General features: G+C 36.0%; 3 protein-coding genes and 1 non-coding gene across 4 annotated transcripts; all 4 read right to left on the reverse strand.

Moving 5' to 3' along the window:
- Nucleotides 1-1,373: 1,373 nt before the first annotated feature.
- On the reverse strand, nucleotides 1,374-1,481 carry LOC112746229 (small nucleolar RNA R71). The gene has a single exon (XR_003174124.1). It is a non-coding gene; the product is annotated as a small nucleolar RNA R71 (small nucleolar RNA).
- Nucleotides 1,482-26,757: 25,276 nt separating this feature from the next.
- On the reverse strand, nucleotides 26,758-28,388 carry LOC112743526 (wall-associated receptor kinase-like 20). Its single transcript, XM_025792764.3, has 2 exons — nucleotides 27,793-28,388; nucleotides 26,758-27,546 (listed from the first exon to the last, which is right to left on the reverse strand). The coding sequence occupies exons 1-2, from the start codon at nucleotides 28,164-28,166 to the stop codon at nucleotides 26,892-26,894; spliced, it is 1,029 nt and encodes a 342-aa protein (XP_025648549.1). The 5' UTR covers nucleotides 28,167-28,388; the 3' UTR covers nucleotides 26,758-26,891.
- Nucleotides 28,389-33,547: 5,159 nt separating this feature from the next.
- Nucleotides 33,548-37,153, reverse strand: LOC112742782 (wall-associated receptor kinase-like 15). The gene is made up of 4 exons (XM_025792019.1): nucleotides 36,364-37,153; nucleotides 34,858-34,917; nucleotides 33,886-33,990; nucleotides 33,548-33,669 (listed from the first exon to the last, which is right to left on the reverse strand). The coding sequence occupies exons 1-4, from the start codon at nucleotides 37,151-37,153 to the stop codon at nucleotides 33,548-33,550; spliced, it is 1,077 nt and encodes a 358-aa protein (XP_025647804.1).
- Nucleotides 37,154-39,880: 2,727 nt separating this feature from the next.
- Nucleotides 39,881-40,369, reverse strand: LOC112742783 (soyasapogenol B glucuronide galactosyltransferase-like). The gene has a single exon (XM_025792020.1). The coding sequence runs from the start codon at nucleotides 40,367-40,369 to the stop codon at nucleotides 39,881-39,883; it is 489 nt and encodes a 162-aa protein (XP_025647805.1).
- Between the last annotated feature and the right edge of the window lie 25,237 nt (nucleotides 40,370-65,606).

The following is a 65,606-nucleotide window of genomic DNA, read 5'->3' on the forward strand; positions in this document are numbered from 1 at the left end:
GAAAATCTTATCTTTTTCAAAATCTTTTTTCAAAAATCAAATCTTTTTCAAAATTCTTAATTATTTTCAAAAATTTCAAAAATATTTTTCAAAAATCTTTTTCTTATTTTTATATAAAATTTTCGAAAATAACTAATCAATTAATGTTTTGATTCAAAAATTTGAAGTTTGTTACTTGCTTGTTAAGAAAGATTCAAACTTTAAGTTCTAGAATCATATCTTGTGATTTCTTATGAATCAAGTCATTAATTGTGATTTTAAAAATCAAATCTTTTTCAAAAACTAATTTCTATCATATCTTTTCAAAAATATCTTCTTATCTTATCTTTTTCAAAAATATCTTTTCAAAATATCTTTTCTAACCTCCTAACTTCTTATCTTTTCAAAATTTGTTTCAACTAACTAACTAACTTTTTGTTTGTTTCTTAACTTTTTCAAAACCACCTAACTAACTCCCTCTCTCTCTAAATTTTCGAAAATATCTTCCCCCTTTTTCAAAAATTTCTTTTTTATTAACTAATTAATCTTATTTTTATTTTTAATTTCAAAAAAAAAAATTCGAAAAAAATACTAAACTTTTTCAAAAACTATTTTCAAAAAGCACTAACTCCTTTTCAAAAATAAATTTCGAAAATTCCCTCCTTCTCTCCCATCTCATTCTATTTATTCATTCATATCCTAACATCTCATCTCACATTCCAATCCTCACAGTTGTGTTTCTTCCTTTACATCACATCCTTTATCTGCCCCTCTTCTTCTACTTACAAAGGGATCCCTATACTGTGGTATAAAGGATCTCTATTATTATTATTATTTTTCTGTGCCTTCTTCTTTGTCATATGAGCAGGAGCAAGGATAAGAACATTCTTGTGGAAGCAGATCCAGAACCTGAAAGGACTCTGAAGAGAAAATTAAGAGAAGCTAAAATACAACAATCCAGAGATAACCTTTCAGAAATTTTCGAACAGGCAGAGGAGATGGCAGCCGAAAATAATAATAATGCAAGGAAGATGCTTGGTGACTTTACTGCACCTAATTCCAGTTTACATGGAAGAAGCATCTCCATTCCTGCCATTGGAGCAAACAACTTTGAGCTGAAACCTCAATTAGTTTCTCTGATGCAGCAGAACTGCAAGTTTCATGGACTTCCATCTGAAGATCCTTTTCAGTTCTTAACTGAATTCTTGCAGATATGTGATACTGTTAAGACTAATGGAATAGATCCTGAAGTCTACAGGCTCATGCTTTTCCCTTTTGCTGTAAGAGACAGAGCTAGATTATGGTTGGATTCTCAACCCAAAGACAGCCTGAACTCTTGGGATAAGCTGGTCACGGCTTTCTTAGCCAAGTACTTTCCTCCTCAAAAGCTGAGCAAGCTTAGAGCTGATGTTCAAACCTTCAGACAGAAAGAAGGTGAATCTCTCTATGAAGCTTGGGAAAGATACAAACAGTTGACCAAAAAGTGTCCTTCTGACATGCTTTCAGAATGGACCATCCTGGATATATTCTATGATGGTTTATCTGAGCTATCAAAGATGTCACTGGACACCTCTGCAGGTGGATCCATTCACCTAAAGAAAACGCCTGCAGAAGCTCAAGAACTCATTGACATGGTTGCTAATAACCAGTTCATGTACACTTCTGAAAGGAATCCTGTTAATAATGGGACGCCTATGAAGAAGGGAGTTCTTGAGGTTGATACTCTGAATGCCATATTGGCTCAGAATAAAATATTGACTCAGCAAGTCAATATGATCTCTCAGAGTCTGCATGGAATGCAAGCTGCATCCAACAGTACTCAAGAGGCATCTTCTGAAGAAGAAGCCTATGATCCTGAGAACCCTGCAATAGCAGAGGTAAATTACTTAGGTGAACCTTATGGAAACACCTATAACTCAACATGGAGAAATCATCCAAATTTCTCATGGAAGGATCAAAAGCCCCAACAAGGCTTTAATAATGGTGGAAGAAACAGGTTTAGCAATAGCAAACCTTTTCCATCATCAACTCAGCAACAGACAGCGAACTCTGAACAAAATGCTTCTAATTTAGCAAATCTAGTCTCTGATCTATCCAAGGCCACTGTAAGTTTCATGAATGAAACAAGGTCTTCCATTAGAAATTTGGAAGCACAAGTGGGCCAGCTGAGTAAGAGGATCACTGAAATCCCTCCTAGTACTCTCCCAAGTAATACAGAAGAGAACCCAAAAGGAGAGTGCAAGGCCATTGACATAAGTGCCCTGGCCGAACCTGGGAGGAGAGGAGAGGACGTGAATCCCAAGGAGGAAGACCTCCTGGGACGTCCAGTGATCAATAAGGAGCTTCCCTCTGGGGAACCAAAGGACTCTGAGGCTCATCTAGAGACCATAGAGATTCCATTGAACCTCCTTATACCCTTCATGAGCTCTGATGAGTATTCCTCTTCTGAAGAGAATGAGGATGTCACTGAAGAGCAAACTGCCAAGTTTCTTGGTGCAATCATGAAGCTGAATGCCAAATTGTTTGGCATTGATGCTTGGGAAGTTGAACCTCCCTTGTTCATCAATGAACTAAGTGATCTGGATCAACTGACATTGCCTCAGAAGAGACAGGATCCTGGAAAGTTCATAATACCCTGTACCATAGGCACCATGATCTTTAAGGCTCTGTGTGACCTTGGTTCAGGGATAAACCTCATGCCCCTCTCTGTAATAGAGAAACTGGGAATCTATGGGGTGCAAGCTGCTAAAATCTCACTGGAGATGGCAGACAGCTCAAGAAAACAGGCTTATGGACAAGTAGAAGATGTATTAGTAAAGGTTGAGGGCCTTTACATACCTACTGATTTCATAGTCCTGGATACTGGAAAGGAAGAGGATGAATCCATCATCCTAGGAAGACCTTTCCTGGCCACAGCAAGAGCTGTGATTGATGTTGACAGAGGTGAAATAGTCCTTCAATGGAATGAGAACTCCCTTGTATTCAAAACTCAAGGATCTCCCTCTGCAACCATGGAGAGGAAGCAGGAAAAGCTTCTTTCAAAGCAGAGTCAACCAGAGCCCCCACAGTCAAACTCTAAGTTTGGTGTTGGGAGGCCACAACCAAACTCTAAGTTTGGTGTTGAACTCCCATATCCAAACTCTAAGTTTGGTGTTGGAGAGTCTCAACAAAGCTCTGCACATCTGTGAGGCTCCATGAGAGCCCACTGTCAAGCTATTGACATTAAAGAAGCGCTTGTTGGGAGGCAACCCAATGTTTATCTAATTCTTATTTTTATTGTTTTTCATGTTTTCTTAGGTTCATGATCATGTGGAGTCACAAAATAAATATAAAAATTGAAAACGGAATCAAAAACAGCAGAAGAAAAATCACACCCTGGAGGAGCATCTGTCTGGCGTTCAAACGCCAGAACAGAGCATAGTTCTGGCGCTGAACGCCCAGAATGGGAGCATCCTGGCACTGAACGCCCAGAACAAGCATGGTTCTGGCGTTCAACGCCAGAAATGGCAGCAAAGGGGCGTTGAACGCCCAAAATGGGCACCAACCTGGCGCTGAACGCCCAGAGTTGTGTGCAAGGGCATTTTACATGCCTAAATTGGTGCAGGGATGTAAATGCCTTGACACCTCAGGATCTGTGGATCCCACAAGATCATCTCAGGATCTGTGGACCCCACAGGATCCCCACCTACCTCACCATCTCTCTTTCCATTCATGATCATCCCTTCTTTTTTTCCATTTACCACTCACATCCATACACCCACTACCTTCAAAAATTCAATATCTCTCTCCCACCCAATCCCACCCATATGGCCGAATACACACTCCCATCCATCTCCTCCATATCTTCTTCTTATTCTTCTATTCTTTCTTCTTTTGCTCGAGGGCGAGCAACATTCTAAGTTTGGTGTGGTAAAAGCATAGCTTTTTTGTTTTTTTTTTCATAACCATTGATGGCACCTAAGGCCAGAGAAACCTCTAGAAAGAGGAAAGGGAAGACAAAAGCTTCCATCAAGGGTCTATAGCTCAGTGGTAGAACATTTGACTGCAAATCAAGAGATCCCTGAGATACCTTAGGGGATACATTTTCTTCCACACAATTATTGGAAGCAACTAAGGGTGGAACATCAAGAGCACTCCATCATCCTTCATGAAATCAGAGAAGATCTAAAAGCAATGAAGGAGGAGCAGCAAAGACAAGGAAGAGACATAGAAGAGCTCAAGGACATCACTAAGGTGGACTCATTCCTTGTTCTTACTCTCTCTGTTTTTTGTTTTCTATGTTATGTGCTTATCTATGTTTGTGTCTTCATTACATGATCATTAGTAGTTAGTAACTTTGTCTTAAAGATATGAATGTCCTATGAAACCATCACCTCTCTTAAATGAAAAATGTTTTAATTCAAAAGAACAAGAAGTACATGAGTTTCGAATTTATCCTTGAACTTAGTTTAATTATATTGATGTGGTGACAATGCTTCTTGTTTTCTGAATGTATGCTTGAACAGTGCATATGTCTTTTGAAGTTGTTGTTTAAGAATGTTAAATATGTTGGCTCTTGAAAGAATGATGACTAGGAGACATGTTATTTGATAATCTGAAAAATCATAAAAATGATTCTTGAAGCAAGAAAAAGCAGCAAAGAACAAAGCTTGCAGAAAAAAAAATAGGCGAAAAAAAAATATAGAAAGAAAAAGAAAAAGCAAGCAGAAAAAGCCAATAACCCTTAAAACCAAAAGGCAAGGGCAAATAAAAAGGATCCCAAGGCTTTGAGCATCAGTGGATAGGAGGGCCTAAAGGAATAAAATCCTGGTCTAAGCGGCTAAACCAAGCTGTCCCTAACCATGTGCTTGTGGCGTGTAGGTGTCAAGTGAAAACTTGAGACTGAGCGGTTAAAGTCAAGGTCCAAAGCAAAAGAAGAGTGTGCTTAAGAACCCTGGACACCTCTAATTGGGGACTTTAGCAAAGCTGAGTCACAATCTGAAAAGGTTCACCCAATTATGTGTCTGTGGCATTTATGTATCCGGTGGTAATACTGGAAAACAAAGTGCTTAGGGCCACGGCCAAGACTCATAAAGAAGCTGTGTTCAAGAATCATCATACTGAACTAGGAGAGTCAATAACACTATTCGAAATCTGAAGTTCCTATAGATGCCAATCATTCTAGACTTCAATGGATAAACTGAGATGCCAAAACTATTCAAGAGGCAAAAAGCTATAAGTCCCGCTCATATGATTGAAGCTCTGTTTCATTGATAGTTTGGAATTTATAGTATATTCTCTTCTTTTTATCCTATTTGATTTTCAGTTGCTTGGGGACAAGCAACAATTTAAGTTTGGTGTTGTGATGAGCGGATAATTTATACGCTTTTTGGCATTGTTTTTAGTATATTTTTAGTAGGATCTAGTTACTTTTAGGGATGTTTTCATTAGTTTTTATGTTAAATTCACATTTCTGGACTTTACTATGAGTTTGTGTGTTTTTCTGTGATTTCAGGTATTTTCTGACTGAAATTGAGGGACTTGAGCAGAAATCAGATTCAGAGGTTGAAAAAGGACTGCTGATGCTGTTGGATTCTGACCTCCCAGCACTCAAAGTGGATTTTCTGGAGCTACAGAACTCGAAATGGCGCGCTTCCAATTGCGTTGAAACGTAGACATCCAGGACTTTCCAGAAATATATAATAGTCCATACTTTGGCCAAGAATTGATGACGTAAACTGGCGTTCAACGCCAGCCTTCTGCCCAAATCTGGCGTCCAGCGCCAGAAAAGGATCCAAAACCAGAGTTGAACGCCCAAACTGGCACAAACTGGCGTTCAACTCCACAAATGGCCTCTGCACGTGCTACACTTAAGCTCAGCCCAAACACACACCAAGTGGGCCCCGGAAGTGGATTTATGCATCAATTACTTACTCATGTAAACCCTAGTGACTAGTTTATTATAAATAGGACCTCTTACTATTGTATTAGGCATCTTTGGATTACCTTATGATCCTTTGATCACGTTTTAGGGGGCTGGCCATCTCGGCCATGCCTGGACCTTCACTTATGTATTTTTAACGGTAGAGTTTCTACACTCCATAGATTAAGGTGTGGAGCTCTGCTGTTCCTCAAAGATTAATGCAAAGTACTACTGTTTTCTATTCAATTCTTCTTATTTCTCTTCTAAGATATCCATTCGCAATCAAGAACGTGATGAAGGTGATGATTATGTGTGACGTTCATCATCCTTCTCCCTTATGAACGCGTGCCTGACAAACACTTCTGTTCTACATGAATTAAGCTTGAATGAGTATCTCTTAGATCTCCTAACCCGAATCTTTGTGGCGTAAGCTAGAATGATGGCGGCATTCAAGAGAATTCGGAAAGTCTAAACCTTGTCTGTGGTATTCCGAGTAGGATTCAATGATTGAATGACTGTGACGAGCTCCTAACTCGCGATTGCAGGGCGTTAGTGACAGACGCAAAAGGATAGTAAATCCTATTCCAGCATGATCGAGAACCGACAGATGAATAGCCGTGCCGTGACAGGGTGCGTGAGCATATTATTCACTGAGAGGATAAGATGAAGCCATTGACAAGGGTGATGCCTCCAGACGATTAGCCGTGCCGTGACAGGGCATTGGATCATTTTCCCGTGAGATGATCGAAAGTAGCCGTTGCCAGTGGTGATGTATCACATAAAGCCAGCCATGGAAAGGAGTAAGACTGATTGGATGAAGATAGCAGGAAAGCAGAGGTTCAGAGGGACGAAAAGCATCTCCATTCGCTTATCTGAAATTCCTACCAATGAATTACATAAGTATCTCTATCCCTATTTTATTATATAATATTCGAAAACATCATTATCAATTTATATCTGCCTAACTGAGATTTTCAAGGTGACCATAGCTTGCTTCATACCAACAATCTCCGTGGGATTCGACCCTTACTCACGTAAGGTATTACTTGGACGACCCAGTGCACTTGCTGGTTAGTTGTATCGAAGTTGTGACAATTATGTATTGAGATCAGAGCACCAAGCTTTGGAGCCATTACCAGGATTTGTTCGAGCCTGGAGATCACAATTTCGTGCACCAAGGCTCGATGCAACTCATGAAGATAGCTGAAGAAGCCCAAAACCTCATTGATATGGTGTCAAACAATCAATATTTCTTTGCTCATCAGAGACAAAGCCAGCCATCACAAAGGAAAGGAGTGCTAGAGTTAGAAGGAGTGGACTCAATTCTGGCTCAAAACAAAATGATGCAGCAGCAAATTCAACAACAACTTGATCAAATGGCCAAGAGGATTGATAGTCTCCAAGTTGCAGCAATCAACACAAGCCAATCATCAACCAAATGGGGGCAAAATGAAGAAAACCAAGAAGATCAGCAGCAGGAACAACCTCAATATGTGCACAATCAAAGCTGCGGCCAAAATGAAATTTATGGTGACACCTACAATCCATCCTAGAAGAACCATCCAAATCTCAGATGGGGAGATAACCACACTCAAAACTAACAACCATGGCAAAGAAATTCAAACCAAAACAACTCAAGAAACAACCAGAACAACAACCAGCAAAACATAACCCACAATCCATATAGAAAACCCCAAAATAACCATCATCCACCTTCCACATCCATATTCCACCCACAAAATAATCCCACAAATAGTTCAAACAACTTCCAGCAACAATCATCTCATTTTACACAACCACAACCAAATCCAGACTCCCAAAGAATCTCTAGTCTAGAGATAATGATGGAGAAACTCATGAAAAATCAAGAGATGGCAAGACAAGATCAAGAAGCTTCAATCAGAAATCTTGAGAGGCATATGGAGCAAATGGCTAAACAAATTGTAGAGATGGGTGAGAAGCAATCAAATGCATCCCCTAGTGCCACTCAAGACCACCCAAGGGACAAAGGAAAAGCTACAAAGTGGGAGGAGTGCAAGGCAATCACAGTGGGAAGTGAGAAGACTGGAGGGAAAGAAGTCATCAATCAGGAAGAACACAACAGAGAAGTTCCACAAGAAGAGACAGAAGAGAGAAGAGAAAAGGATAGAAAGACCAAGAATGCAAAAAGCTCAAAGAGAGACAAGAACATCCTTAAGCCACAGCTACAAGAGAAGAAGGAAGGGGTGAAGCCATATATCCCCAAACTTCCATACCCTCAGAGGTTCAAAAAGAGAATGAGGATAAGCAATACTCAAAGTTCCTGGACATATTCAAGACACCCAGCATCAATATTCCTTTCTTAGAAGCACTTGAACAGATGCCATTGTATGCCAAATTTATGAAGGAAGTGCTGACAAAGAAAAAGTCCCTAAAAGAAGAACAAATTGTTGAGATGACAATGGAATGTAGTGCTATTCTCCAAAAAGAGTTGCTAGAGAAGAAAGATGATCCTGGGAGTTTTTATATACCTTGCACCATAGGAAACATAACAATTGAGAAGTCATTCTGTGATCTTGGTGCAAGCATAAATTTGATGCCTTTGTCTCTAATGAGAAAACTCCAAATTGTCAAGCTGAAATCCACACGAATACTTCTTCAAATGGCTGATAAATCCATTCAGCAAGCACTTGGAGTTGTAGAGAATGTGCTGGTAAAAGTGGGAAAATTTCTTGTCCCAGCTGATTTTGTCATTCTGGATATGGAGGAGGACCCTAACACTCCCATCATCCTAGGGAGGCCTTTTCTTGCTACGGGCAGAGCATTGATAGATGTTGAAAAAGGGGAATTATTGCTGAGAGTGCATGATGAGCACCTAGCATTCCATATTTTTAAAACCCCACATGAGCCCACTCAAGAAGAAGAGTGTACGGAGGATAAGGCCAGAGATCAAAGTTTGAAGGAGGTAGTCAATGAGTTAGCTCCAAGACTTCTAAATCCATGCTTGAAAGAAGTAGAGATAGTGCAACAGACCAAAGAAATCAAGGAGGGACTAGATCCAAAACCTCCAGATGAGAAATTCAACATCTCAGATAAGGAACCACCAAGGCAGGGAGTATCTTTTGAGAAAGAAAAGAAGAAGAGGCCAAGAGGGTAGAGAAACAAGAAGATCCCTACTGAAGGCTTTTCACCAGGGGATAAAGTAGTGTTAAACACCCAACCAATGAAGGTGTCCCCACAATCATCTGAATACTACACTGTGAACCGGGTCCTTTCACTTGAACACCTAGAGATCATCAAAAAGGAGACCGGAAGGAAGTTCACAGTAAGAGGAGAAAAGCTGAGGCACTATGATTTTCAACCCCCATGATCTAAGGGGATCGATGTCAAGCTAATGACAATAAAGAAGCGCTTGTTGGGAGGCAACCCAACCTGAGGTAGTTTTCTTTTCATAGCCTTTTCAATAAAAATGTTGAATAATTGGTATGCATTGCAAGGAGCTAAGTTTGGTGTTGCACACCAAAATAATTTAAGGGAGAATGAAGGATTCTAAGTTTGGTGTTCCACCAAAATCTCATTTAAAAGCATACTCTCACCTCCTGCATAATGCTAGCTCCAAGTAATCAGACAAATTATTCAACCATTTAATTGTTTTTAGTTTTGGTTCCATAACCTTTAGCAAGGCCAAAAGAATTCATAAATGTACAACTTGTTGCATTAGAGACAGTGGCAAGGAATTAAGTTTGGTGTTCCCACACCAAATTAAATTCAAAAGCCACACTCAATTCATGCATACTAACCAGTCACCTAAGGGCTTGAGAAGCAAGCAACTTTTGAGAATTGTGCAGGGAACTAACCACCATTTGAAGACATTATGCATCATAACTCAAAAGGGGCACAACAGAAGGAAGGACAAAAGAACTGCAAACCAATAGGTTGTATCTATACTTAACTTCTGCTGTTGAGAAATGCTTTGATTTATGTCTTGCTAAAGTGTTCATCTAGTACAATTAGAATCATTTTTTTTGCAATAAATAAGCTAGTCTAAGTGTGTGCTTGTGTGTTTATTTTCACTTAACTAAAAGCATGCTTTGTCCCCTGCATCTTTAATTTAATAAAAAAAAATGTTTGAATGTGAAGTGAGATAGTTCTTTGTTAGCTGAAAGTACAATAAAAGTAAGTGGTGGTATGTATGTGTGATTGTATGATAGATCACTTTTAGTGAATAAAAGAACTAGACTGTCTCCTTTTAAATAGAAGGTAGCTCACTGTCTATGAATCTCAATCAAATAAAAGTCCTTGGTTAAAAAGAAAAACAAAAAGAGAAAAGAAAAAGCCAAAAATTGGAAATAGAAGAAAAGAAAAAAAAAAAGAAGTAAAGCTAGACACCAATAGCTTGAACCTTAGAATATATGCCTGTGGTGTCTTTGTACTAGGATATGCTTGGATCATTAAGTTTTTTGGAGTGCATCAACACTTGGTGACTTGGGTTAACTAACCCGGGATCATCAGCTGAAAGTCCACTATCAAGAGCAACCTAACTACAAGGCATTTAGTAACCCAAAGAGGTGTTGGGCATCAATGTTTTAAGAAGGAATGTGAGCCAAGTGTCTATAGTGAATAATGTGTCAAGTATAAAGAAAGAAAAGAACTTGTTACACATGACACTGAACTAAAGCTTATAGAGAAAAATAATAGTCAAGGACAAAGGAATAATGAGAGGTTATAGCAGTGTGTTGCTTGATGCTTGAAGGAGACTTTCTAGGCCTAAAAGTCAATAAGAAGTGAGTGTTTACATATCCACATAAAACCCTATGAACTACCAATAATACTCTGCTAGCATGAACATCCTTTTCCATTTCATTCTTTCTTCTCAATAATTCTTTTCTTGCTTGGGGACAAGCAAGCTTTAAGTTTGGTGTTGTGATGACAAGTCATCTTAGCCTAGTTTCACTAGTCTTTTTCTTTTGTTTTCAATTGTTTTTATGCACTTTCTTGAGCCATAAGTAAGCCAATTGGGTAAAATTTCATATTTCCTTTGATTCAATCAACCATGGATGAATTAATGCAATTTCATGAGATTTTGTGCTATAATTGTCATATATTATGAAAGAATAACAAACTCATGATTTTGAGCACAGCTTTGATGTGTTTGATTGATTGATGATAGGTGAAAAGAGCTTTGAAGAAGGTTGAAGAAAGAAAAAAGGGCAAGGAGTAAGAGAGAACAAAAAGCTTGAGCCAAAGTTTGCCTCAAACTTTAGCTCAAACTTTTGGAAAAGTTGAAATCTCCCTGGAAGAAGCAAAAGTTTGCGCCAATGTTTGCCTCAAGCTTTTTGGCAAACGTTGGCGCCACACACCAACACCCTGGAGGAGAAAAAGCTTGCACCAACGTTTGCCTCAAGCTTTTTGGCAAACGTTGGCGCCACCATCAACACACCCAGGAGAGCAAAAGTTTGCGCCAACGTTTGCCTCAAGCTTTTTGGCAAACGTTGGCGCCACAAGGCATACAAGAAGGCTCAACGTTTGGCTCAAAGTTTGACCTCAAACTTTAGCCCAAACGTTGATAGCAGCAAAAGGGGGGCAGCTGATATGAAAAGCTTGAGCCAAAGTTTGCCTCAAACTTTGACTCAAGCTTTTATGATTCATGGCCCGGTTCACAATGGGTTTCTCTCCAACTCCAAGAGCAATCAACAGAGGCTTTTATCAACCCAATTCCATCAAGAGCAAAGGCCCAATTCAAGGCTTGAAGACCATTTGAAGAAAGTGTATAAATAGCTTAGGATTTAAGTTTTCAGGGAGCTTGCTGGGATTTTTTTTTTACATACTTACAGTAGAGACCTCACCTTTACAGTTTTTTGAATTGTTGCTTTAGAATTTTAGAGAATTGGGAAGGAGAATTGATCTCTCTTCTTCCTTGTTCTTGCTTAGCACTCTTTACTTTTCTTGCTTTGGATCTTGGGTGAAGAATTGAAGAACTTCTGTTTCAATCTCACCTTGGGATCTTGTTTAATTTTTTGCATAATTGAATTTCAATTTCTGTTCATTGCCTCTTCTTCTACTCATTCTGCAATTTACTTTTCTTTATTTCTTGCAATTGAATTCTACATTTGGATCTAGGAAGGCATTGAGATCTAGACTCGGTTATCTAGTCTCTTGGGTCCTGAGATCTGGAGTTTTCATTTTAAATTCTCTGTTTAATGTTTTTCAAGTTCATTTACATTTCCGTTTTAGATCTGATTCAATTCAAGTCATCTTCTACTCTTTTATGCGTTGAGATTTATTTTTCCTTATTTAATGTCTGCAAATCCAATTCCCAATTCCCTTTACAATTCAAGCTGTTTACATTTCTTACACTTTAAGATTTTGCAATTTACATTTCTTGCAATCTAAGCTTCTGCAATTTATATTACTTGCACTTTAAGATTCAGCCTCTTTAATTCCTCTGCACTTTAAATTCTTGCCAATTATCCCTCTCCTTTTTAATTTCATGCAATTTAGCTTCTATCAAATACAAACCACTCAAATCAACTCTTGATTCGCTTGACTAAATCAACCACTAAACTGAAATTGCTCAATCCTTCAATCCCTGTGGGATCGACCTCACTCCCGTGAGTTTTATTACTTGATGCGACCCGGTATACTTGCCGGTGAGTTTTGTGTGTTTTGGAAAATTCGTTTTTCCACAAAAAAAAAACACCATCAATAGTCCATTGGAGGTGGTTGATGCCATGAGGGTTGATCAAATCCTTGTGGCTCCTCCCATCTTTGATTGTTCCAACCTTGATGCCTGTTCTCATTGTAATTTCTTCTTCCTGCAACATAATTGTAACCAGACTCATAGCCAAAGGGGTGAGAGTTCATAGTAGTGAGAGAAAACAAAAATAAAAGCAAATTTGAAATTCAAATTTTCGAATTTGAAAATTAAAATTTGAATTTTGAATTTTTAAAATTGAAATTTGAATATTAAAATTTGAAAATTTTTTTTAACTATTTACAATAACCAATAATAAGGCACACGTTTGCAATTCCCCGGCAACGGCGCCATTTTGAAGAACTGAAGATTGATGGTTTAGAAGTTATAGTAAACTCTCGTTGCAAGTATAGTTACTAAACCAAGCAATCAACCTTTCTTACAAAAGTTTTGGTTGTCACAAGTAACAAACCCCTTTAAAATTGATAACCGAGTATTCAAACCTCGGGTCGTCTTCTCAAGGAATTGCAGAGAAGTATGTTCTTATTATTGGTTATGAAGATTGTAAATTGGGAGTTTTGGAAGTAAGGTGGGAATATGTTATATGACAAGTAAAATAAAATAATAATAATAAAATAAACTCTTGGCAAGGTATAAGAAATTGGAAGTCCAGACTTAGTTATCCTTATCAATAATAATGAAAGTTGAATCTTAATTCCACTTAGTCAACCTTTACTAAAGTAAAGGAAAGTCAAGGGATTAATTAGTTTGATCTTCAAATCCTATTTATTTCCTAAGAAAAGATTGGGATTATTGAAGTTAAATTCAATTGGCAAGATAACAATTATCAATTATGCTGTTGAATTGGATAACTCCTGAGTTACTGATTTTTTAACCAAAACCAAGAATGTAAAAAGCTAAATATAAATCACAAATCTGAAAATACCTCAATTGCATTAATAAAGAAAATCATAACATGAAAGCCATAAGCCAATTATTCAAAAGATAAATATCAATTAAAGTACTAAGGTGAATAAAAATGGAAACGAAATTAAACAGAAAAGAACATTAAACCTGGGATCGAGAGTCACTCCTAAAACTAAGAGAAGTCCTAAATCCTAATCCTAAGAGAGAGAGAGGAGAGAACCTCTCTCTCTAAAACTACATCTAAAATATGAAAAGTGAATTATGAGAGCCTCCTTATGAATGATGCATTCTTCCACTTTATAGCCTTTAATTTGTGTTTTCTGGGCCGAGAACTGGGTCAGAAACAGCCCAGAATTTGCTGGTCTCGAATTCAATCACGCTGGATTTCCGTCACTGCGACGCGGCCGCATGGAGCACGCGATCGCGTCGCCTAGCGTCAGGAAACCATAGCATATTATATATCAAATCGAAGCCCCGGACGTTAGCTTTCCAACACAACTAAAACCGCGTCGTTTGGACCTCTGTAGCTAAAGTTATAGCCGTTTGAGTGCGAAGAGGTCAGGCTGGACAGCTTAGCAATTTCTTCCACTTTTGCATGCTTCCTTTCCATCCTCTGAGCCATTCCTGCCCTGTAATCTCTGAAATTAATTAACACACATATCAAGGCATCTAATGGTAATAAGAGAGGATTAATAATAAGCAAATATAAGATCAAAGAAGCATGTTTTCAATCATAGCACAAAATCAAGAAGGAAATATAAAACCATGCAAATATTATGAATAAGTGGGTAAAGAGTTAATAAAAACCACTCAATTGAGTACAAGATAAACCATAAAATAGTGGTTTATCACTATACCATATAAAGTACATGTGTGGCATGAGCGACAAGGCCTTCAGAATGATACTAGAGCTACTGTGTGAGGCCTTTGAGCATGCAAAGATTCCGGCTTCTCTGCACGATGCCAAGAGGATCATATGAAAGCTTGGCATTGCGTACAAGAAGATAGATGCATGTCCGAATGACTGCATGCTATATCAGGGCAACGATCAAGAACTGACTAGGTGCAAGAGATGTGGGATCTCGAGATGGAAGCAAAAGACTAGGAGGAATTCCATTGTCCGGATCAATGTGGTTGTTAAGAAGAATGGGAAGCCGCAGGCGGCGAAGGTTCTTCGTTACTTTCTCCTTGTTCCATGACTGCAGTGGATGTTCATGTCCAGTAAGACATCTGTTGACATGTTGTGGCACAAGAAAGGTCCTAACTCGGATGGTTTTTTGAGGCATCCAAGGGACAGAAAAGCATGGAAGGCATTTGATAGAAGATATCCTCACTTCAGTGGTGATCCACGCAGCGTTCGTTTAGGATTAGCTAGCGATGGCTTTAATCCCTTCAGAAATCTCAGCTCAAGGTACTCGATCTGGCCCGTGATCCTCATCCCCTACAACCTGCCCCCATGGAGTTGTATGAAACCCAGCTCTTTCTTCCTGTCTATGATTATCCCCGGTCCCAAGATGCCTGGTAATGACATAGATGTCTACCTACAGCCCTTGATAGATGAGTTGAAGCAGCTGTGGGGGTGGTGTTGATACGTATGACGCTAGCGAGAAAAAAACATTCAAGATGCATGCTGCATTGATGTGGACAATAAGCAATTTTCCAGGTTGGGCAACTTATCTGGGTGGAATACGTATGGTGGGAGAGCATGTCCTACGTGCAACCTGGATGCTGAGTCTAAGCGACTCACTTTCAGTCAAAAATGGTGTTTCATGGGTCATCGGCGCTTTCTGAATCAAGGCCACAGATTTCGGTAGGACAGGGTCAGATTTGATGGAAAGGTAGAGGTCAGAGGTCCACCTGTAACATTGTCGGGTGGAGATATTTTGGGACAGTTAGATAATGTGCATGTCAAGCTTGGCAAGGTGCAAACGGTAGTTGGCAAAAGAGCACAAGGACAACAGGCTGCATTACAAGATGAGTCTCCTTGGGAAAAAGGAGTATATTCTTTGAACTCCCATATTGGGAGTATAATTTATTGCGTCACAACCTGGACGTGATGCACATAGAGAAAAATGTGTGCGACAACATTATCTACACAATACTGAATGACAGTGGTAAATCCAAAGACAACCTCAAGGCTCGAAAAGACCTCCAGCTAATGGAAATTAGGCGTGAACTTTGGCCACGGGAAGATGGAAAGTATCCCACTGCAATATTCTCCATGTCGACTTCACAGAAGGACGTCTTTCTTAGGAATTTAAAGAATGTGGTCTTTCCAGATGGTCATTCGAGCAACATATCTCGCTGTGTTGACCTACAGCAGCGAAAACTATCCGGCTTGAAAAGTCATGACAACCACATTCTCATGGAATATCTTTTCCCAATAACTATAAGGAATGTAATGGAAGCCCCAGTGGCAGTCGTCCTGGCTGATTTGTCAACTTTCTTTCGACGACTATGCAGTAAATCTATAGACCCTCAACAACTTCCTCTCGTACAGGAACATGTGATCCTCACTCTTTGCCAGATGGAGATAATTTTTCCACCGTCCTTCTTCACAGTCATGGTACACCTAACTGCGCATCTGGTTGAAGAGGTACGCCTAGGGGGCCTGGTGCATTATAGGTGGATGTATCCAATTGAAAGGTACCTACAGGACTAATTTTACATTTGAGTTATTTTGAAAGCTAACAACCTAACATATATCTCGCTCGTAAATGTACCTAGGTCGTCTTAAGCAGTACGTGCGTAATAGGGCAGCACCAGAAGGATCAATTGCCGAGGGCTACTTATCCGATGAGATTCTCACTTTTTGTTCGAGATATCTCGATAATGTTGAGAGCAGGATCAATCGACCATTGCGTGTTGATGATCGACCGAGCGAAAATGCGACTAATAACGCGACAAGCATGTTCCCACTGATTGGCAAAGCGGTAGGGGCTGCAGCATGTTTGACTCTTTCACCAACCGAGAGACTTCAAGCACATCGTCACGTATTAGTCAATTGCACATCTGTGGAGAATTTCTTCGAGTAAGTGCAGTTATTAAACTTAGGCTCATATAGTACCCGAAGGCAATATTTGTTTATAACTTTAACAATAAATCCACATGGTATGCTCAGGGATTTTAGGGCTAGCAGAAAAAGACAGCTACGAAGTATTGGCAAAAGAAATGAAGCCTACATTGACAGGGTTGTCCATAGAGAATTCGCCGAGTGGTTCAAGAATGAGGTGAATCTTCTGTATGGCTCTTCCATTTATTGTTTCGTTGATATCTTGCCTCCTGCTACTCAACTCTGAACATGTATATTTCATTGGTAGATACCACTGGGAAGTACGATGCACCCGAGAGAACTGCAGTGGCTCGCATGTGGACCCAATATTCAGGCAAAGCGCTTTAAGGCGTACAATGTCAATGGATTCAGGTTTAGAACCCTATCAAGAGAGGAAGGAATGAGAACCCAGAATAGCGGGGTTTGTGTCACTTCTGACACTAGAAGTTATGCAAGCGCTCGTGACAGTAACATGGCTGTTGGTGGCGTCTCCTATTATGAAAGATTGGTAGATATCATTGAGCTAAATTACAGTGGTCGATTTTCTGTGGCCTTGTTTAGATGTATCTGGGCAAACACCACGTCTGGTAGAGGCATAAAGCAAGACATTTTGGGACACACCTATGTCAACTTTAGTAATCCGATTCACACTGGTAATCGTGAAGACGACGAGCCGTACATTCTTGCTTCCGAGGCTCGCCTTGTATAGTATGTGGATGATGAAGTCGATAAGGACTGGAGTGTAGTAGTCCATGTGAAGCCGAGAGATTTGTTTGACATGGGTGAATACAATGAACATTGTGAGGTCGAACTTTCCCTCCAACAAAGTCTAACTGATTTGTCTAAGCGTGATGTTGAAGGTATCTCGTTGGCAAGGGATGGTAACTTAGAAGAACCCACTCTTGACGCAATTGATACCGGAGAAGAGGCTGCTGATTTATAAATATATTTGGCTAGCAATATATAACATGCACACTAGTACCATTAACATAGTACCTTTCCCCTTATTATACTCTTGCAATTTTATTTATAAGCAACTAGGATAATGATAGATTTCAGACGTCTGGTTCAACTTTGATCTTATTTAATTTTGCACTTTTTAAGTGTCTGTACCTTGACATTTAATATGCTTGACCTGTATACTTAGAGTTCTCTTGCTCACCCTTTTATGTGTTGGGACTATGCAGGGAAATTGGAAGAGAATGACCTCTTTATGTGTGCCAGCAGCTTCTTTTTCGTCCGCTCGATGCAAGAGGCATCTCCGTTCTCTTCACTTGAGCACGCAATTTTATTCGCTCAAGATTTATGGTTCAACAATTTGCCTATTAGAGCATGGTTGGATGCATTCTCCGCACACAGGCACATAGGTACTGCTATTAGTAGGGCGCCTACTGAACTAATATCTGTACGTGGTCAATCTGGCTGACCGTCAAGGGTTCTTTTACCTCGTCGAACGGCGACAACTATTTTAGTGTGTTTAGTATCCTATAACCATAAGACTGTGTCAACTATCAGTTGATTTATATGACTCTGAATGTTGTAGGATCTGTGTCAATTCGGAGCGAAGTACCGGAAGAAATTTGGCTTCGAATTCTTCATAACTACAGATGCTAGACATTCCCATAAAATACTGGAGGAGGTCAAGGTATAAAATCAACTTACACATGAATTATATGATTTGTTCAGATGGTACTAATATTATATTTATATGTGATAGTTATATTTAAGTAATCATTTGTTTTCTTAATTATTGCTCAGTTAGATCGTTGCCGTTAGGCATCATATCATGCTTGGTTTATCAATAGCAAGGAATCTAGATGTGAAGTTGTGTACTATTTTCTATATGACTAGTGTTCTCCCAATAGTGCTTTGTGCTTGTGAAATCCTTGCTGAGTTAGGCTTGTGCTTTGTGAAAATAGTGAATCATATCAAAAATATGACAAATGTGGATCATCATTTCCTGCTGTGTGCTGTGATTGTTATGAATGAACTCTTGTATAAAGCATCTATATTTCAAGCAAAAACTTTTTTTCTTGTCTCCTTTATTGCATTCTTGAGAAAGCATAACTTAATAAATATTATCAGGTTAATAGATAAAACTTTGGTTTGAATCCTGCTGAATTGATTCAACAAATCCCCTCCCCATGAACATGTACAGATTGCCCTACGTAATGTCTTCCTAGTTTCTTGGAATTCCCAATTGTTCTGATGATCATGTTGTTCTGATTTAGGCCCGATGCGAGAACAATCTCTTGGTTGAACTTGATTTTGCGGCCCGAGAGGAATTCTATTTCATAGAAAGAGGACTCACGAAAATCTGGGAACGTAAGTCAAACAAGCCTTGTATAATATGGCATCTAGACCATGTTCTCTATAAAATTTAGTAATCTTATTCAAAGAGTTTTGTTACGATGTAACTTTCAGGATTATCTCAAGAGAAGCTTCAAGAGGAAACAGAAGATTTAGGGGAGATAGTTCAAGACTCACTGGAAGAAGAAGTCGTGCCCAGCAACAGTTCCAATGAGGTTATTTGGACCGGTCACAATGCTACCATGAGAGATTATGACCTCAATAAAACACCAAACGAGAACCAGCTGATTTGATCCATCTCTACCCTGTTTTCTTGTGATGGTGTTTTTGTCAAATACTGTTACTCATTATTTGTTTGATTGAATCCCCGTTATGTTTTGGTTGTTATTTCTATTCGCTTTCTGTGTTTTTGCACAAAATTCAATTTGGATTCATTTCAAACACAATTAAATGCATAATATATATAAGAACCTGCTGATTTTTATATAAAGTCAAGTCATTTTCTTCGATAATCCTTCAAAAGCTTCTAAGGTAGACATTCTACCACTGTCTTGAAGATTCCATCCTATTTCTTTTTATCAATGATGTGAACATGTAGTTTAGATTATGATACGGACTAATGTGATCGCATTATTTTAAAATATATTAAAGAGATTTATACAAAGATATTTAACTAACCTCTTCAATTTTTTTTGTACCTTTTTATTACTTTTTCGATGGTTAAATTCTTTTTTGCCTATTTGAGCCAGCTATTCAAAGACAATATGTGAAAATTGTCTTCACAACAAATACAAGGCGTGGATTTTCCATTCTTGAATTCACTTCCAATATTCAATTAAATAAAACTCCTGACGCAAGATAAAGGGTCTCATCCCTTGATATCTCCAAATGTGTTTAGAAGCTTTAAAAAAATATAAAACACAGTAAAGCAAATTATATTCCTATATAATCACTCTTTTGGTCTTTAATTTGTAATATATTGGTAGAATACATAGCACTGTAGTCTTATTGTTTTATGTATTTAGATTAGTGAACAAAATTTAAGATTGATCTATTATTTTTTTTACAATTATGAAAACTGTGAATTAGTAGTAGTATTATTTGAGATTTCTTCTAGTCATTTTTTATAATTATGAAAACAGGCTGAATTAGTAGTGGGTTTATACTATCTCAAGGCCCACACCGCCGTAAAACCTTGAAGCGGTTAAAGTAAATAAATAAATTCCAAAACTTCCTCACACCAGCCCCAGTTGCGCATACATTCACAATCCTCCCATAGCTGAATCCTTATTTTCACTTTCCCTGTGGTCTATTCCGAGCAGCGTATTCGGTATTGGTGCGCCCTTGGCTCACTCACGGTCGTCAGTCAAATCCTCTTCCACACGGTCGTCGTGCTCGTTGAGGTAACAAGTTTCACCTCTTTCATGCTCATAGTTATGTTTGTCATATTTGGTCAGTTATCTATTTGTGACCTGAGCATTTTTAGTTGAATGGGTGCACTATGTAAGAATGCTATTATGAAGAAACCACATTACTTGACATCCGCTGGCCACAAGTACCAATTAATTGAGATGCTGACCCTTTCTAATTGCATTCAATCATTCTTTTTTTATCTTTTATCATCTTAACATTAACTCGAATTCCATGTGCGTATTAGCATTCACATATAATATATAATTTGTTTGGGGGGTTGCATATTCATATCTTCAATGTTACTGTAAAAAAGGAATAAAGAATATGGCCACTGATAGTTCCTTCTAATTTATAATTTAATTATCTTAAGTAAAAAAATATTCTCTTGATTAAAAAAATCTGCGATCGGTTCTCTTGCTAGGAATATGAACATTGATAACGGTAATGGTGAATATAATGGAGTAGGTATTGGTCATGTAAATTTGGGAATATAAACTTTAGGCATATTTTCTTAATTACTTCTGTTAGGATTATTAATGATGGATGTTAACTTTAATCATGGTTTCTTAATTAATTCTGTTATGATTATTAATGATGGATGTTAATTTTAATCATAGTACCTTAATTAAAAATATTTAGAATTTAATACACCTGTGATAAATAGGAATATTAAAAATGGTAATTAATAATGTAATGCAGTAGATGTGGCTCATGCAAATAGAGAATTAGGAAAACTCATAATTTATTTATGCTCTGTATACTAGGTTTCATTTTTTCCAATGACAATATCCTATGGCTTTATTGGCGTCCTCGTCCATTAATAGCTTTCCCTTTGAAATTTAATTTGATTCTTCTAATTTACATGTAGTTGGATCATTTGGAAAAAGAGATTCTATTTATATAATTAAGATATGTACATATATAGATTGGTTTTAAATACCTTGTTACATAATTAAAATGTGAGTAATGCTATTTGTTAGTTAATTATTTTATTCTTCCATGAGGAATTAATCTTTTTTGGCATGATACATGTGTTTTGACTAGGATTGTAAGATGCCCAGGAAAGCTCGCTTCAAGAAAGGCACAAGAGTAGAGCCACCACGTCAGCAGCCTCCAGCTGCACCTCCTGTGTCTTCACCATCCGATGACAATAATTGGCTCATCCCTCCGCCCCCCAGTAATGGTGGTGTTTCTGCAGCGGCTCTTCTGCAACTCTTTTGTCCACCTAGGAGCGAACCAAGACCTGAGCCACAAGCCACTAACAGTTCACAAGTGACGGAACCGTGCAATGAAGACATTGACCCGGAGGCGAACGAGGTAGATTCGTTTGAGGAACACATTGACAGGATGTTTGCTGCTTCTGATGCTGCAAAGCACAAACGACGAAAGACTACTGAGTTTTGGGATGTTGATCTCATTGGTAACAAGTGTTGAACGATAAAACTTTTTAATTGTTCAGCTAATGATATTGTTATGCTCCTTACACGTGTGGCACATTGAGCACATAAATTACATTTTTTCTTCTTTATTGATAGATTCTGAAGGAATAATCAAGCAAGCTAAAATGAGTGTGAGGGAGGCTATGGAGCGGTCTCTTAATGGTAGCAAGATCATCCTGAGGTTCAATGAGGAACTGCAGGCAGTCGGAGATGGAGCTGGCCTGTTAAGTGGCATTCTAGGAGCGCTGGATTCTGATTATAGCAAATTTCCTATCTGTGAAAAGAGTTGGGCAAAGGTGCGGGACAAAGACAGGGTTTATGATGATTGTATAAAGGTAATGACGTTCGGCAAATTTTTTAATCATATCGAACCTTTAACTTGCAATTACTTATAGCTGGACATTGTCGTTGCAGGAGATGTTCCACTTCCAGGATAGCAGTGGTAGAATCAAGAAAACACTTTTGCAACAAATGGGGAAGTCCTGGAAGGACACGAGGGGGAGGTTGTTTGACTCGCATTACAAACCAACAAGGATATTTGAGCAGAATCTTGATCAGCGCCCGGAGGGAATTCCTAGAGAGCATTGGAAGTGGTTCATTGATTATCGTAATGATCCTGCAACAAAGGTACCCCATTCATTTAATACATATACTTTTTTAAAAAATGAATTCCATTGAAATCAAAAAATGTAATCCATTTGTTTACTTGATATGATTTGGTATATATAAATAGTTTTTATTCCGATTGAGCTGAATTTGAACCCTGTTGATTAATATACATGATTAATTCACTTTAATATATTAATTCCCAGCATAGGTCACAGACCAATAGGAATGTTTGACTAAGATGATAATATATACATGCATGATGCTGAGATTGGTGTACACCATTCTTCCTTATTAGAACCTTATTTTTTGTAGGTTACCATATAAGACATTTAATTTAATTTGAGTACCCATATTATTATAATTTATGCTATATGATTGTTATTGGACTATCTCACAGGGCTTGCTAAATATTTTTTTCGTTAGTTGTGGTATGAGTTATGGGTTGCATTTGCATATTAGAAATACAATAAAGTTGTTAACTTCTTATATGTAAATAGGGACTGCATCCATAAAACTATTCTTTTTGTTAAAGCAATTCTTAAATTTAGATTACGTACAGTTTATTCAAAGTCTTGACTACTATACTTAATGCCCCATTATTTTTAGTTTCATGCAACGTAGGATGTATGTATACTATACATAGCTATATTTACTACTTCATTGAATTCAAGCTTACTATTGATTTTTAATAGGCGAAGTGCAAGCAAAACGCGTTGAATCGAAAGAAGCAACTTTACATGCATACTGGCAGATCTAAAAGCTTGGCTAGGGCTAGAGAAGAAGAGGTAATTTAAAATTGTAATAAAGTATAAGTGACATTTAGCGTTGATTTATTCATAGAGTAAAACAATGTTAGAAGTATTGCAAAAATTAAAAGAAGTGAAATTCATGGGATAAATTGTATTGTCACAGTCACAAATACAAGGGAGGACAGTTGGTAGGGGAGAAGTATGGATCCTAAAGCACAAAAGATCTTATGGCAGCTATATACATGAAGAAGCTTGGAGGATTGGTGTAAGTACACTTAGTCATATATGTTGTAACATGTTGGGTTTAGCAAATAAAATGTCTTGAGTATGCTATTAGCCTAGTGTGATTGTGTAATTTTGTTTATGCCTGCAGGAAAAAATATCTGAGATTGAGCAACTGGATGAATCTACAAGAATATTGTCAGAAAATGACTCCCTTGCCCAAGCTCTGGGTAAAGAGCACCCGGGTAGAGTGCGTGGGATGGGACACGGGCCGACACGAAGTCAACTCTTCCTTTCGAGTTCTCGCAGCCGCCGGTGGATAGAGCTCAAGTAGAAGAGGCCCAAAGGATGCTGTGTGAACTACAAGCGGAGGTGATGACCTAAAAATTGAAGAGGAAAGCAATGGAGGATGAATTAGCAGCAGAGAAAACGAAGAGGCAGGTAATAGAGAGTGTGCTGAGTTATCTGGTCCAACAGCAATGTGGGGAGCTGCCTCCAGACATCGCTGCACGGATGAATTCTTTGGACAGACATGGAGGAAAATAGAAATTAGGACTTACGTGATACTTTGATTCTCAGGATATGTTTTGTTTATGTTAAATATGGAGAATTAATTATTAGCCAAGTACTTTACCTTTTTGGATGAGTATTGAAATACTTTATTGACATTATTAAAATAGACATGTTAGTTTGCTTCGCAGTTAAATATTAATGAGTTTTTTTTCCCATAGTGTTTGAATTTTATAGGAAAAAATAGTATAATATTCTTTAAATAAAAAAGACGGAAAAATATATAAAAATATAAAAAAATTAAAAAAATTAAGTAACGTTAAGATTCTTTAAATTAAAATTAGTTTAATTTAAAAAGGGCCAGGTTTGTAAAATTAATCAAAATAAGAAAAAACGAACTCGGAATAGCGGCGATTCTAAACCGCCGCGAATAAAATACATAAAAACGAAGCAACAAATAGCGTCGGTTCTAAAACTGCCGCAAATAAATTTCATTAAATACGATCCAGGAACTTGCGGCGGTTATAAACCGCCACTAAGGTGTTCGACACAAAACCGCTGATTTGCGGCGGTTATGCCAGCGGTTGCTAATAACCGTCGCAAAATGTGACTCTCGCGCCTTTATGCGCTACGGATGTTGTTCTGCTGGCAATCAAAACCGCCGCAATTCGACAAATAAACCGCCGTTATTCACCGCTTGTCCTGTAGTGGTAGAGCAGCACTACCACAGTAGCACGCATAATGAGAACTATTATGCAGACCAATAGCATATCAGTACCACAGCAGCATCGCAGCAGAGGCAAAATACAAAAGGTGGTAGCAGCAGTAACAGCGGATAAAGAACTACCAAAAGTCTGAAATAAACTTAGTCTAGTCAAAAATAGGCTGCAATAAAATTAACTCTATAACAAAAAATTAATCATATGAATAAATATTTTTATTACTAACCACTAATATGATAGTCACATAAAATTATCTTCATATAAAGATGATAATCTTCAACAAAAAATTAAACTATGATAATTTTCAACAACAAAAAAATTTAACTAAGTGATTATTTCATATTAACAACAACAAATTCAAGGTTCAGTTTTGATAATCAGTGACAAATTTCAACAACACATTCAACTTTCAAAAATAAATTCAACTTTCAGCAACAAATTTCAGCAACAAAATTGAAACAGAAGGAATAGGAGAATTTGTTGGAACTCACCAAATCGTGTACTAGATTCTAGTTGCACGAATGAAGATGACAACGAGGCTCGAAGCAAGAAGACGACAACGACGACTAGCACTGGGACCTGCTGCTTCTGCTGTTAGCGACGACGAGCGCAGGGAAGGCGCGCGTTGAATGCGAGATGGTGACAGGATAGAAAGCGACAACGATGACTAGCTTGTGACCTGCTGCTTTTGTTGCTGACGATGATGATCGCAGGGAAGGCGCGCGACTGGATGCGAGATGGTGATGACACAAAGAGCGACAACGACGACCAAGTGCGAGGCCGAGATAGTAAGAGAGACCGTAGACCAGAGAGCTTGAGTGCGAGAGACATAACAAGAGACATGAGATGAGAGAGCTCCAAGCTTCAGACCTTTAGTAGTTCAATGAGAGAGTGATGAGAGGAAGGAGGAGAATGTTAAGGACTATGCTAGGCTTTTCATTTTTTAGTTTTGTCCAACCCTGATGAAATGGCATCGTTTTTAATAAAACAAAAAAAAGTTTAAGCATGTAATAAAAAAACAATGTTTTTGCCACACTTTTTTGTACCCAAATAGTTAGAGGAAATGGGCACGCTTCGAAAACATGCCTATAACAAAAAAAAAACTGGACATGCTTTAGAAGCGTACCTATTTCTCTTTATGGCTACGCTTTGGTAAGCGTGACATCTAAAATATGGCCAAATCTCTAATCAATTGCCATCTTCATAAAAGCGTGGCTGTTGACTCTTGGGCCACGCTTTTGAAGCGTGGCAAGAAAAAAATGGCGATAGGCCTTTTTTCTTGTAACGTATAACTGTCAGTTGACATAGAAAAGTCTATAAATAGGATCATAGGTTATATTATAGAGAATTCAGTTCTTTTAAAAGATACTTATAAACCTAAAAAACTCTCAACATATTTGGCATCACAAAGTAAAAATTGAAAATTTTAAATAAGTCCTCTAAATTCAAACACTTATAATTTACTTTTTCAGTGTTTCTTAATAAAATTTCTTTGCTTTTATATGTTCTTTTTTTTATATTTATCTTTCCTTCTTCATTTTTCTTTTAATTTCCTGTTACTTTAATTCCTGCAAGTTAATTTTGCTTTTAACACCTTTTTTTTGTTTATCTTTTAGTTCCCTCTCTTTAATTTCTATTGACACTATAATTGGGATGCTCACATTTTTGTTAAAAATAAAAAATAAATAAAATAGGAGGATACGATGAAAAATAATAAAAAAAATCTTTTTTCTTTTAAAAAAAAGGTGAGCATTCAAAAGAAAGATTGCAAAATACTTCAATTTTTCTTTGTTGTAAATAGTAATTACCAAATGTTGCTTCATGTAATAGAGAACAAGTATGATAGGTAAACACTAAAATTAGTTACAAAAATCAGCTATTAGTATAAAATATATGTATGTTAAAATATAAATACATATTAAAAATAGAGGAGTGCTAGGAGGCCAGCACTTTTATTAAATTCTGGCCAACACTTAATCATCAAAAAGAAATTGAATGATTCTACACCATTAGATGTAATCTCACACCATTAAAAACATCATTAATGGCTAATTAATGGCTAAAAAACACAAAATCTACTAGCCCCTAGACTTTTTCTTAAAAATAAATTAAATAATATGTAAATACACAAATATATTGATGGTTATTTTTAGTAGTTGATTTTAGTATATATATAATATTTTTAAATAGAGAAATAGTTAACTAGTAGGAACAATGATAAGAAGCATCAACCAAATGAGGCACAATGAGTTTTTCAATATTTTTTTTAGTGAAATTCATACTGGATTTGTTTAGCAATTTGTTTTTAGCATTAGCTAAAATTGACAGGTTGTTATTTAGCATTACTCTTTTACTTTTCCTTTCACAACTAAACCTCTAATTAATTAATACCCCATAGCCTTAGCATCAGCAACAATACCAATAATGCACGCAATCTCGTTAGCAACATCTTTCATTGAGGGCCTATTGTCCCTCCTATCATCCAAGCACCCAACAGCAAGAGACCCAAAAGCCCTCATAGTCTCCAACTCCAACTTACTAGCTCCAATTTTCAGCATTGGATCAACAACTTTATCCATTAACATCCCTTCCTTCAAGGCCTTCTTCACCATAACAACCAAATTCACATCCCCCTCTTCTCTATTGAAATCAATAGCCTTCTTAGAACACAGTAGCTCTAACAGAACAACACCGAAGCTATACACATCACTTTTCTCTGTGAGCTGAAAGTTGACGTAGTAGTCTGGGTCAAGGTAGCCCAGTGTCCCTTGAGCGCAGGTTGTCACGTGGGTCGCTTCGCTGGCGGCTAACCTTGAAAGCCCGAAATCTGAGACCTTTGCGTCGAGTTTTTCGTCTAAGAGAATGTTGCTTGACTTGATATCTCTATGGTAGATTTTGGGTATGGCTGCATCGTGAAGATACGCAAGTCCTTCAGCTGTTTGGTGTGCGATTCTTAGCCTTGAATGCCATCCAAGACGGATCCATTTGCTGGAGTTCTTGTTGTGAAGGTGGTCAAAGAGGGTGCCATTGGAGACATACCTAATTTAAGTATTGAATATGATTCTTAAAACTGATGAGGTAAAATTGATAGTTGAAAGCACTTAAATAATTTAATTAATTTGATTAAATTTTTATTTAATGATTCTCAAACTATCAATTTCAATTTCAAATAAAGTTAACTTTACTTGAGTTTCCATCTTTAAAATGTTAATGGCAAATTTATGGAGTTTAAAGCAAATAAAATAAAAAAGAAGTATTTATTATGACAGATTCAGAGGGACGTACTCATATATAAGAAGAGGCTCATTTGGAAGCTCAACACAACAACCCAAAAGCCTCACTAAGCTTCTATGGTTGACCTGGCAAAGGATCTTAACCTCATTGAGGATTTGATCAATGCCTCTTATGTTGCCATGCTTTGCTCTCTTGATGGCTGTGACGGTTCCGTCGTTCAGAACACCTTTGAAAACCTCGCCGAAGCCGCCGGCGCCGAGGAGGTTGGATTTCGAGAAGTTGTTGGTTGCTTTTGTGATTTCCTTTATGGTGAAAACTTTTGCAGATCTACCATTGTTGTCCGAGTTGAGTATGAAGTGTGCCTTGCTTGTTATTCTTTTTTGGATCTCTCTCTTGATCCTTTTCCTCTGGAAGTAATAGCCCATTACAGTGAACAAAGCTCCTGCTACTATGATAGTCCCAGCCAATATCAACCCTGAGAATATATTTTAGAAAGTTAATTTCTTTTCCTATATGAATCGATCTTATGATATTCAGATATTTTCAAAATTACAAAATAATAACTTAAATAAAACATAGCAGAGATAATCTGATGTAATTAACAAGCAGAAATGTTAGGACTTAGGAGTAACTAATATTCTCCCTTTAGGAAACGTCTGTAGTGTAGATCCATAAATTATTTACGGGGAATGTTAGGGAACAATAACTTTGTTGAACAATATGAATAATCACCAATTAAATAAAAATACATTATACCTCCAAATTAACCCGCTAAATTTTAATATTAAAATAACCATCCGTACACTAGTAAAATGAACATCCGATATATCTATTGTTTACATTGTTTAATATTTTCATTGTTTACCTATACTTTTTCATTATTTACATGTATAGAAGTAACTTGTTATAATTTTCTTAGTGATATATAGTTCTATTTTTTGATAAATTAAAAATTAATTCGCTGTGAATTTAAATTTTATTTAAAAATCTATTGTTTATGAATTTATAATTTATGTTTATATTTATTTATTAAATTAAAAGTATATCCAAGGATCATTCAATATACTTATCATGTTTATCTATAAGCCCAATTTCACGTTAGGCCATATTTATAAATTGCTTACTGCCCTTAGTCTAATGTATAAAAGGAATCTTCATGTCATTAAAATTTTAGGTATTGATAAATAAGGTTGAAAGTGAGTCAAGCTAGCTCGAACTTGACTCATTAATAGCTCAATAAACTAAATCTATAAGTTGATGAGCCAAGTTTGAGTCTAAAATTAAGTTCATAATTTGTCTTATTTAGCATTTATTAATTATTGCGATAATTAATTAATACTAAATAAAACAAGTTCGACCTGTTTTTTTTTTTTTTTTTGTCTACCTAATATATTATTGAGTATATCCAATACACATGCCATACTATCTCTATTTATACATGTATGAACACTTCATTTTCAACTCTCATTTAATTGAATTTTATCTTAAAAAAGATTCCTTTAACATTAAGAAAGATAGCCATCTAAAATATATGTGATCATCCATCTTTATCATAATAAATTCTATACATATAGATGTTTTTTTTGACATTTATACAGTAACACTTCCTTATTCTTTATCATAATAGCCATATCTTGGACTTCCACCTTATTTTTAATATAGGATTTAGAATTTAATTCTTAAAATTTTGTGTTAATAAAAAATAATAAATTTTGTATAATAAAAACTTTCTTCTTTGGAGATGAAGAATTTTGCCAAAAATATAATGAGTAAAATTTATTTTTATCTTCTAGTTATTTCACTATTAATTCTGATTTAGGTATTTAAAATCAATAAACATCAACACTTCACGCCTAAGATTTTGAGTGATTAATATGTGTAATAATAGCCTAATTGAATATCGATCACTGTGAATACTGTTCATGTTTATATTATTATTTGAGAAAATATACCGAACCAATTTTAAAGTGATCAATATTAATCAATTTTAGAATTTAAGTTTATAATTTAAGATTTAGAGTTAAATGTTATATTTATATATAATTTAAATTCTAAATTTAAGATAAACAAATAATTAAAAAATATTATTAATCTCAATTGAAAATTAAAAAAAAAATAACTCCCTATGATTACTCTTTCTAATTTATATTTCTTCTATTTTGAAAATTTTTACTCTTTAAAACGGCCACTAGCACCCATTTTTAAGAGATTGTCCATCAATAATATTCTTTCTAAATATTTCTATTTGTTAAATTAATTATTTTTTATTTTTTGAATATTAAAAATCGATATATTCAAAAATATATTTTTCTTAATACAATAAAAGGTAAAGAGAAACTTAATCATTTTTTTTAAAAAGATAAATTAATTTGTTGGGCTTATTATAGCTATTAATTTCATAAATAGGTTTACGAAATGCCTCCTAATAAAAACTAAAAATCAACCTATCATTTTATATTGTTTTACAAGTTTATTTTAATGAAGTAGAATAACATAATCAAACATTTTATAAATACAAAAAAATATCAAATTAAATACTATATTGTATTTAATTTTTTATTCCTTTTTGAATATAAATAAAAAATTAATTTTATTATATTATTTATAAAATTAATTATATATATACCCGATGAAATTTGATTATAAAGGAAAATTAAGCGGGTAATGAATCAAGATCGTAATCGTAGAGATGTCAACGGGGCAGGGCAGGGCGGGGGCAGGGATGCCTCCCTGCTCACCATCCCCGCCCTCAAATTTGTTCTCCGTTTTTTACTGTAGGGGAATATTGCTCCCCATCCCCATTTTTTACAGGACCCCATTTTCTACGAGTACTCAATTTTTCATCTATCTGATAGTTCTAACTAATTATTAATTTCGATATGAATAGAGCTGCAAGTATCTATCCTATAAAAAAGCAAAATTTTATACAAAAAGTCTAAACGACAAGATGGTAACTTTTTTAGAAATGACGCAGTGGAGGGACGTAACAGCGAGTCAGAGGACAGAGCAGTAGGCGAGGTGGGAGACGCAGCAACAGAGAGGAAAATGGACATGATGGCAGAGTTATGGAAAGGAATGCCGCAAATAGAGAGCATGACGCGGTGAGGGTGATAGCACGATGAGGTGTGACGATACAGTGAGAAGGGAAAATGGCGAGGGGATGGCTGCAGAGAGGTTAGATGGAGTATGGAGCATGGACAACGTTAAGAATCTCTGAATTAAAGAAGGGTTATGTAAATTAAATGAAGATTAGAAATTTTGGGTTTCTATATATATATGTTTTGGGTTTCGGGGATTAGCGGGAACGGGACGGAGATCCCCGCTCGGGTCTCTGGGCCTGCCTCAGAAAAATTTTGTCCTTAGTTCCGTTCCTATCTTTGCATAAAAAATTTTTCATAGTTAAATTCTCATTTGAAGTAGTTTTCACAAAAATTTCGCGTCTCAAAGAGTTTTACCATCCCTACGTAATCGTAACATGTATTATGATTGATGAAGTTAACACCTTCCACGTGCTTCATCCCATATTGTTGGGGTAGTTGCTCATTAATATGTATCTTGTATCTCTGTTGTTAGATCTTCTTGATAAAATTAATGAATGCTTTGATGTGGGAGCACTATGAACGTGATTGTGTGGGCACCAGGTTACGAAGTTTTGATTGACAATTAATTTTTCTAGCTGGACCATATTGTCTAGATTTATAGATGACTAATTTAATCTTCTCTTAATCAAACTCATGCTTAGTTCTCTTTAGCTGAACCCTCTAGATATGTCATTTTTTAATCTGAACGGCATATATTTGGATTCTTTAGATGTGTGAATGTTTTATTAGTTAATTATTATATACATTTTTTATTATTCTCCTAAAAATATAATAAAATAAAATAATTATAATAAATGTGTTAATTATACATTAATTTAAATATTATTAGTTATACAGAAATTATTTTTCTTATAAAAAAGTTAATGGTGTTTTAATTTGGTCTAATATTAACAATAGGAGTGTTTTGCTAAATTGAAGGTTAAATCAATACGCGGAAAACATATTAGTAGAGAGCCGTCAGAGTGAGCCAGCGGTCTTCGTCGATACGGAGGCTTTCAGACAACACGCGAGGAGGGGAGAGCTGATGTGTAGAAATAGCCATTAGCTTTCGCAGACTGCGACGCACACATGGCGGCTCCATATCAACATAGGAGGCGTGCTGGGCAGAAATTCTATATAGTTTTCACAGAGATTCTCACACGTTTTCGAAGAATTACAAAACCTTATTCAACACAGAAAGAGCGTGTTGGAGCAACTATTGACATACAGAGAACACCCTCTCCTCCAAAAATAAACAACGCAGGATTGAAGCTCTTTAAATTGAACTCAACTCTTCTCCCAAAAAATTCATTCATTCAGTCACAATAAATTTTGGAGAGGAAGGAAGAGAGGAATTTGGAAAGAGCATCAGAAGAAGAAAATTAATGTTAAAAAAAATTGAATAATTTCATACATAAAATAATGATAAGTTTTATTTATTTATAAATAATTTATAATTATATACGATAACTGAAGAACATATTAATAATTATTTGGATAATTTAGTTTATATAACATAATAAATTTTATTTGTTTTATGTATTTAAAAAATTTATTTTTAATTTTTGTTATTGTTAGTATCATATAATGACATAGCATTGTTATTTTAGTATTATTATTTTTATTTGTATTTAGTATTATTTATTAAATTTAATAAATAATATAGTATTTTTGGATAATATTTTTATTTTCCAGCATAATATTATTTTATTTTATATAAATGTGAATATATAAGTTTTTTTAAATTTTTTTTGTTATCATGTCTGTATATTTAATAAATAATTTAGATATTAATAAATAAATAAATATTTTAATATTTATTAATAAATTTTATTAATTATTTTGAAAATAAATATTTTAATAAAAAAAATTATTATTTTAGCATTATTATTTTTATTTGTATTTAGTATTATTTATTAAGTTTAATAAATAATATAATATTTTTGAATAATATTTTTATTTGTCTAGTATAATATAATTTTATTATATAAATATGAATAATATATATTTTTTAAATTTTTTGTTATAATGTGATTATTTTTTGTATATTTAATGAATAATTTAAATATTAATAAATAAATAAATATTATTATTTTTTGAGAATAAATACATATTATTTGTTAATAAATATTTTAATTAATAAATACTAATTTTTTTTGTATGTTAATAAATATTTATATTTATTTATCTTCAAAAATAAAAATTTTACATATTTTAAATATTTAAAGAAATAGATATTTTTTATTTATGACTAGTAATAAAATATTTAAATTGATGTAAATTAGTATAATAAATATTTATTTGTTATAATCTGTATTCATTTAAAGTTTAAACTTATATTTAATATATAAATATATTTTGGTTATATTAACCTAACAGGAATCTTATGTGTCGTAAATCTGAATTCACTGGAGATGTGAAATTTGATGGTAAAAGACGCTATACGAGTAATGAGATTCTACCACCTTGACTGAATTTTCGCAATTATATTTTTAACCTTTATGGACGGGTCAGTCTCAACCGTCAATGGTTTTATAGCCTCAACAACTGTGTCTGAGTCCAACTTAAAATGATCCTGTGAAATCGTTCCCATAGTGCACGTGTGTCTACCGTACGTTGTATCTTCATATCTCCCAACATTTTTTTCTGTATCAAGTTGGTTCGGATAAGCCGGTTGCACCCACGCCATACGTCTTGCATTTTGCATAGAACGTCTGTGGCTTGGACTAAATAATATTGTAGTTGACTCCTCTATAGATAGTGTAACTTCTAATTGCTATGACAACAGACTTTCTAGAACTATATTTTATTCCGATCCTGAACTCCCCATCCTCAGGATCAGAAATACCTACACAAAATAAAAATCGTCACTCATTGATCCATCCAAAATATAGATTAAGAAAAATGTATTATTTAGTAATCATGTGCTATGTTTGCATATTCGGGGAATTCCGGTGTATGCATGACGTCAAGATCCAAGTGACGCATAAAATGTGGAACGTCCATCGGTTGACTAGCTACGGGAGAAACCACTACATTCTCCAATGTTGCCTCACTCCCATACCACCATCCTCGTCTTCATCGCCGGCTTCATATGTAGCTTCGAAGTCCTCTTCACTATCACTGTTCATTATTCTTTCGTACACTTCAACTCTATCGTCTTCTATATCTGAATCATGTTGAATCCCATCTTATTCTACATTTTCAAACTCAACATTCAGATTGCACTTGAGTCTGCCGGTGAATATGGAACATATTCTGCATATTTGCTTCATCAATAATCGGCATAATATCAAATTGTATTAGACCATCAAACTATAATGGGATTCTGATACAGAATATTGCTCACTCTCTTAAACATATTGTTCTCCATGTTTTGACAAAAACCGTTCTGAACCTCTATAAACGTCATGGTGCATGGAACTACAAACAAAAACGGATTCTCACACACAAAGCTCACTCCCTCATGAGTATTCCGTATAATCTTACCATATACTACCAAATTTGTGGTACCATCCATCACACCAGAAATACAATCAAACAACTCTCATCTTTGCAATGAAATGATATCGAACTTTACCTTATTTAGAGAGAACCCTCAACACACCCCCACATGTTGAATCTTCAAACAATCAGATTCAGACACATGTCACCACGCTCCCCAGAAATTGACTAGCACTCTCCCACATATTATATTTCCAATCGATCAGACCTGAACACATATCATCACACTCTCTACGTGTTGACTTAGCACGTTTCCCATGTTGGCAATACATCTTCCACATGTCAAAGCTATTCTACTAATACGTGTACTAATTTGTAAATACACCAAATACATCCATTTCTAATAAAAATACCAGTAATATTTTTATATTATAAAAAATGAGCCTTACTGATCTGGCCTGAAAATGAATGCAATGAAGCACATGCATTCTCCAAATTCGATAAACTTGATTGTGTCTGAGGGTTGCAACTAAAATATGATCATTAATTAATTATGACAATAAATTATCTTTGTGTGACGAAGTTATATTACCTCCAATAAGCGGGGATTTCTTACGAAGCTTGCATCCTCTTCCATGCTGACACTTGGTATCTACGAGGAAAATCGAAATGAATGTCAAATCAGTGATATTTAGGAACTAAGATTTTTCTTTTTCTACATAAAAAAACTACTATATTATCGCCGCAGAACTGTAGCGGCATAAGCAACTGCTCTAAATTCAACCAATGTGCAACAACCCTTCAACTGACTTATCATAACGATTTCGATCTACATGCAGGTACATCTAACTAACTTATGTAAACTTAGCCAGTAAATATAATTTTGAATGTGATTTGGAAATTATTGATCCACATTCAACTTTGTGAAGTTTATATTTATATAGGATTATATTATATATATACATAAAAAATTAATTAAAAACAAGTTATTATATATAGAAAAATGTATTTATTATCTCAAAATTTTTTTATATTATTATAAACAAATTTAATTATTTGTTTATTGTAGATTTAATTATTTTACTACATTAAGTTTAATTTGATTATTCTAATAATTAATTATTTAATTAAAAATATATAAATTAATATATATACAAAAGAAATTAGTTACCAATCAACTATTCCGGATAGAAATACATATTTGATTTCATAATTTTGTATTATATTACTATAAATAAGTTTAATTATTTATTTATTATAAATTTAATTATTCTATTATATGACATATTTGATTATTTTGATAGCTAATTATTTAGTTAAAAAATATAAATTAATATGTATAATAAATATAAAAAAATATATAAAAGTTCGATTTGATGACTAACTTTTTATATATATAGTATTTTTTTTATGTATAATGATACATAAATACATAAGTATTAATTTTTTTATTGATTTTTAGTGTACATATGTATAATCTTTTTTCTTTACATCTTATGTGGTGTTTAATATTGAATGATAATCTCAAATTATTTATATATTTATTTTCGTTACTATGGCATCTTGGTGCTAGCTTTGCAACGAACTAACTTTTAATTGGTCAATTTTAACTAATGTATTTTACTTTTTAATTATAAAATTATTTTTAAATTATTATTTTTTTTGAATGATTTAGAATTTAAAATTTATGATTTAAAAATAAAAAAATAATTTTAAAAAATAGTTGACATTGAAAAAAAGTTTCTGTTTAAAGCTAAATATTAATATCCTTATATCTCACAGCAACTACTTTTTCACTTGAATTGACCTTTTGGCATAAGATTGAATAATGTAGAGTAAAAACTATTTTTCTTTTTTGAAGCTTAAGATAGAAACTCTAAAAAAAAAAGTTTAGGAATCAGTATTTTTATTAAAATTTGGTGAGCATTTAATCAGCAAAAAAAAGTGAGTAATTTTATATTATTGGATAAAATTTCACACCATTAAAAATATTAATAATAGTTAATTCATAGCTACAAATCATAAAATTTGCTAGCGTCCTAACCTCCTCCCAAAAAAATTAAAAAGTATCATTCTTTGTTAGTTGTTACATACATACCTTGGCATTTTCCATTCACCGGATCCCATTGAAAGCCAGCATTGCACAAGCACTTACCTTCTCCACCTGCCACCGGATCCGGCAAACAACGAGAGTTTGCCACATCCAAGCAATCCCCCGCTACCTTGCACGACGGCTCGGCGGGAAGCTGCCACTCTATCTCCACCCCCGGCTGCCACATACTCACAGGCAAAGAGGGATCCAAATTGGGAAAGCTAGCATATGCAGCACAACGATCTTCCCTAACCCTAATCCTATGTGAAGTAGCAGACCCACCGGTCTTTACATCACAGCATAATTTCGAGGCGTGGCTCGTCACGCCACAATTCTTTGAAATTACCGCATTGCCCTCCTCAATGTACTTATGGCAAATGCTCGTCGAGGAACAGTTGAACAGCATGGTCAAGATCTCAAGGGAGCAGTTCATGAGGATCAAAGTGTTACTTGAAGTAATGTTGAAGGGTGAGTTTGTGTCAAGCCACATCCCTTCGTTCTTGAAATCACGTGACATGCACGTGTTGTTGGCCAAACCCGGTGGCTGAATCACAAGACGCTGCAACGTGGGATTGATCGAGGTGATAATGTATGAGGAACCATTGATTGTGTCGAACCAAAGCGTGCCGGAATTGCATCTAATCTTGTAATTTGGGTCCCCACAATTTGGAGAAGTGCTTAGTGGATATGGCACTTTGATGTGGCCACAATCTTGACAATCTTTTACAGCATTTACGCATAGTGTAATAAGGATTGTAGTGATTAGGACTAGAAGAAAGTGCTCTATGATCGTCATTGATGAAGAATTACAAGTTATGGTGTTGCAGCAATGGTTGCAGCAATGGAAGTAGTTATAACTTATAAGCATGGGTTTAGTTTGTTTCATGGAGTGAAACTATTGCTGTGATTTAATTTATAGTATTATATTATATTTTATTTTGTAAATTAATTAAGAAGTAATCTCCAAATAGTCCCTTCAAATTTTTAATTCGCTTTAATTAAATTTTATTTTTTAAAATGATTAAATGTATCTTTCACTCTTAAAAATGTGAATCTCCATTAATCCAAATGTCATGAGTCATTTTAATGTTATTAATATGTGCAGTTAAGTGTCAATTTGACAGTTTAATTTGCTGTAAGCTGACATGGACAAACATTAAATTTAAATCAAATTATATATGGACCAATTTAAGTATTTTAAATAAATTTTGGACACTAATTTGAGTTAAATTCATTGTTTACCCACGTCAACTTACAGCAAATTGTCAAATTAGCACTTAACTGTATATATCAGCAATATTAAAACAGCTGATGATATTTGAACTAACAGAGATTTACGTTTTTGAAGATGAGGGATATATTTAGTCATTTTAAAAAGGGAAAAATTTAATCGAAGCAAATTGGAAATTTTGAAGACCATTTAGGGCATTATTTTAATTAATTAATGAAAAATGTTAAAGTACTATTAGAATTTGTTATTTGAGAAATGTTAGGAAACCAGCAAATTTTATAATTTATATTCATTAATTAATCATCATTAATATTTTTAATGGTGTAAAATTTCATCCAATGATATGAATTACTCATTTTTTTACGGATTAAATGTTAGCTAAATTTTAATAAAAGTATTAATCCTCTAAATTTTTTTTATTATTTTTAGTCATCGTTTAATTATTAATATTTAAAAATATAAAATAAAATATATTATTAAATTATTAAATTAAAAAATTAAATTAATAATTAAATAATAACTAAAAATAATAAATTTTGATGTTATTTAACATTTTTCATAATTAATTACTTTATTGAAGGAATGAAAATGAATAATCCTAGTTTACGCAGGTTGGCATGGAGTGCTCGCTCGCTCTCCCCCTTTAACCTCGTACATGAAAGGAATTGTTAGGGTCGGTGTATTCCTGGGACAGCTAGTAACTCTATCTTTTGTCTTTAATGGGGTGTTTTTTTTATTGTGTATTTTGTTGGTACAATGGAAATCGTTTTTTAAACCAATGAGGAGTTATTTTTTATGAGTGCAGACATCTCTATGGACACTATCAAGAGAAAACGACAAAATATCATTATGCATGTAGAAATAATACAGGAAGTCACTCACATCAAGTTGCCAAAAACTTTTTTTTAAAACATTTTATATTTACTAATTATCTATTAACACATAACATAGTGATTAGATTTGGTTTAATATAGTCGATTTTTTATTAAAATTAACGACTCAAATTGATTTATATAAATCGAACCGGGTCATGCTTAAAAAGAAATTTTTAATTTGAAAATCCTATTTCCTTCCTCTTTTGTTTCTTTCTCATTCTCACTAAGTTCGAGCTCTCATTTCTTTTACTGGAATTTGGCTCCTGACTCTGGCACTCAAGCTCTCTCCCTCTCTCATTTCCGATCTTTCTCATTGTCTCTGGTCACGCGCTCAAGTTCGTCGTCGCTCTCTGAGACGTCAGTTGCCACCGTCTCGAACTCAATCGCCCTCGTCGTCGCCGACGGCAGAAGCAACAGGTCCCGAAACTAGTCGTCGTCATCGCTCCCTATCTCGTCACCGTCTCACACTCAGTCCCGTGCCTTTGTTGCGCTCGTCGTCGCCGGCTGCAGAAGCCTCAGGTCCCCGGGGTGGTCGTCGCTGTTGTCTTCTTACTTCGACTCTCATTGTCAGCTTCCTCCTTACCATCAGCCAGCTTCGTGCAACAAGAAGCTGGTCCTAATTTGGTGAGTTCCAACTCCCCTATTCTTTAGAAATTTTCTATTGTAATATTTTAGATATTTTTGTTTATTATTTGGGTTTTGGATGTTCTGTTAGAGGATTTTGTTTTGTTTTGTTCATGTGCTGTTAGGATTAGCTATTTCAAAGATCTGAATTACAGAATTATTTTACTTGTATTCTTGAGGATGATCTAAAGGTGATGTATGTGTCACTATTCTATATGTAGGCAGTGATGTTTTATTGATTTTCTTATTGCACAATAAAAATAGTAACTAAGTATTATGTTTTTTTTCTTTCATACCTGTGCATATTGTCTATTCTTTTCTCATTCAAGTCTTCCTACTGGATCACTGTTTAATTATGTCATATAGAGGCTTAGTAGTTAGTGTCTATTAAGCTTGTTTGTAAAACTGCTTCAAAAGAGAAGCAATGCAATGATTTTGCAAGTAGGTTTAGGAAAGTTTGTTACTTATTATTTTGTTCCCCTCACAAATGATTTACAGCATATCATTGTTATTAAGTTAATGTACCTGAAGATATGTTAAGTCAGTTTGTTTCTGTAAATAAGTATCAAGTCCAATGTATGTAGTACAATAGAAAATTTACTCTCTTAGTAATTTCTAATTTTAAAATTCTACAAATTTATCAATTTATATTTCAAATTTGTCAAATGCTACTTTTTCAATTGGTATATTCTTTGGCTTATCAATCTACGATTTTTGATAGTGGATTATCAATATTGCTATGTCTACTCTCTTTATAATAGATGTTATTTTGACATTAGTATTTTCTTAATAATTAAATACGCAATTTCGTAACTGAGTGATGTGCCGAATGAGCAAAGCAGCTTCCAACAAGTAACATCAACCTAGGAATCCCCAACCTGGCTGCAGCATCTACAATCCGAGGGTAGAACATGTCAGTGACAATGCAATCTGCCTCCAGTTCCTCAAACAACTTCTCAATCTCCTTTTCCAACTGATTTAGTCCCTTTGCAATTTTGGAAAACATGTCCGGTGCCGTATTGGCGTTGAATGTTTCTACACTAACAGAAAGACCAACTTCTGCAGCCGGGAACTTAACGATGTGAGTTCTGATTGAACGGCCGAGCGAGGAGTCACGGCCGATGGAGCTCTGGAACAATGAGGCGGCTACTATGGTAACATTGACCCCGTGCATAGCGAAGAGTCTGGCTATGTCTATCATTGGTATGATGTGGCTTGTTGATGCGAATGGTAAGAACATTACTTTTATCTTAGTATGAACTTCTTCTTTTGCAGATTCCATGGAACCGGTAGTAAATTAAAGTTCACTATTCAACTTTACGCTGTTGCTTGAATTTATAGGAAAGATATCATACTTTTCGTAAGAAAAAAATGTGTATACATCTTGGTAGTTGTGCTTATTTTGAATTATTGTGAATTATATATAGGCTATCATCAAGCCTCAGTATGTTGACCACATTCTAAAAGCAGGACAAGGGAATGTAGGGCAGGTGCTTGATCAGAAAGATGAGAAATAAGAAGGCAGAGCTTTGTGCTGATCTAAAGCTTAACCAGGTTATAGATCGTAATGTTGGTGATCTTTTTGGTAGAGAGCTCTGAAGGTTTGCCATTGCAGTTGTTGCCATCCAGAATGCAGAGATATATATGTTTGATGAACCCTTTAGTTACCTTGATGTGAAGCAGAGACTGAAATCTTGTTTTATCTGCTTGAAATCTTGTTCGTGTCACTTTTTCTCATTTTTCTTTTTTCTTTTTGGTTTTATCTAAGCGACCTTCTCTATTTACATTAATTAATATTTATCACATTAAAGTATACTTTTTCGACAGACTCTAGAAAAGGCGGTTTCTATTTGAATTGCTAGAGTCGAAGAGTAACATATCTTAAAAAAATCATATAGTATAAAAATGTGACTTTGATAATGTATTGACTACAGATTAATTATAAGAAAATTAGAGAGACATATGATTTGAACACCGCCAAAAATATCAATGTCCTTATGAAAACATAGAAATAACAAAGTCTCAGTCCTTTGGAAAACAAAAAAATTCGAAAAAGAAATAAAATTACATAGACGGTAAGGGAGCAACGATGACGATCAGTCCCGGATCTGCTGCTTCTGTCGCCGGCGACGACAAGCACGACTGAGTTCAAGACGGTGGCGACTAACGACCCAGAGAGAGATGACGAGCTTGAGTGCGAGACCAGAGACAGTGAGAGAGGCCGAAGATGAGAGCAGGAGAGAGCTTGAGTACCAGAGCCAGCGAGCCAAATTTCAGTGAGAGAGATGAGAGCTCGAGTTTAGTGAGAGTGAGAGAGGGACAAAAGAGGAAGGGGATATGGTTTTCGAATAAAAAAAAATTAAGTATACCCGGTTCAATTTATATAAACCGATCCGGGTCGTTGATTTTGGTAAAAAGCCGACCATATTAAACCAGATCTAATCATTATGCTATGTGTCAATAGATAATTGGTAGGTATAAAATATCTTTAAAAAAAGTTGTTTTTGACAACTTGATGTGAGTGGCTCCCAATAATACAATAGCTTTTTTAAACTAATTAAGTGTTCTTCAGTCAAGTCATAATGCGCTTTTTCTCAAACATACGCACGCACATATTGCTACTGTTATTTCTTCTTCCTCTTTTTCTCCAATTCTTCTTTTTTTTATTAGCGTCAGTATTTTGATTATTTTTTTCTTTTTTTCCGCACGTTGCTATTTTTTCTTTTTCTTTCTCTTTTTTCTGCACGTTTCTTTTTTTAACGTGTCGTTGTTGTTATTGTCACTATCATTATTATTGTGGTTGCTGCTTTATCTTCTTCTCCTCCTATATATATTCAATAAAAATAATTTTAAAAATTTTGATGTACAACACAAAAAAGTTAGTGCACGATAAAAATATTTTTATCTCATATCAATAAATTTTTGTACTATGTGCAAAATTTATATGTTGTGTATAAAAATTTATGTGTTTTGATCTACAAAAAAATTTTGGTACTTAGTAACAAAATTTATGTACTGAAGAAGTACGGAGATACAAAAATCATGTGATGCACATGCATGTTTTTTTTTCCTACTGGATTTGTATCAATTTGGTTGAACTTGGTTACCAAAAACTCTTGTATATATAGTATCATTGTAAATAATATTATGGTCAAACATAGATATATCAATAAAATAGATGGCTAAGTTTTTTTTCAACCAAGTTCAACCAAGTTTTCTTGGGGTATGCATGCGCTTCTTCTTCTTCTTCTTCTTTGCACTTCTTCTTTAACAACGTTGTCGTCATTTTCGTCTTTTTCTTCATCATATATATGTTCAGAAAATTATAGCATAGAAATTTTGATTTACAACACTAAAATTTTGGTGAACAACACAAAAAATTTATTGTCCAACACGAAAATTTTAAAAGGACTCACACATAATCAACAAAATATGCATAACACATAAATTTTGGTACACAATACAAAAATATTGGTACATAGCATATAAATTCTGGTATGAATCATTGAAAATTTTGGAGGATTCCAAATCAAGAATATTGACTCATCCAATTAACAAAATATATTTGCAACAAAAATTTATGTGTAATGTGCCAAAATTTCTGTACTATGTGAAAATATCTACGTGCTATGTACAAAAGTTTTTGTGTTATATGTAACATTTTTTGTGCTATATTAATGAGTTTATGTACAAAAATATTCTGTGCTGCAAAAGTGCACAAAAAGAGAAAAGTAGTGATGTATGCACATGTATTTTTTCTCTTAGACTTGTACAAGTTTGATTAAACTTAATTACAAAAACTCTTGTGATCTGGTATCACCATAGATATATAGTACTATTTTTGTCGTACAATATATATAAATTAATGCACGGACAGTAAAAAAAAGAAAACAAAAAATTCAAGTGAGATTATACAAGGACGTGCATGTTTAATATTATCATAATAAAGTATTAAATAACTTATTCAATCAAGTTTAAAAAAAATCATGCTATCATTCTACACTACAAGAAAAATATTGAATACCATCGAATTTAGTATCGCAGAATAACAACGACTTTACCGGCAGATTCGATAATAAATTTGTCGGATACAAATTTTATCGTCGGATTCTCTTTTCCGACGGTAACGCCGACGATAATAAATAGAGAAAAAGGTAAAAAATTGGCACCTTAGTTATAGTCGGATTTACAGGTGAATAAATCCGCCGATAATTTGGATTAGTGAAACGTTACGTTTTGGTCAAATGTGAACATTTACTGGCAAATTTTTTCGTAAAAAATTCGACGGTAATTGTGCCCTAAATTTGAACCGCGAACCCTCTTCCCCTTCATTTTGAATCTCTCTCTCTCTCTCTACACTATCTCATCTCTCCCTCCATATTCTCTCTGGTACCTCCCTCTGACGACCCATTCTTATCGTCTGGCGATCGTTCTTCGTCTCCCTGCCGAACCTCCGCTTTTGTCGCTGTGCCGTCGAACTGCCGCTGCTCCCTCCAGGTAGCACCCCCCTTTCCAACTCTCATTATTCAAACTCCATGCATTTTTTTTCTGTCTTGATTAGATTAGAATATAGGATGTTAGGTTGATTAGTTGTTGATTACGTCCATTAGTTTGAAGTTGTGATTAATAATTTATTGATTGTTGCTGATTTTTGTGATTAAAATATACATATTGTTGATTCTTTTAAAAATGGCTCAAAGAGCTTTTAATAAAATTTTGGTTTGATTATTAAAATCAATACTTGCTTTCGAAATAGTATGTTTGAATTCTATGTTGGAGTTCTTAAAATTTGATGTATTGTGGCTGTTTTTAAGTTTCAATGTATGATTGATTCTTCATAGAGTTTGTTTTGATTGTGGAGGTTATCTCAAAATTTAGGGGAGGTGATGTCAAAATTTTTTGCAAATAATATAACTGTGGGAGGAATTGCGTTAATTGGTGGCTCTTTGCAAAAAATATAAATGTACACATAATTTGTGTTGTATTTGCTGTTTTAAGTGATTTAAAGTGTCTATGAATTTGATCTTTGCTATTACATTGTATTCATGACTAGTGTTTAGTTATATGCTCTTTGCAGACATGACGAGAGGTAGAGGTGTCATGGATCGACCTCGTGGTCGTGGTAGAGGAAGGGTTCTACTGATACCCCTATGACTTCTCAATCGTCTCCCTCTACTCTGACTATCTTTGTGATGTCATAGGCAATGGGTGCACAGGACCAGCCGTTCATCATGGTCACTAACTCCAACTACGTAGCTCCTACTGCTGCGCCACCCCCACAACCAGTTAGTTGTCCATCTGCTTCATCAGAGTGGACTCCTCCACCACCTCCATCCACTCGGCAGCACACTATCTCGACGATCCCACCTCTAGTGATAGACATCACGGTGTCGGAATCCTCTCATAGATCCCAACTAGATGCCCCTCTACCATCTCCCATCGTACAGATGATGATTTGGCCTTATGCGATGGGACTTCGGCGTGAGTACTATTTCAAGTCTTTTATATGTAACCATTTTAGTTAGTTAGTTTAATTTAGTTACACTCAATTTTTTAGTTTTAGTGGATTTAGGTTGTTAAGATAGGTTTGATTTAGTTTATTAAGTTTGAACTGCTTATTGTGTTTGATAATTCTTGATTGTTGATGGATTGTTGCTGCTTACGTCATATAATGCCATATAGATGAACTACTAACCTTAACTAATTGATAATTCTTGATTGTTGATGGATGTTGCTACTTGATTCTTGATTCTTGTTTGTTGATTGTTGATAGATGTAGCTGTTTACGTGAATTGTTTATGGATGTAGTTTTGGCGCATTCTCGTTATGGATAAACACTGTCAAAATTTTTAAAAATTCTAAATATAATTGAAGTTTATAGAAAATTTCGAAAAACTTTTTAGTAAACTACTAATCCTAAGTTTTTCATTGATAGATTTGTCCCAAATAACAATGCATGTATACAGGAGTGTACTAATGTCATCAAGCTGATGTACGACCACCCATAGCCGAGCTACAAGAAAATTCCAGTTGAGACCAGAGAGCGATGGTTTCATAAATGGGCGGTAAGAACTCAACATATTCAAACCTTAGTGTTAGTTTATATTTTCTAAGACTCACAATCTCATGATCAGAAAGATCTTCGACTATCGGATGGCTAGGCGGCTTCAGTAGATGTTGGCGAACGTACGTTAGCACCGTGACCACCTCACCATTTGCCTCCTCTCAGACATTAAGAAGTGACTGTATGAACATTGGGAGACTGATGAGGGGTTCAAGCACCACCATCTCACCAACAGAGCTAACAGGACATCCTCTAGGTTGTCAAAGTATAATGTGGGTCAGTGACTTTGATGAAGACTAAGGCAAGGCTGGTAAGTAACTTGTTTCATTTTGTTATTAAGTTCGTTTAGTCTTAATATTATCTCATTATTACTTGACTTAACATGTGGTTTTAAAATCTGTAGTCTAAGCCATTGAATTGTGAGGCAACGAAGGCAGAGACCTTCAAGTATACTCATAGGTTGAAGGAGAACAAGGAAAGATCCGATCAGCAAGCCACGGATCATTACGTGAGTAAACATCATGTGATATACCATTTTTAAATTAACTGCAACCTAATCATAAAATGTGTTACAAAGGAGTCCTACACGCGGAGATTGGAGGCCGCATATGAACCGTACAAGAATTGCGTGTACGAACTCGGATCTTTCTTCATCGACAACCTTCGTACGTCCACATTGAGACATTCATCTGCCTCTGCCACCAATCGGCTCATCTATCCCGAGGACGGTGAGGATTTGAGGGAGTAGGTGCTACTCTCCACCTGGAGCCTTCAATAACAGCCTCAACAGCTGCGGGAGTCTGAGGAGAGATAATAGGTGATCCTCTCATGCATGATAGACACAGATGACCTCAGGTTGGAGTGGAGGTGTGAGCTGGAGTGGCTTTAGCAGATGGAGCAACACATGGCACTGTACAAAGAACAGATGCACGTTGGTGGCAGCAGTGCTTATGGGAGGGGCACAGACATCACCACTTAGGTTGCCGCCTCAGCAGCAGGACCAGCGGGATGACGACGACTTTTAGTGACTAGAATTTTTTTATACACTGTTTGATTGTATTATATCTTCTATTATTTCACTTTTCATCTTATTTGTATACTTGATAATTTAACATATTGTGCTTCTATTATTTAGAATTTGACTACTAATTGTGCAAAAAAATAAATTTAAATAAAAATTTTATAATTTGACCACTAATTTCATCAAAAAAATATTACAAAAAAAAAATGAACTTACCGTCGGATTTTCCGAAGGAAATATCCGACGGTAAAAATGCAAGAACAAAACAGTTTGGTGCCAATATTACTGTCGAAAAAAATTTGCCGATAACTGATACAAGATATTCATAGCTTAAAAAATTAATTCTTCCGCTAAGTCTACCGCAAGTTACTGGCGGATAACAAAATCCAACAGTAAACATTTACCGGCAAGTTTATATTGTCGGATTGGAACTGACGAAAATTTCGACGATTAATTTATTACCGGTGAATTAATTTCGTTTTTTCGACGGTATTCAACATTTTTCTTGTGGTGGTAATCAATTATTTATTTTCTCAACCATGCTATATTTTGCATAAAAAAGAATTAGCTATCAATTATTTATTGTATAAAATAATGAAATATTTGATATTCATAAAAAATTTATTATTGCTATAAAGAAATAATTAATTATCCTATTATGACAGATGCAATTATTTGATTAGTTTATTAAAAAAATATGTGGAATAATATTTATAAATATACATATATATCATATCTGACTTTTTATATTTATAATATTTTTTTGTTATTTTCTACTTTAAGATTTATAAACTTACACTTGAACCTATATAAAATGGAACAGTTTTACAACAACTTGGAAACTATATTGTGTGGTTTTTATATCATTAATTTTATACCACAATTTATTTTGTATAGTATACCTCAATATATTTCTAAGGTGAATTATATGGTAAAGATGTAAGTTTACAGATTTTTTCTTTAATAGAATAAAAGAGAGATTAATAAAGGTAGGATCCATATTTTAAATAATAATAAAATAATAAAAAATAACTATAAAAGGAATTATATTCTTTCTCTATACCACTCCAATATGTACAACCCCTATTTCTAAACCAGTGATAACGTTGACCTTTTTTTTTTCCGCCTTCCCTGCACGTGATTATACTTCCCCAATATAATGTTTTCATAGGATCTAAACAGATCCGACAATGATAAAATCTTTCTAGAGATTTGATTGTTTTAAATCTTATAGCATATGCATATAGGGTGATGCCCAAGGTATAATTCTTTCAAGAAATTAAAAGAGTAGTAGACTAGTAGTGGTGGACCTTTTCACATCAAATTTTAATAACCGCCGTATAGACCGTAGGCCAAGGCTTTTACGTTTTACCAACTTTCAAATTCAGCTTCTGATTTCATCATAATTCGGGTCTTCTACTTTGCATTCATACATGTTCTGATTTTTGTGCTCTTATGCCTTTCATAGAGCTCATCTTCTTTTACCATCTCAAGATTTATTTCCTCAAATGAATACTTCCGTGATAGTTTTGGATCCATGCTTCTAACGTTTTATAACAATATCATTCATTGACGACGAGAAGTTGTTATCATAGTAGACGACAAAAAATTGCTCAAGACAACATACCGATGAACATACATATACGGACATCATGAATTGACTAAATCTCTATAGTGAATTCTCAGATACACGGTCTTCATCATTTTAATCTTTTAAATTTAAAATTTACTATAAAGTATCCCAAATTTAGCTTTGGACACTATTTTTGCTTTTGAACCTTTTCCGATACTGAGTCAGGGAACGGAATGCAAAGTTGACTTGGACTTACCATGCTAGACACTAGTTGAACAAGTTGTTTCGTTTTGGCACTTAAACAAGCTAAAAACATTCTCGTTTTGGAGAATGAGAGATAAAACAGTTTGCACATCATATAAATTATTCCTCGTCTTCTCCACTTCCACTATTCTTCTTTTTCGTTTCCAATTATTGGCGCTAGTGAAAGTTGATTTCATTAGTTTCTGATTTTGGTGGAACTAATACACTACTAGGTTGGAGTGTCCGATCACACCTATGTGGAAGTAATGAGTTTGCTCCCTTCTCTTTCACACCCAAGGTATGTGTCGAAGTTGGGGTTTACTTTTTTTTTTTGGTTGCAATGCATGTTCGATTGTGCTTTACGGTAGTGTTTTTAGTGTCACAAAATATATAAGCCATTTTTTTGCTACTGTAATGTCTAAGGTTTCATTGATTTTCTTATACGTTGGGATGGAGTTTGAGGTTTATGCTCTGTTTTTTTTAATGAAACAAGAGATGTTAATGGCGTTAGGACTGTGCATTGTTAAATTCTAGTTTTCGATTTGTGTTTTGATTTGTGTAATCTACAATGAAGTGTATAATGCATGATATTTGGATTTCTGCCTTATGGAATGAATGATCCATAATTTTATTCTAATGTTTTATGGTTTATTGATAAACCACTATTTTATGGTTTATCTTGTGCTCAATCGAGTGGTTTTTATCAATCCTTTACCCACTTATTCATACTATTTGCATGGTTTTACATTTGTCTTCCTAATTATGTGCTTTGATTGAAAACATACTTCTTTGGCCTTAAGTTCTCTATGTTTAATCCTCTCTTATTACCATTAGATGCCTTGATATGTGTGTTAAGTGATTTCATATATTACAGGGTAAGAATGGCTCAGAGGATGGAAAGGAAGCATGCAAAAGTGGAAGGAATACAAGAAGTTGGAGAAATTGCTAAGCTGTCCAGCCTGACCTCTTCGCACTAAAACAACCATAACTTGAGCTACAGAGGTCCAAACGACGCGGTTCTAGTTGCGTTGGAAAGATAACTTCCGGGGCTTCGATTTGATATATAATATGCCATAGTTGCTCTGACGCTAAGTGACGCGACCGCGTGCTCCATGCGGACGCGTCACAGTGACGAAAAATCAGCGTGTTTGAATTCGCAACCAGCGAATTCTGGGCTGTTTTCGACCCAGTTTGCGGCCCAGAAAACACAGATTAGAGGCTATAAAGTGGGGGAATGCATCTATTCATAAGGAAGCTCTCATAATTCACTTTTCATAATTTTAGATGTAGTTTTTAGAGAGAGAGGTTCTCTCCTCTCTCTTAGGATTTAGTTTTAGGATTTAGGATTATTTCTTCTTCATCACAGGTTCAATGTTCCTTTACTTTAAGCTTCCCTTCTACTTTTATTCATTTCATTACTTTAGTTGATTATTTGATGTTGCTAATTTGGTTTATGGATTCCTATGTCCAATTTAACTTTCTATTTAATATTATTTGAGGTATTTCAGATTTAAGATTGCTTGCTTTATTTATATTGATGCTTTTAATTTAATTTAGATATTTTTCCTTTTGGCTTTGGTTAAGTCATTGGAGACACTTGAGTTATCAAACTCATTGTTGATTGAAAATTGGAATTCTTCAAGAATTAATTTAGGTTCCAATAACTCTAACTTTTTCCAAGGAAAGACTAGGACTTGAGGAATCAGAATTAATTCATCTACTTAACTTACCTTCATAGTTAGAGGTTAACAAAGTGGGAGAAAAATCCAATTCTCGTTACAATTGATAAGGATAGCCAGGATAGGACTTCTAGTTTTCATACATTGCCAAGAGTCTATTTTATAGTTATTTATTTTATTCTTCTTATCATTCAACATACTGCTTCATTACTTTCAAAACCCCCAATTTACAAACTCATAACCAATAATAAGAACATACTTCCCTGCAATTCCTTGAGAAGATGACCCGAGGTTTAAATACTCGGTTATCAATTTATTTAGGGGTTTGTTACTTGTGACAACCAAAACGTTTGTAAGAAAGGTTGATTGCTTGGTTTAGTAACTATACTTGCAACGAGAGTTTATTATAACTTCTAAACCATCAATCTTCAGTTCTTCATTTATTTTGTGATAGTGCATACGAATTAATTAATTAATTAATACAATGATACATCATGGGAAAAGTTCCTAGAAAAATAAAGATGGCAGATTGATTTATTCCCTAGATAACAGGACTTCTTATTTGGATAAAATTGATGTGACACTCTAGACGTGTTTTATGTAAAGAACAACCAAAAGAAGCTTGGGTATAATAGCCAGATACATAATTGATGGTGACTTGCTCCTGGGAGGATCCTAGAAGTTAGTATGAGAAATCTTAACAACAACAATGAATTCATGGAGATGTGTTATCATCCTCAAAAGAACAAAGACTTGGTTGAATGGAATGAGACTGGGGTCTACTTGAATGATGAAGAAGAAGAAGGTTCTAGACAGGTACCAAACATCACCAATCCCTCCATAAAATTGAACCCTACTGAAATTAATAATGCAAAGGCTACTACCAAGACATCCCCAAGTTTGGCACTCACTTCAACTAATGTTCCTGTCCCCAATTCTAAGCCCACTAAACCATCTCTAACTCTAATCCTGGACCTAAGTATCTCCCACCCTAATTTCACTACTAGGAAGACTCTCCTTATAGCCAAACCACAAGCATCTTCTAAATCTACCAGTGTCACCAAGACAGCATCTAAGAGCACATCCAACCCCACTAAGGAACATGAGAAATGGTTAAGGAATTGAAATTTGATTATATATGATTTGTCGTGAAAATATTTTTACACGAATCAAAGTGAAAAAACATAAGGATTTCCTTTCTTGAAAATTAAACATCTCCAAAACCTTTAACATTCTTTATTCACGGTTTTCTTTCTTCAAATTCATAAGCATGCATTCATTCACACCAAACAAATTCTCTCTCACTGTTCTCTATTATTTCAAGATTCACATTCCTCCTCTTGTAAATGTTTGATTGATCTAATTAGAAGATTTAACTAGAAGTTACTTAACTCAATCCTTTAATCCTCATGGGAACGATATCCACTCACCGTGGTATTACTTGGAGCAGTTTGGTGCACTTGCCAATATTTGAGTATATCAAGTTTTTGGCTCATCACAAGGCAGCCCTTTAGTGTAGATTTTCAATCGAGACTCCCAAACTAGTTGGCTCATGGTACCAGGTGATGAGGCACCCCTCGGATTTACCTACCCAAGCCTCTCCTTGACACAACAAAACCACAAGTACATAACTAGAAAAATCTTTTGATCATTTTATCCCATCTATCTCAGACATTGGTGCTCAGAGCCTTTAGACTCTAAATGTTTTATTTCAAGGCAACTCTTTAGTGTAGATTTTCTATCGATACTCTCAAACCAGTTGGCTCAAGGTACCAGGTGATGAAGCACCCCTCAGATTTACTTACCCAAGCCTCTCCTTGACACAACAACACCATAAATACATAACTAGGAAGATCTTTCTGTTCTTTTTATCTCATGGTCCTAGACATTGATGCTCAGAGCCTTCGCTGCTTTTTTTTCTTTTTCTTCCCTTTTTTTCCACAATTCTCGTCATTCAAACTGTTTCAAGGTTTTAGACTTTTGCAAGGATTCTTATAATACTTTTCTAGATCTTGTTCCAAATATTCTAAATCTTTCTTCATGCAAAATTTCACACACATTGAACCCATTATGTAATCACTTCTTTTTTACATCACCCACATTTTTCTTAATCTTACTTAACTTAAATAAATCAACAGAGAATAAATATTTCCGTTGTGGTGGAAAGGGCCATTAGTCGCGTACCTGTCATACCCCCAAGCACCTAGTTGATCTTTCTCAAGCATCCTTGAAAAAGGATGACAAAGGAAAGGAGACGAATTTTGTTTCAAAGAATGTTGTTGAAAATTACACTCCTCATTATGAAGTATCTGATTTTTTTGAGGATTCTGAAGAAAATATTGGTCATTTGATCAATAATAGAATAGTTTAATATGTGGGTTTGTTAAGTACTTGATGAGCGGATATTTTATACGCTTTTTGGGGTTAATTTCATATAGATTTTAGTATGTTTTAGTTGGTTTTTAGTTTATTTTTATTAGTTTCTAGGCAAAATCTACATTTCTGGACTTTACTATGAGTTTGTGTGTTTTTCTGTAATTTCAGGTATTTTCTGGCTGAAATTGAGGGAGCTGAGCAAAAATCTGATTCAGGCTGAAAAAGGACTGCTGATGCTGTTGGATTCTGACCTCCCTGCACTCAAAATGGATTTTCTGGAGCTACAAGACTTCAAATGGCGTGCTTCCAATTGTGTTGGAAAGTAGACATCCAGGGCTTTCCAGAAATATATAATAGTCCATACTTTGCTCAAGGATAGATGACGTAAACTGGCGTTCAACGCCAGCTCTCTGCCCAATTCTGGCGTCCAGCGCCAAAAACAAGTTGCAAGTTGGAGTTCAACGCCAGAAAAGGATCCAAAGCTGGCGTTGAATGCCCAAAACAGCCCCAGGCACGTGAGAAGCTTTAGTCTCAGCCCTAGCACACACCAAGTGGGCCCCAGAAGTGGATTTCTGCACTATCTGTTATAGTTTACTCATTTTCTGTAAACCTAGGTTACTAGTTTAGTATTTAAACAACTTTTAGAGATTCATTTTGCATCTCATGACATTTTAGATCTAAATTTTGTACTCTTTGACAGCATGAGTCTCTAAACTCCATTGTTGGGGGTGAGGAGCTCTGCTGTGTCTCGATGAATTAATGCAAGTATTTCTGTTTTCCATTCAAACATGTGTGTTCCTATCTAAGATATCCATTCGCGCCTAACTATGGAGAAGGTGATGATCAGTGACACTCATCACCTTCCCCAATCCATGAACGTGTGTCTGACAATCACCTCCGTTCTACATCAGATTGAATGAATATCTCTTAGATTCTCTAATCAGAATCTCCGTGGTATAAGCTAGATTGATGGCGGCATTCATGAGAATCCGGAAAGTCTAAACCTTGTCTGTGGTATTCCAAGTAGGATTCTGGGATTGGATAGCTGTGACGAACTTCAAACTCGTGAGTGCTGGGCGTAGTGACAGACGCAAAAGGATAGTAAATCCTATTCCGGTACGACTAAGAACCTGCAGATGATTAGCCGTGCGGTGACAGCGCACCTGGACCCTTTTCACTGGAAGGATGGATGGTAGCCATTGACAACGGTGATCCACCTACACGCAGCTTGCCATAGGAGGACGTGCGTGCATGAATCAGAGGACAGAGGAAAGCAGAGATTCTGAAGACAAAGCATCTCCAAAACTCCAGCATATTATCCGTTACTGCATAACAAGTAACCTTTAATCCATGCTCTCTTGTTTATTCGCAACTCAACTGATAAATATAATTGACTTCCTGACTAAGAATTGCAAGATAACCATAGCTTGCTTCAAACCAACAATCTCTGTGGGATTCGACCCTTACTCACGTAAGGTATTACTTGGACGACCCAGTGCACTTGCTGGTTAGTGGTACGAGTGTGAAAAGTGTGATTCACAATTCGTGCACCAAGTTTTTGGCGCCGTTGCCGGGGATTGTTCGTGTTTGAACAACTGACGGTTTATTTTGTTTCTTAGATTAGGAAAATTTTTCTTTTTTTTTTTGGTTTAGAGTCTCTTATTATTGTTCTTGGTTAAAAATATCCTTCTTCAAAACAAGTGTTACATTTACTGTCCAATTGGCTAGAGCGTTGGTCTAAGTCCGTGGCAGTTTGGTATACTTTTTTTTTTAAATCCTTTTCAAAAATAATAATTTCTCTATTAAATTTTGTGCCAAACTTTAAGTTTGGTGTTTTCTTATTGATTTCCCTTTGATTTTCGAAAATTTTAGTTTGGCTTTCTAAAAATTTTAAGTTTGGTGTTCTTTCTTCATGTTCTTGTGTTCTTGTGAATCTTCAAAGTGTTCTTGAGTTTTTCCTTGTGTCTTGATCTTAAAATTTTTAAGTTTGGTGTTCCTTGGTGTTTTCCCTCTAAAATTTTCGAAAACAAGGAGCATTAGATCTAAAAATTTTAAATCTTGTGCTATTTTATTGTTTTTCTCTTTCCTCACTAAGTTCAAAAATATCTTTTCTCTCTAATTTTAAAACAAATTTTCGAAAATTATTTTAAAAAAAAAATTTCAGATTTTTTTCAAAATTTAAAATCTTTTCCAAATCATATCTTTTTCAAAACTTCCTTACCACTTTCTCTCCCCTCATTTTTTTTTTCGAAAATCTTCACCTATTTTTATTTATTTTATTTTAATTTATTTTATTTTCAAAATAAATAAATAAATAAATAAATAAAAATAAAAATTTTTTATTGTACATCATCTCCCTTTCTCCACCATGGATCTAAGTGGAAATGAACAGTCCAGGAGGACTCTGAGGTCATATGCTAACCCCTCTACTGCTTCATATGGGAGTAGTATCTGCATACCCTCCATTGGAGTCAGTAGCTTCGAGTTGAATCCTCAGCTCATTATCATGGTGCAGCAAAATTGCCAGTATTCTGGTCTTCCACAGGAAGAACCTACAGAGTTTCTGGCACAATTTTTACAAATTGCTGACACAGTACATGATAAGGAAATAGATCAGGATGTCTACAGACTATTACTGTTTCCATTTGCTGTAAAAGATCAAGCTAAGAGGTGGTTAAATAATCAACCTAAGGCCAGCATAAAGACATGGAAACAGCTGACAGAAAAATTTCTGAATCAATACTTTCCCTCAAAATGGATGACACAGCTAAGGCTGGACATCCAAGGCTTTAAACAAGGAGATAAGGAATCTCTTTATGATGCCTGGGAGAGATACAGAGAGATGCTACGAAAATGCCCCTCTGAAATGTTTTCAGAGTGGGTTCAGTTAGACATCTTCTATTATGGGCTTGCAGAAGGAGCTCAGATGTCTCTAGATTACTCAGCTGGTGGATCTATCCACATGAGAAAGACAATTGAAGAGGCTCAAGAGCTCATTGATACAGTTGCCAGGAATCAGCATCTGTACCTAAGCAGTGACCCTTCCATGAAAGAAGAGGTTAAAACAGTAACTGCTGAACTCAGCCCTGTAAAACAAGCTGCTGAATTCAATCAGCAATTGGACTTTCTAACAAAGCAGTTAGCCGAATTCAAGGATAAACTACAAGAGACAATGATGGCCAATATAAATATGGAAGAACAACTGAAGCAAACAAAGCAGCAGCTGTCAAGACAAATAACAGAAGAATGCCAAGCAGTTCAATTGAGAAGTGGGAAAACATTAAATACCCCACCTCAAGGCAGCAAGGAGCCAAGAAATGAGCAAACCACCCAAAATTCACCTGAGGACAGTAAGAGGCCAGGGAAAAGTAATTCTGGCATTAAAACGCCAGCAATCTGGTGGAAGGCTGGCACTGAACGCCCAGACCATGGCCAAGACTGGCGTTCAACGCCAGTAACAAGCAAGGACTGGCGTTCAACGCCAGAAACAAGCAAGGATCTGGCGCTGAATGCCCAAAATGGGCAAGATCTGGCGCTGAACGCCCAAAATGGGCACAGTTCTGGCGTTCAGACGCCAGAAACAGACAAGGAGTTGGCATCTCACGTCACTCCAGCTTCTAACTCTGGCACTCAATTGCTAGTGAGGGATCAGACACACACAAGTGCTGATGACAACCCCTCTAAAAAGGCTTCTTCAACCACTTCTGTAGGCAATAAACCTACAGCAACTAAGGTTGAGGAATATAAAGCCAATATACCTTATCCTCAAAAACTCCGGAAAGAGGAGCAGGATAAGCAATTTGCTCGCTTTGCAGATTATCTCAGGACTCTTGAAATAAAGATCCCATTTGCAGAGGCACTTGAGCAAATACCTTCTTATGCCAAGTTCATGAAAGAGATCTTGAGTCATAAAAAGGATTGGAGAGAAACAGAAAGAGTTCTCCTCACTGAAGAATACAGTGCAGTCATTCTAAAAAGCTCTCCTGAAAAGCTTAAAGACCCTGGGAGTTTTCTGATACCATGCATATTAGGAGGTAATTGCACCAAGACAGCTTTATGCGATCTTGGGGCAAGCATCAACCTAATACCTGCATCCACTATCAGAAAGCTTGGCTTAACTGAAGAAGTTAAACCAACCCAGATATGTCTCCAACTTGCTGATGGCTCCATTAAATACCCATCAGGTGTGATTGAAGACATGATTTTCAGAGTTGGGCCATTCGCCTTTTCCACTGACTTTGTAGTGCTGGAAATGGAGGAGCACAAGAGTGCTACTCTCATTCTAGGAAGACCCTTCCTAGCAACTGGACGAACCCTCATTGATGTCCAACAAGGGGAAATAACCCTGAGAGTCAATGATGATGAGTTTAAGTTGAATGCTGTCAAAGCCATGCAGCATCCAGACACACCAAAAGACTGCATGAAAGTTGATCTTATCGACTCTTTGGTAGAAGAGATCAACATGGCTGAGAGTCTCGAATCAGAGTTAGAAGACATCTTTAAAGATGTTCAGCCTGATTTGGAGGATTCAGAGGAGATTAAAGAGCCTCTGAAATTTTCTCTGGAAGAGGAAAAACCTCCTAAACCCGAGCTCAAACCATTACCACCATCCCTGAAATATGTATTTCTGGGAGAAGGTGAAACTTTTCCAGTGATCATAAGCTCTGCTTTAAATCCACAGGAAGAGGAAGCACTTATTCAAGTGCTAAGGACACACAAGACAGCTCTTGGGTGGTCCATAGGTGACCTTAAGGGCATAAGCCCAGCTAGATGCATGCACAAAATCTTATTGGAGGATAATGCTAAACCAGTGGTTCAACCACAGAGGCGGCTAAATCCAGCCATGAAGGAAGTGGTGTAGAAAGAGGTCACCAAATTACTAGAGGCTGGGATTATTTATCCTATTTCTGATAGCCCCTGGGTGAGCCCTGTCCATGTCGTCCCAAAAAAGAGAGGCATGACAGTGATTCATAATGAAAAAATGAACTGGTTCCTACAAGAACAGTTACAGGGTGGCGCATGTGTATTGACTACAGAAGGCTCAATACAGCCACTAGAAAGGATCATTTTCCTTTTTACCATTCATAGACCAGATGCTAGAAAGACTGGCAGGTCACAATTATTACTGCTTTCTGGATGGCTACTCAGGCTATAACCAGATTGCACTAGATCCCCAGGATCAAGAGAAAACAGCATTCACATGTCCATCTGGAGTGTTTGCTTATAGAAGGATGCCATTTGAGCTGTGTAATGCGCCTGCAACCTTCCAGAGATGCATGCTCTCTATTTTCTCTGATATGGTGGAAAAATTTCTAGAAGTCTTCATGGATGACTTCTCAGTATATGGAGACTCATTCAGCTCCTGTCTTGATCACCTGAAACTTGTTCTGAAGAGATGCCAAGAGACCAACCTAGTTTTAAACTGGGAAAAATGTCACTTCATGGTGACTGAAGGGATTGTCCTTGGGCATAAAATCTCAAACAAGGGGATAGAGGTGGATCAAGCAAAAATAGAGGTAATTGAAAAATTACCACCACCTGCCAATGTTAAGGCAATCAGAAGCTTTCTGGGGCATGCAGGATTCTATAGGAGGTTTATAAAGGATTTATCAAAAATCGCAAAATCTTTAAGCAATTTGCTAGCTGCTGACACACCATTTGTGTTTGACACAGAGTGTCTGCAGGCGTTTGAAACGCTGAAAGCTAAGCTGGTCACAGCACCAGTTATTTCTGCACCAGACTGGACATTACCATTTGAGCTAATGTGTGATGCCAGTGATCACGCCATTGGTGCAGTATTGGGACAGAGGCATGACAAGCTTCTGCACGTCATTTATTATGCTAGTCGCGTTTTAAATGATGCCCAGAAAAATTACACAACCACAGAAAAAGAATTACTTGCAGTGGTTTATGCCATTGACAAGTTTAGATCATACTTAGTAGGATCAAACGTGATTGTGTATACTGACCATGCTGCTCTTAAATATCTACTCACAAAGCAGGATTCAAAACCCAGGCTCATCAGATGGGTGTGGCTTCTACAAGAGTTTGATATAGAAATAAGAGACAGAAAAGGGACAGAGAACCAAGTGGCTGATCATCTGTCCCGGATAGAGCCAGTAGAAGGGACGTCCCTCCCCTTTCTTGAGATCTCTGAGACTTTTCCGGATGAGCATTTATTTGCCATTCAGGAAACACCATGGTTTGCCGATATTGCAAACTATAAAGCTGCAAGGTTCATACCCAAAGAGTACAACAGGCAACAAAAGAAAAAATTAATCACTGATGCAAAGTACTACTTGTGGGATGAACCCTATCTCTTTAAGAGATGTGCAGACGGAATAATCCGTAGGTGTGTTCCTAGAGAAGAAGCACAGAGGATCCTATGGCATTGCCATGGATCTCAATATGGAGGCCATTTCGGAGGTGAGCGAACAGCCACCAAGGTCCTCCAATGTGGCTTCTATTGGCCCACACTCTATAAAGATTCCCGAGAGTTTGTACGTAACTGTGACAGTTGCCAAAGAGCTGGTAATCTGCCTTATGGTTACGCCATGCCTCAACAAGGAATGTTGGAGATTGAGTTGTTTGACGTATGGGGAATTGACTTCATGGGACCTTTCCCACCATCATTCTCAAACACTTATATTCTGGTGGCAGTTGACTATGTATCAAAATGGGTTGAGGCCATTGCCACACCCACCAATGATACTAAAACAGTGCTGAAGTTCCTCCAGAAATATATCTTCAGCAGGTTTGGGGTCCCTAGAGTACTAATCAGTGATGGGGGCACTCACTTCTGCAACAAACAGCTTTACTCTGCCATGGTCCGGTATGGGATTCGCCACAAGGTGGCGACTCCATATCATCCACAGACTAATGGACAAGCTGAAGTCTCTAACAGATAGCTAAAAAGAATCCTAGAACGGACTGTAAATACCCGTAGAAAGGATTGGGCAAGAAGCTTGGATGATGCTCTGTGGGCATACAGAACAACATTCAAGACTCCTATAGGGACCTCTCCATACCAACTGGTCTATGGTAAGGCATGTCACCTGCCCGTGGAACTGGAACATAAAGCCTACTGGGCAACCAGATTCCTGAACTTTGATGCCAAATTAGCTGGAGAAAAAAGATTGCTCCAGCTAAATGAGCTAGAGGAATTCAGATTCACGGCTTTCGAAAATGCCAAGCTTTATAAAGAAAAATAAAAAAAGTGGCATGACAGAAAGCTATCATCTAGAATCTTTCAACCAGGACAAAAGGTTCTGTTGTTCAACTCCAGGCTCAGACTATTCCCCGGGAAACTAAAGTCCCGGTGAAGGGGACCATATGTGATTACAAGTGTATCACCATATGGTTATGTGGAGCTTCAAGATATTGATTCTGATAAGAAGTTCATTGTCAATGGACAGAGAATCAAGCACTATCTTGAAGGCAATGTTGAGCAAGAGTGCTCAAAGCTGAAGCTAGACTAAAAGCTCAGCAAGGTCCAGCTAAAGACAATAAAGAAACGCTTGTTGGGAGGCAACCCAGCCATGGGGCATCAATCCTCTAAGCAGTTTGCCCTATTTTTATTTTTATTTGTTTATATAAAGTTCACTGATCCTAAGGTAAAGAGTCAATTGCATAAGTTCACAGGGTTACAGAAGGATTCTGCACACAAAACAGAGAAAAAGAGCTCACTGGCAAGAAAACGCCAGTAAGAGTCTGTTTTGGGCGTTTAATGCCCAACAGAAGCATCCACTGGGCGTTGAACGCCAGAAAGAAGCTCTTTCTGGGCGTTTAACGCCAGATTTACAGCATTCTGGGCGTTCAGAAAAACGCCCAGTAACAAAGGACTTCTTGGCGTTCAACGCCAGAAAGAAGCAGCAGCTGGGCGTTGAACGCCCAGGAGAGGCAGCATTTGGGTGTTGAACGCCCAAAACATGCAGCGTTTGGGCGTTCAAATGCCAGGATGGTGGGGAGGAGGTAAATTCATTTTTTCTCCATATTTTTTATTTTAACCTTAATTTTCATGCTTCAATTCATGATTTCTTGCATAAACATGTTAAGAACCCTGATTTTTAAAATCCCTAATTTCTAAAAACCCTACCTTAAAAATATCAAATGTATCTTAATCCATAAGCACAAACCCTCTTTTTCAATTCAATTCAACTCTTTTTCAAATTTTCAAAACAAATCTATCTTTTCAACTAATATCTTTTTCAAATATCCACATTACCTTTTTCAAAATCTAGATTTATCTTTTTCAAAAATTTTTCATATCTTTTCAATTTTAAACTATATCCTCTCTTATCATATCTTCTATCTTATCTTTTCCAAATCAATCTTTTTTTATCATATCTTTTCAAAATTTTCGAACCCACCCGCACCTCCCTTTAAATATGGGTTCGGCCTCCACCCTCCTCCATCAACAATTGCACCTAGCTCTCCTTCTATCCCTCTCCTTTCTTTTCTTTTGCTTGAGGACAAGCAAACCTCTAAGTTTGGTGTGTTTATCCGTGATCACTAAGATCATGGCTCCTAAGGGAAAACAACCCACTTCAAGAGGCAAGAAAGAGAGCGTTCCAAAACCACTTTGGAATCAAGGGAAGTTCTTATCTAAAGAACATTCAGACCATTATTACAAAATAATGGGTCTAAGATCAGTGATCCCAGAAGTTAGATTCGATCTGAAAGAAGACGAATATCCGGAGATCCAGGAGAAAATTTGAATCAAGAACTGTGAGGTCCTAGCTAATCCTGAGACGAAAGTGGGAAGGAATATGGTCTAGGAGTTCTATGCTAATATGTGGCAGACAGACAAGCAAAAACTATCTGAAACTGCTTTCTATGAATATCGGACCATGGTCAGAGGAAAGATTGTTCATACCATCCCTGACAAGATCAGAGAAATCTTAAAGCTACCTCAGCTGAAAGATGATCCAGACTCTTTCAACAGGAGAATGATGAGAACAGACAAGGGCCTGGATAAGATTCTAGAGGATATATGTATCCCTGGAGCAAGGTGGACCACTAGCACGAAGGGTGTCCCAAATCAACTCAAAAGGGAAGATCTCAAACCAGTCGCCAGAGGATGGCTGGACTTCATTGGGCATTCTCTGCTGCCCACTAGCAACCATTCTGAAGTCACTGTTAAAAGAGCAGTGATGATCCATTGCATCATGATGGGAAAAGAAGTGGAAGTTCATCAACTAATTTTAACTGAATTCTACAAAATTGCTAATAAAAATTTTAAAGAGGCCAGGTTGGCTTACCCAAGCTTGATTTCTCTGCTCTGCAAGGACGCTGAAGTAAGGATGGGAATAACTGAGTATATCTCAATTGAGAAACCAATCACCAAAGCATCAATGGAAAAACAACAAGCACAGGATGACCCCATCAAGAAGAAAACACAGGAATTTCTCCCAGAAATCCCTCAATCTGAATTTTGGGAGTATCTTGAAACATCAGTTACCAAGATGCAAGAAGCTATGGAACAAATAATAAAGGAACAGAAGGAACAAAGTCAAATTCTTTGCTATTTGATTAAAGAACAGGAAGAGCAAGGGCGTGACTTGAGGGAATTGAAGCGCCAGAAGTTATCTCTTGAAGGACCAAGCACCCCACAGATCCGAGGAACATTCACTTCCCAGAACAAAGGTTGTTAAATTCCAATTTCTACTTTAACTCTATGATAGTTGTCGTTATAGGAGTTTACCTTAGGAGTCATATAGTAGTAATTAATGTCTATTTTGATTTTACCTCCAATTAAGTTATAGTCTATTTTTCTCATCATCAGCAAACATGAATAAAATAGTAGATCTTTTGAATAAGAGGCATAAAATTCGAGTTTTTAATAAGAAAAATTCTAATTAGTAACATGTGGTGGCAATGCTTTCTGTCTTCTGAATGAATGCTTGAACAGTGCATATGTCTTTTGAATTTGTTGTTTAAGACTGTTAAATATGTTGGCTCTTGAAAGAATGATGAACATGAGACATGTTATTGATAATCTAAAAAATAAAAAAAATGATTCTTGAAGCAAGAAAAAGCAGCAAAGAACAAAGCTTGCAGAAAAAAAAAGAGAGAAAGAAAGAGAAAGCAAGCAGAAAAAGCCAAAGCTCTTAAAACCAAAAGGCAAGGGTAATAGAAAGGATCCCAAGGCTTTGTGCATCAGTGGATAGGAGGGCCTAAGGGAATAAAATCCTGGCCTAAGCGACTAAACCAAGCTGTCCCTAGCCATGTGCTTGTGGCATGAAGGTGTCAAGTGAAAACTTGAGACTGAGCGGTTAAAGTCAAGGTCCAAAGCAAAAAGAAGAGTGTGCTTAAGAACCCTGGACACCTCTAATTGGGGACTTTAGCAAAGCTGAGTCACAATCTAAAAGGGTTCACCCAATTATGTGTCTGTGGCATTTATGTATCCGGTGGTAATACTGGAAAACAAAGTGCTTAGGGCCACGGCCAAGACTCATAAAGTAGCTGTGTTCAAGAATCATCATACTGAAATAGGAGAATCAATAACACTATATGAATTCTAAGTTCCTATAGATACCAATCACTCTAAGCTTCAATGGATAAAGTGAGATGCCAATCACTCTGAGCTTCAATGGATAAAGTGAGATGCCAAAACTGTTCGGAAGCAAAAAGCTACTAGTCCCGCTCATCTAATTAGAATCTGAGCTTCACTCAAAAACTCTGAGATGTTATTGCTTCTTGACTTATTAGTCTTCTATTTTATTTGTCTAGTTGCTTGAGGACAAGCAACAGTTCAAGTTTGGTGTTGTGATGAGCGGATATTTTATACGCTTTTTGGGGTTAATTTCATATAGATTTTAGTATGTTTTAGTTGGTTTTTAGTTTATTTTCATTAGTTTCTAGGCAAAATCTACATTTCTGGACTTTACTATGAGTTTGTGTGTTTTTCTGTAATTTCAGATATTTTCTGGCTGAAATTGAGGGAGCTGAGCAAAAATCTGATTTAGGCTGAAAAAGGACTGCTGATGCTGTTGGATTCTGACCTCCCTGCACACAAAATGGATTTTCTGGAGCTACAGAACTCCAAATGGCGTGCTTCCAATTGCGTTGGAAGGTAGACATCTAGGGCTTTCCAGAAATATATAATAGTCTATACTTAGCTCAAGGATAGATGACGTAAACTGGCGTTCAACGCCAGCTCTCTGCCCAATTCTGGCGTCCAGCGCCAGAAACAAGTTGCAAGTTGGAGTTCAACGCCAAAAAAGGATCCAAAGCTGGCGTTGAATGCCCAAAACAGCCCCAGGCACGTGAGAAGCTTTAGTCTCAGCCCCAGCACACACCAAGTGGGCCCCAGAAGTGGATTTCTGCACTATCTATTATAGTTTACTCATTTTCTGTAAACCTAGGTTACTAGTTTAGTATTTAAACAACTTTTAGAGATTCATTTTGCATCTCATGACATTTTAGATCTAAATTTTGTACTCTTTGATGGCATGAGTCTCTAAACTCCATTGTTGGGGCTGAGGAGCTCTGCTGTGTCTCGATGAATTAATGCAAGTATTTCTGTTTTCCATTCAAACATGCATGTTCCTATCTAAGATATCCATTCGTGCCTAACTATGGAGAAGGTGATGATCAGTGACACTCATCACCTTCCCCAATCCATGAACGTGTGTCTGACAATCACCTCCGTTCTACATCAGATTGAATGAATATCTCTTAGATTCTCTAATCAGAATCTCCGTGGTATAAGCTAGATTGATGGCGGCATTCATGAGAATCCGAAAAGTCTAAACCTTGTCTGTGGTATTCCGAGTAGGATTCTGGGATTGGATGGCTGTGACGAACTTCAAACTCGCGAGTGCTGGGCGTAGTGACAGACGCAAAAGGATAGTAAATCCTATTCCGGTACGACTGAGAACCTGCAGATGATTAGCCGTGCGGTGACAGCGCACCTGGACCCTTTTCACTGGAAGGATGGATGGTAGCCATTGACAACGGTGATCCACCTACACACAGCTTGCCATAGGAGGACGTGCGTGCATGAATCAGAGGACAGAGGAAAGCAGAGATTCTGAAGACAAAGCATCTCCAAAACTCCAGCATATTATCCATTACTGCATAACAAGTAACCTTTAATCCATGCTCTCTTGTTTATTCGCAACTCAACTGATAAATATAATTGACTTCCTGACTAAGAATTGCAAGATAACCATAGCTTGCTTCAAACCAACAATCTCTGTGGGATTCGACCCTTACTCACGTAAGGTATTACTTGGACGACCCAGTGCACTTGCTAGTTAGTGGTACGAGTGTGAAAAGTGTGATTCACAATTCGTGCACCAGTACTCATGTAAATAAATAATATAAGAAACTTCTTGTTAAGTTTTATTTTGAATTTCAAGTATAATGTATATAAATAATGTTTAAGAAAATATTAATATTTATGTCTAAGAATTTCAAACTCATTAAATGTGTCAAGTTTTAAAATAATAATAATAGTAATAATAATAATAAAATTTTTGTATATAACACTATTTTTATGTACAGTTTTTCTTAGAAAAATAATTCCTATCAAGAACACAATTTTACTGTGCATGGAATTTACTCATTTTATTATTATTATTTGTCTTTGAAGAAAAATGGCAAGGATATATAATGAAGAAGTTTGCCTTGTAGATAATACAATTTCGCATACTATTCTCAAAAGTAATATATATTTTACTCATCTTGTGCCAAAAAAAAGAATATGTTAATACTATTATTGGCTCAGGCAATATGATAGAAGGCTCAAGAAGAGTTATAATTTTGTTTTTCGGAGGAATAAAATTCATAATAAATAATGCACTATTGTCTACTAAGTCTCTAAGGAACTTGCTGAGTTTCAAAGATATTCGCCGAAATGGATATCATATTGAAACAATGAATGAGAAAAATTATGAGTACTTGTATATCACAACTCATAATTCAAATAAAAAGGTTATATTAGAAAAGTTACCCTAATTTTCATCTGGGTTATATTATACTAAAATTTGTACAAATGAATCACATGCCATTGTAAACCAGAAGTTTACTAGCCCAAATTAATTTATAATTTGGCATGATCGATTGGGTCATCCCACTATAATAATTTGACAAATTAGCGACGAATTTTTGCGAAAAATATTTTTTGTCACTAATCCGTCACTAACTTGCGAGGAATTAGTGACACAGTAACGACAAAAATAACGAGCGGTCACAAAATATCCGAACTTGAGAAAAGCGACTGATTAGCAAGAGATTCACGAGTAAGTTTATTTCTCGCAAATTGATTTTTGTAGCTAAAAATAGAGTGGGAAAAATTTTCTTGCTAATTTTTTACAAATTAATTAGCGAGTGACAATGTTCTAGCAAATCAGTCACTTAGTGGTTCAATCGAATAAAAGTAAGGTTGCGAGGGATATTATTGTCACTGTTCCATCGCAAGTGGTTGATATACAATTAGTGAGAAACGATTCACACACAAGTTCGTCGCTAAATAAACTTTCTATGAAAAGGCTAATTAGAGAGAAACAATGTTCCTAGCTAATCCATCACAAAGACTTGAAATGCATTTTGCGATGG

Source organism: Arachis hypogaea, chromosome 14 (assembly GCF_003086295.3).
Source record: "Arachis hypogaea cultivar Tifrunner chromosome 14, arahy.Tifrunner.gnm2.J5K5, whole genome shotgun sequence".
Classification (NCBI taxonomy): Eukaryota; Viridiplantae; Streptophyta; class Magnoliopsida; order Fabales; family Fabaceae; genus Arachis; species Arachis hypogaea.

Coding starts and splice junctions, on each gene's coding strand:
- LOC112743526 (XM_025792764.3), bottom strand. CDS start 28,166: ATGGGCTATTACTTCCAGAGGAAAAGGATCAAGAGAGAGATCCAAAAA. Junction 27,547..27,792: donor GAGCCTCTTCTTATATATGA/GTACGTCCCTCT, acceptor TACTTAAATTAG/GTATGTCTCCAATGGCACCC.
- LOC112742782 (XM_025792019.1), bottom strand. CDS start 37,153: ATGACGATCATAGAGCACTTTCTTCTAGTCCTAATCACTACAATCCTT. Junction 34,918..36,363: donor GGTGAATGGAAAATGCCAAG/GTATGTATGTAA, acceptor TTTTCCTCGTAG/ATACCAAGTGTCAGCATGGA. Junction 33,670..33,885: donor CGATGAAGACGAGGATGGTG/GTATGGGAGTGA, acceptor TATTTTGTGTAG/GTATTTCTGATCCTGAGGAT.
- LOC112742783 (XM_025792020.1), bottom strand. CDS start 40,369: ATGGAATCTGCAAAAGAAGAAGTTCATACTAAGATAAAAGTAATGTTC.